This window comes from Heloderma suspectum, chromosome 2 (assembly GCF_057233095.1).
Source record: "Heloderma suspectum isolate Gila_16-S chromosome 2, 16-S_ref, whole genome shotgun sequence".
NCBI classification, from domain to species: domain Eukaryota; kingdom Metazoa; phylum Chordata; class Lepidosauria; order Squamata; family Helodermatidae; genus Heloderma; species Heloderma suspectum.
Window position 1 is genome coordinate 173619629 of NC_139459.1, and position 71853 is coordinate 173691481.

General features: G+C 47.7%; 2 protein-coding genes across 2 annotated transcripts in view; both read right to left on the bottom strand.

The window, feature by feature from the left end:
* Positions 1-14684: 14684 nt before the first annotated feature.
* MAGIX (MAGI family member, X-linked) lies at positions 14685-45388 on the bottom strand. The gene is made up of 9 exons (XM_084832211.1): positions 45324-45388; positions 45108-45184; positions 41752-42297; positions 35038-35367; positions 28428-28577; positions 27714-27796; positions 25237-25380; positions 22244-22382; positions 14685-19345 (listed from the first exon to the last, which is right to left on the bottom strand). Exons 1-9 carry the CDS (start codon positions 45386-45388, stop codon positions 18843-18845), a joined length of 2037 nt encoding a protein of 678 aa, XP_084688337.1. The 3' UTR covers positions 14685-18842.
* Positions 45389-59056: 13668 nt separating this feature from the next.
* Positions 59057-71853, bottom strand: part of LOC146353297 (uncharacterized) — a 16592-nt gene continuing 3795 nt past the window's right edge. The window contains exons 2-5 of the mRNA XM_084832212.1: positions 70598-70834; positions 64285-64491; positions 59354-60221; positions 59057-59198 (exon numbers count right to left, since the gene is read on the bottom strand). Of these exons, the coding sequence (XP_084688338.1) occupies positions 59953-60221; positions 64285-64491; positions 70598-70834 (713 nt within the window). The 3' untranslated portion in view covers positions 59057-59198; positions 59354-59952. The remainder of the gene's footprint in view (positions 59199-59353; positions 60222-64284; positions 64492-70597; positions 70835-71853) is intronic.

The following is a 71853-nucleotide window of genomic DNA, read 5'->3' on the forward strand; positions in this document are numbered from 1 at the left end:
AGAGGTTCTGCCCCCCTGCTGTAGGCAATACTGAACAAAGATAGAAGGCACAGTGTTTAGGCTCCATATAGGACAGCCTCCCACGTTCCCCTTTAAAGAGTGGCCACCACTCTTGCCGTGTTTCCTTTTAATTCCTCATTCTGGCCTGATTCACATGGTTACTCATGTGCACCCCACAAGTGGGTGGTGGGAGGTTTCAGGGGTTCCAGCACTTACCTAGGAGTCAGTTCCCTTAGAAGGAGGTAACTAGGGACTTCTGGCATTTCTGTGATAGGAGGTTTATTTACACACATATACAGGCCAGGCGTAAGGGCGGGTTCACAGCATTAACACTGCCAACAGATTCCTGCTCCCCATCAGATGCCCAGGGGAATTCACAGCACCACAAGATTTCCTGCAGAGTGCACAGTCAGCTCTCTGCTTCTTTTTCAGATCCAGTTCCAGCACAGACTGCCTCAAAATGACCCAGGGATAGGCTAGTCCCCTTCCCTTGGCGTAGTAAAAGCAGAAGTCCTTGTCCATTCATCACCTAATCTTTCTTGGGCCATCTGCACTCCCACGGAAAACACATCACTAGAACATTACAGACCATCAGCTTCCCTTTCCCTGAAGAGATCTTGCATTAGGGCATCAACCTTGATAGTTGTACTGACAGAACTCTTATACTCAGGGGTTACAGAGTTGGAAGGGATCCTGAATCTCTTTGCAAACAGAGGCACTGGACTTTAAGCTCCACCCTGCCTCCATAAGGTCATTCAGAACAACCCATAATGATATGGTACATTTACAGGATGTGGCCCCCACATGGCTTAGATTGTGACCAAGTTGGCAAGAGTGGAGTTGCACAAAACGTTCCCCATGTGGAACATCCCCCAAACTGCTCTGCCTTTCAGAGGACAGCACTTCACAAATGAAAGACAAACCCTCCCCTATTTCACCCTTGTTCTCATACTAATGATTTCTGCCTAAGCCCTCCCTTCTCCAGATCAAACATCGCCAGGCCTTTATTCCATGTGCTGCATTGATTGTGGACTCTGCAGTCAGTGCCGACCTCTCGGCCAAAGCCAGTGCAGAGCTCTCAGCCAAAGCCTGTGCCGACCTCTTGGCCAAAGCCAGTGCTGACCTCTCAGCCAAAGACAGTGCAGACCTCCCTAACTCCTCAAGGTAGACATGTTTCTGTCCACAAAATGCTTACTTTTTTCCCAACGGGAAAATAAAAGTCTGCTACACTTTGAACAATGTAACCCTGATGATGTATGGGGTGGCTTCTACATCTCAAAATGGGGATTAAAGATAGAGAATCACTTTACAGGGATCAGCATACTTTTTGGGAAACCATAGCAGCATTTTAAATATGCCTAGGATGTGTGGCTAACATAAAACATAACATGTTTCTCTAACAACAAAGAGGAACGTAGTGGTTGGATCCTGATATACTGTGGACTCCCTTGCTTAGCTGGGTCTGCCTTTTACATCTCAAAATGGGGATTAATGATACAAAGTCACGTTACAGGGGTGAGCATACTCTTTGGGAAACCCTAGCAGCACTTTAAATATGTCCAGGGTGATGGGGCAGATTACTAGTAAGCTTGTCGTACATCTTAAACATAAAAACAAGTGCTCTGCAGAAAATAAGCAAAACCCAAAAAGGTTGCTGCTAGGCAGCTTAATGTAAAAAGTTTTTTTGACTGGGAAACCTCTTTTTCCGTCTCAAGGCTTGATCCCTAGTAGCTCTGTGAAAACTGCAGCTGTAACTTTTGGCAGCACATCGGTAAGGATGTAAAACTCCTGTCTTTCTTAAAGTTTTATTGAACTGCTTACTGTGGATGGTCTATATTGTTTTAACAGGCTGCTTACAGCCTGCACTGTGATAGCCTCCTCAAATGTCAGTGGGTACATCCTCCGCCACAGCCACGTCTTTACTCCTTACATTCGCCGGAGCTGCAGCAGATTCTCCCTTTCTAGTTCTTTTTGAAAGTATGTAGGCGTTGCTCGGTGAACAGCCTTTCTGGGATTCAGTATTCAAGGGTGTTCGGCCTCTCCACGTTCTCTATGCAGGAAACGTGTCTGGACAAGCTAAATGGCTGCTTCGATCCAATCCAGCCGCACCTCTTCTGACTGGCTGATGGGGCAGGATGTTTCTGGGCCTAAAACTGTTCCTACTGGCCTGTTGGGGGTGGGGATGTGACGGTATATGGTGCAGGGTCCCTGCGGGGGCCAATCCAGGGTTCCTGCACAGTTATGGCTGTAAGACTTCTTCCTATTGGTCCATTGTGATGGAGTGAGTTCCTAGAGGGGTCACATGACCCCACTGGGCCAATCTCTGGAGGGGTTGGAAATGACCCCCTGTGGGGTCATTCCCATTCCTGTGCTTGTCAGGGCTCTGAAACCTCTTCCTATTAATCCACAGTGGCATGACGAGTTCCTAGAGGGGAACATGACCCCCCTGGGCCAATCCAGGGAGGGGTTGGAAATGCCTCCTATGAGGCCATTTCTGCGCCTGTTAGGCTCTAAAGCCTCTTCCTATTGGTCCATGATGGCATGATGATTTCGTAGAGGGGTCACATGACCCCCATCAGGAGACCCTAACAGTCACATGACCCAGCCAGACGATCCCTCCTTCCAGGGGCAGGACTTCCAGAGGTGGGACTTCCAGCTAGGGCTGGACTTCCGGTCTCCAAAGGGGACCTGTCACTTTTGAAATGGGGGTGTGGTTTGGAGTTTGATGCAAGGTAACCATTTGCACTACTCTGAGGTCCCTCGTTTCAGCATCGAAGTACTAGCCCAGCCTGGGTCTCAGCCTGGGGACGGGGATGGGGGGGTCAAGAGAAGCCACTCTTTGGATGGACTGTTGCCTTCAGTCCCCTTTGGCCAGGAAGGGTGGACACCTGTGGTCCATTCTGCTGTTGACTCATGATCACTGCTGACTGCCACCCCCAAAAAGAAATTGACAGCTTCACAATTAATTGTTAAAGTTTAGAAAGAAAAGAAAGCAAGGGAGAATGGAGGGCAGCAGTAATAAGGAAAACATGGAAGGCACAAAAGGGGGAGAAAGTGGGGTTGAATGGTGGGGAGAAGCAGATAGAAGAAAGATGAAGGAGAAGCTGGTGAAGGAACAATGAGAGGATCAGGGAGAATAAATGAACAAGCGGATGAACTGAAAGGGTGGATGGGTAAGCTGAGAATGGGTAAGACAGAGAAGTGACAAAAGGGTGAACTGAAAAAGAGGGGGCTTGTGAAAGTTTGTTTGGGGGGGTCCTCCTGAGTTGTGCCATCAAGAACGTTTCTTGAAGTCTCAGTCTGGGCGAGCGAGCTGCAGGGATACCCTTCGGCACCCATGGGGGGAGGCTTACTTGGAGGGGGCAGGAGCTGCCAGTTTGGTGACGCTCTCAGCGGTGGGGAGAGAGGCTTGCCACAAAATCTTTCCTCTCGCTTGGCTCCCCGAGGCAGGGAGGGTGGTTGGAGTCCCCGCTGCCTGGGGAGGGGCTAGCTTCTGGAGGAACGCTGCAGGGCCTGGTTTTGAGGGGGGCTTCCCTTCCTTCCCTCACATCTTGGCCCATGCTTTCTTGATGCATATGAGCAACTCCTTGAACATGGTGGGGGACTTCTTGGCGGGCTGGGGTTGGACTGGCCTGGCTCCTGCCTGGGCCAGATTGGTGTTCTCAGCAGCTTTGGAGTGTCGCTGGGAGTGCTCCGCAGCGATGGGCAAGCTGTCCTTCAGGACCGAGGGAACCATCCCCTGGCCTCTCGCCCTCGGGCCAACGTCCCCCGTGGAGCGCATCGCAAGATAGATGGAGCCAAATACAACACCAATCTGGCCCAGGCAGGAGCCAGGCCAGTCCAACCCCAGCCCGCCAAGAAGTCCCCCACCATGTTCAAGGAGCTGCTAGTATGCATCAAGAAAGCATAGCCCAAGATGTGCAATTCTAAAGGGAAACCTGTTTCACTCTACAAGGGACTTGGGACTAGGACAGAGGTTCACCTTCCAGCAGGACAATAACCCTAAACACACAGCCAAAGTTACACTGGAGTGGTTTAAAAACAAGAACCAAAATGTCTTAGAATGGCCCAGTCAAAGCCCAGACCTAAATCTGATTGAGAATCTGTGGAAAGACTTGAAAATTGCTGTTCACCTACAGCCCCCATCCAACCTGGCAAAGCTTGAGCAATTTTGTCAAGAAGAATAGAGATGCGCAAAGCTGGTAAAGACTTACCTGAAAAGGCTCATAGCTGTAATTGCTGCCAACAGTGCTTCTACCAAGTATTGACTGGCGGGGGGGGGGGGAATATTTATGCAACCAACAAATGCTGGTTTGTTTTTGTTTACTTAACTTTTGTGCCACAATAAAAAAATATTTTGCACCTTCAAAGTGTTAAGTATGTTGTGTAAATCAAATGGTAAAAATGCCAATTAAATCCATTTCAATTCCAGGTTGCAACACAAAAATGTGGAAAAGTCAAAGGGGTTGTGTGAATACTTATGCAAGGCACTGTACAAGCAGAGCATATTGGAAGCAAATGGGCACTCCTACAGCAGGCAGCAAACCCACTAGCCTTTCCTCAGATTCCTAGGGAGAGGCACTGCTGCACCTCAACGGGCTTCACCCTTGACCGACTCATATCTCTGCCCTTCGCCGTCTGTCTCTGTCTCAATTCAAACTGCAAATCTCCTCCAAACTGTCTCTCTTCCCTTCCCTCTAGCTCTGAGAGGTGTCACTGTCTGAAAGCACGATTCTCCTCCCATCGGGGCACAATTGATGTTCTTTAGTTAAATCCCAGAGTGTCCACTGAGGAAATATCAACTGATCATTTTCAGCTATTACCACGCCATCAGCTTAACAAAGGATAGTTCCCAGCATTCCACACACCCCTCTGAAAATACCCATATACATCCAGGTACTTGTTTGGGGTAGCTTTTTTTACCATACTATTGGTTAGAATCACAACATTTTCGTGTGGAAAGGTAACTTAGAGGTCATCTAGTTTAACCCACTGCTCAGCGAAGGATCTACAGTGCACAATGCAATGACAGCATGACTAACAGATTACCATCCAGCCCCTGCTCCACCAGAGAAGTTACCCTTTATCATTATTATTATTATTATTATTAAATTTATTAATTGCCCATCTGGCTGGTCACCCAGCCACTCTGGGCGATGTACAGCGTACAATAAAAAAGTTTAAAACAATAAAATTCTACAGTAAAAACATTTTCTAAAATACCCTAACCCACCCCAAATGCCTGCCTGAACAACCACGTTTTTAATGCACGATGGAAGCTCATTAAAGAGGGGGCATGGCGGAGTTCCCTAGGGAGGAAGTTCCACAGAGTGGGGGCCACCACAGAAAAGGCCCTCTCCCTTGTCCCCACCAGTCTAGCTGTCCTGGCTGATGGGACAGAGAAAAGGCCATCCAAGGCTGATCTTGTTAAGCAGCCTGTCTGGTGCTGCTGGAGGCGCTCCTTAAGATAGGCTGGGCCGGAACCATATAGGGTTTTAAAGGTCAAAACCAACACCTTGAATTTGGCCAGGAAAACAACTGGTAACCAGTGCAACTCCTTCAGCACTGGAGTGATGTGATCTCGCCAGTGGCTGCCTTTAATCAGGCGAGCCGCCGCGTTCTGTACCAGCTGCAGCTTCCAAACCGTCTTCAAGGGTAACCCCATGTAGAGCGCATTTGTTGTTGTTGTTGTTCAGTCGTTCAGTCGTGTCTGACTCTTCATGACGCCATGGACCATAGCACGCCAGGCCTTCCTGTCCTGCGCTCTCTCCCGGAGTGTGCTCAAGTTCATATTCATTGCATCCATTATGCTATCTAGCCATCTCATCCTCTGCCATCCCCTTCTCCTTTTGCCTTCAGTCTTTCCCAGCATCAGGGTCTTTTCCAGAGAGTTTTCTCTTCGCATTAGGTGGCCAAAATATTTGAGCTTCAGCTTCAGTATCTGTCCTTCCAATGAGCACTCAGGGTTGATTTCCTTTAGGATTGACTGACTGGACCTCCTTGCAGTCCAGGGGACTCGTAAGAGTCTTCTCCAGCACCACAGTTCGAAAGCATCAATTCTTTGGCGCTCAGCCTACCTTATAGTCCAGCTCTCACAGTCATACGTTACTACTGGGAAAACCATAGCTTTGATTATGCGGACCTTTGTCGGCAAGGTGATGTCTCTGCTTCTTACTATGCTGTCTAGGTTTGCCATAGCTTTCCTCCCAAGGAGCAAGCGTCTTTTAATTTCATAGCTACAGTCACCGTCTGCGGTGATCTTGGAGCCCAAGAAAATAAAATCTGTCACAGCTTCCATTTCTTCCCCTTCTATATGCCAGGAAGTGATGGGGCCAGATGCCATGATCTTCATTTTTTTAATGTTGAGTTTCAAACCAGCTTTTGCACTCTCCTCTTTCACCCTCAACAAGAGGCTCTTTAGATCCTCTTCGCTTTCTGCCATTAGGGTGGTATCATCTGCATATCGGAGGTTGTTGATAATTCTCCCCGCAATCTTAATTCCGACCTGTGATTCATCCAACCCGGCATTTCTCATGATGTACTCTGCATATAAGTTAAATAAGCAGGGTGACAATATGCAGCCTTGTCGTACTCCTTTCCCAATTTGGAACCAATCGGTTGTTCCATGTCTGGTTCTTACTGTTGCTTCTTGACCCTCGTACAGGTTTCTCAGGAGACAGGTAAGGTGGTCTGGTACTCCCATCACTTTCAGAATTTGCCACAGTTTGTTGTGATCCACACAATCAAAGGCTTTAGCGTAGTCAATGAAGCAGAAATAGACGTTTTTCTGGAATTCTCTTGCTTTCTCCATGATCCAGCGAAAGTTGGCAATTTGATCTCTAGTTCCTCAGCCTCTTCGAAACCCAGCGTGTACTTCCGGTAGTTCTCGGTTCGCATACTGCTGAAGCCTAGCTTGTAGGATTTTGAGCATAACCTTGCTGGCATGTGAAATGAGCACAATTGTGCGGTAGTTTGAACACTCTTTGGCATTGCCCTTCTTTGGAATTGGAATGTAAACTGACCTTTTCCAGTCTTGCGGCCATTGTTGAGTGTTCCAAATTTGTTGGCATATTGAGTGCAGCACTTTAACAGCATCATCTTTTAGGATTTTAAATAGCTCAGCTGGAAGACTGTCATCTCCGCTAGCTTTGTTGTTACTAATGCTTCCTGAGGCCCACTTGACTTCACTCTCTAGGATGTCTGTCTCAAGTTCAGTGACCGCACTATCATGGCTATCAGGGACATTAAGATCGTTCCTGTATAGTTCTTCTGTGTATTCTTTCCACCTCTTCTTAATCTCATCTGCTTCTGTTAGGTCCCTGCCTTCTTGGTCCTTTATCATGCCCGTCTTGGCGCAAAACGTTCCCTTGAGATCTCCAATTTTCTTGAAGAGACCTCTAGTCTTTCCCATTCTGTTGTTTTCCTCGATTTCTTTGCATTGTTCATTTAAGAAGGCCTTCTTGTCTCTCCTTGCTATTCTCTGGAACTCTGCATTCAGTTGGATATATCTTCCCCTTTCTCCCTTGCTTTTCGCTTCCCTTCTTTCCTCAGCTACTTGTAAAGCCTCCTCAGACAGCCACTTTGCTTTCTTGCATTTCTTTTTCTTTGGGATGGATTGAGTTGCTGCCTCCTGAACAATGTTATGGAACTCCGTCCATAGTTCCTCAGGCACTCTGTCTATCAGGTCTAATCCCTTAAATCTATTCCTCATCTCCACTGTATATTCATAAGGGATATGATTTAGGTCATACCTGAATGGTTTAGTGGTTTTCCCTAAGTTCTTCAATTTAAGCCGAAATTTTGCAAGAAGCAGCTCATGATCTGAGCCACAGTCAGCTCCAGGTCTTGTTTTTACTGACTGTATAGAGCTTCTCCATCTTTGGCTGCAAAGGACATAATCAATCTGATTTCGATATTGACCATCTGGTGATGTCCATGTTTAGAGTCATCTCTTGTCCTGTTGGAAAAGAGTGTTTGCTATGATCAGCGTATTCTCTTGGCAAAACTCTATTAGCCTTTGTCCTGCTTCATTTTGTACACCAAGGCCATGTTTGCCTGTTATCCCAGTGATTTCTTGACTTCCTATTTTAGCATTCCAATTCCCTATGATGAAGAGGACATCTTTTTTTGGTGTTAGTTCTAGAAGGTGTTGTAGGTCTTCATAGAACCGATCAACCTCAGCTTCTTCGGCCTCAGTGGTTGGGGCATAGACTTGAATTACTGTGATGGTGAATGGTTTGCCTTGGATTCGTACTGAGATCATTCTATCATTTTTAAGATTGTACCCCAGTACTGCTTTTCCCACCCTTTTGTTGACTATGAGTGCTACTCCATTTCTTCTAAGGGATTCTTGCCCACAGTAGTAGATATGATGGTCACCTGAATCAAATTCGCCCATGCTTGTCCATTTTAGTTCGCTGATTCCCAAGATGTCGATGTTCAGTCTTGCCATCTCATGTTTGACCACCTCCAGCTTACCTTGATTCATTGATCTGACATTCCAGGTTCCTAAACAATATTGTTCTTTACAGCATCGCATTTTCTTTTCACCACCAGACACATGCACAGCTGAGTGTCCTTTCGGCTTTGGCCAAGCCACTTTACTCTTTCTGGTGCTACTTGGAAATACCCTCTGCTCTTCCCCAGTAGTATATTGGACACCTTCCGACCTGAGGGGCTCATCTTCCGGGGTCATCTCTTTTAGCCTTGTGATACGTTCCATGGGGTTTTCTTGGCAAGAATACTGGAGTGGGTTGCCATTTCCTTCTCCAGTGGACCACATTTTGTCAGAACTCTCTGCCATGACCTGTCCGTCTTGGGTGGCCCTGCACGGCATAGCTTATGGCTTCACTGAGTTACGCAAGGCCCTTCGCCACAACAAGGCAGTGATCCATGAAGGGGATAGAGCGCATTACAGTAGTCTAAACGAGAGGAGACCAGGGCATGTACTATTGATGGGAGCAGATGGTTGGGAAGGAAGGGGTGCAGCCGCCGTATCAGATGGAGTTGATACAGCGCTGTCCGGCTCACAGCTGACACCTGAGCCTCCATGGACAGCTGGGAGTCCAAAATGACCCCCAGGCTGCGGACCTGGTCTTTCAAGGGTAGCCGTACTCCATTCAACACCAGGTCAACATCCCCCAGCCTCCTCTTGTCTCCCACCAAAAGTACCTCGGTCTTGTCAGGGTTCAGCTTCAGCTTATTCCTCCCCATCCAGCCACTCACCGTCTCCAGACATTTGGACAGGGATTCTACAGCCATCCTTGGTGAAGATTTGAACGAGAGGTAGAGCTGCGTGTCATCCGCATATTGATGACACCGCACCCCAAACCTCCTGATGATAGCCCCCAGCGGCTTCACGGTCCAGGAGGATACCGTGGTCAACGGTATCAAAAGCCGCTGAGAGGTCGAGGAGAACAAGGAAGGAGCATTCACCCCTATCCAGAACCCTCCTCATATCATCTACCAAGGCAACCAAGGCCGTTTCTGTCCCATGCCCAAGCCTGAAGCCCGACTGAAATGGGTCTAGATACTCAGTTTCTTCCAAGTGTGCCTTCAACTGCATCGCCACCACCCGCTCAATCACCTTGCCCCAAAATGGCAGATTTGAGACTGGGTGAAAGTTGTTCAGAACTTGGGGATCCAAGGAGGGCTTCTTTAAGAGCGGTCTTATCACTGCCTCCTTGAGGGCTGATGGCATCACTCCCTCCTCAAGGGAGGCATTCACCACTGCCCTGATCCCCTCACCCAGTCTCTCTCTGCAGCTCATAATGAGCCAAGATGGGCAAGGATCAAGTAAGCAGGTGGTCGGCTGTACAGATGAAAGCACCTTGTCCACTTCATCAGGAGGAAGAAGCTGGAACCGATCCCACAAAACCGGTTTGCTACAGGCCGCCTCTTGCTCACTAACTGTATAATCTGATCAATTTTATCTGCAAAGTGCCTTGCCAAGGCCTCACAGGAGGCCTTAGAATGCTCCAGTGGTTCAGGAGCCACAGGACCGACCAGGCTCCGGAACACTTGGAACAGCCTCCCGGGACAGCACTCTGCAGACGCGATAGAGGCAGCATAATATTCCTTTTTTGCTGCCTTTACCACTACGTGATAGGCTGAAGATACAGCTCTAGCCCATGTCTGATCGTCTTTGGAGCGAGACTTCCTCCACCGGCGCTCTAGCCGTCTCACCTCCTGTTTCAGAGCGCGTAACTGCGGATTGAACCATGGTGCAGTCCGAGCCCTGTTCAGGGGGAGAGGGCGTTTCGGAGCCACCTGATCTAATGCCCCAGTGATTGCGGCATTCCAGCCACCCACCAGGGTCTCGACCGAGTGGCCGTTGGCGTGCCCCAGAGAATCCCCAAGCGCGTTCAGGAATCCATTTGGATCCATAAGACGCCTGGGGCGGACCATTTTAATGGGTCCTCCACCCCTGCAGAGGGGTTGTGGAACCGAGAAGTCCAACGTCACCAGATAGCGATCTGACCATGACAAGGGGGTGGTGGATATACCCCCGACTTCCAGATCACTCCCCGCTTCTCCAGAAACAAACACAAGGTCTAGCGCGTGACCGGCTACATGGGTGGGCCCAGTTAGAATATGGTTCAACTCCCAGGAGGCCATGGTCTCCATGAAGTCCCGAGGTGCTCCTGTGAGGATGGCCTCCGAATGTACGTTGAAGTCCCCCAACACCATTATTATTGAGCTTTTCTACACAAGGCTGACAATTGGTTGTTAAGCTGCTATATCTACTTTCAGTTTCACTGCAAAATTGAGAGCCAAGCACTACATGATGAGTGTTTTCTTTCCTGCTTTTTTGCTAGATAACCTCTGCGTGGCACTGTGGTATAGCAGAATAGCACAAGTACACAAGTGAAAAAGTGGTTTCTTTTGCTTTCACAATTAAATGTCGCATTTTCCCTGCTCTAAAAAAAACTTGCCGAAAGTGCTGGTTAGACATAGATGCAAAACTTGAGGGTCATAACATTGTCTAAAGAACCAGTAAACAACCATGAGTAGGGAATGACGAGCACACTATAAATGCCTCTTGTAGAAAAGCCCATTATAAGGTAAGTCCATCTTTAATATGTTCTTGTTTTGTCCACTACAATATTTGTTTATCCATCATATCCTGTTTTTCTTCCAGGAAGCTCATAGTGGTGCACAGCTCCCACTTTCTGTGCAGTGTTCAATCTGAGCATTGACTAAACCCAGGTCAGTTTAACTCAGTAAAGTCGCTGTATTTGGGACTGCCAGACTATAGCTCAGGGAGGGGACATAGCACAGCTTTACATGTGGACGTTCCCAGGTTGAGGTTCAATCCCCAGCATCTGCAGGGAAAAAACCCAGCTTGAAACACTGCTAATCTGTGTAGACCAGCCTTCCCCAACATAAAGGTAAAGGTGTCCCCAACCAGTCGTGTCCAACTCTAGGGTGCGGTGCTCATCCCCGTTTCTAAGCCGAAGAGCCAGCGCTGTCCGAAGACGCTTCCGTGGTCATGTGGCCGGCATGACTGAACACTGAGGTGCACGGAACGCTGTTACCTTTCCCGCCGAGGCAGTACCTATTTATCTACTTGCAATTTCTTGCTTTCGAAATGCTAGGTTGGCAGAAGCTGGGACTGAAGACGGGAGCTCACTCCGTCACGCAGCACCAGGGTCTCGAACTGCTGACCTGCCGACCTTCCAGTCTGCAGTTCAGCATCTTAACCACTAAGCCACCGCGGCCCCAACATATTACCCTCCAAATGTCGTCGACTTCAATTCCCATCAGCCCCAGCCAGCATGGCCAATGGTCTGGAATTCTGGGAGTTGTAGTTCAAAACATCTGGAGTGCATCAAGTTGGGGAAAGCTGGTGCAGAGACAATACTGAGCTAGATGGACCTGGTCTGACTCTTGTAGGCTGCTTTCTCTATGCGCATAGAGGCTGGGTGCAGAAATGCAACAGAACCCCCAAAAGCTCAAACAACGTGACCTTAACTCTCAGCTTCATGGATTAAAATGTCCCCTCATCAATTAAAACTGGCCTGTATAGATTAATGGATGAACACTTTTAGGACCTAAAGCTTAGGTGATCGAAAGATGCTGATCAAAGTTTGTACCCTACAACGCTTGTACCCTACTTTAAAGAGGGATAACTTTCCCCACACTGGACCGGATCACGTGATTGGCATACGGAGCGGCTGTGTTTGTGAAGTTGTTTCTGTTGTGTACAGTAATAATCTGTCTAAAACAGTAATTAGACCATGTTGGCGGTGCTGGGAATGGAGCTCTGTACCTTTACAATCCACAGCAGCCACTACACCAAAGAGCTTCCGAGTGGACACATTCCCTTCAGCCATAGTTCTGGAAAATCTCTTGGGTTAGAAGGAGCACCATGTTGTTTCCCAACTCATAGGTAGTTGTTGCCTAAGAAACGTCATGCTGGATAAACCAGTTTATGATGTGGCAGGTGGTAGGCCTTTCCTTGGAAAACAGAGCCCCTAGCAGGGAAATGCAGCACTCCAGTTGCTGAAATGCAGGCCAGGGTGCTTATTTGTAGGTAGTATATCTACTGGTTGATGGTAGGCTGTGCCAGCTTGTTGTCTGAAATGGGTTGTTTATTCTCGAGTAGATCTACTAGCAGGTGGAGATGCTCCAGCCTGCCATTTGACATGGCAGGAATTAGCACTTACATGCAGATCAATGGGAGGACTTTTTTTTCTTTTTAACACCCCCCCCCCATGTGTGTGCAGGGGGGGTGGAATTTCGGGACAAACATCGGAAGGGGGGAAGCTTAAATCCCCCCTCCCAAACTGCCACAGTCCTGATCAGAATCAGGGCTGCACATCCTTACACTCAAGTAAGCAAGCCAATTAGCAGAGCATATAGTTTGCCCCCCACCACGCCCGTGTCCCTTGGATTAGCCAGTCCACGTGTGGTTCTGTGCAAGCTTTTGAATAAGTTTGTCCTTGCATTTTTATTTCGAGGCTGTGTCAAGAATGACAGCCTGTTTCCCACCACGAGACCAGGCCTGGGCGTCATGTCCCAGCATCCACCTGGAATAGTGTGTCATCTGCCAGCCCCTTGGCCCTGTTGCTCAAGCCCACGCTCAGTCCCCGCTAATTGGGAATTAGATAACAGCTGGGTTTGATGGGAAGATCCCACCTCTTCTGGGTGAAGGTGTCCCTTTGCGGGCTGAGCTGGTGATTGGCTAAGGGAAATCTGCCCCGGGTTGCCGGGGCTGGGCCTTAAAAGGAGGTCCAGGGAGAGGTGTGGCATCTCCTTCCGTCATGGTGGTTTTGGACCTGCTGTCAGCTGGATGCTATCCTGGGAGGCCCATACTTAGGTATGTGGAAGGATAGGCTAGCTAGTTTGGTTATTTGAGCCCCTGCCACAGGAAGTGAGGCGGGTGGCTACTAGGAGGAGGGCTTTTTCTGCTGTGGCACCCCGGCTCTGGAATGAGCTCCCTAGTGAGGTTCGCCTGGCGCCTACATTGTATTCCTTTCGGCGCCAGGTGAAGAACTTTTTATTTTCCCAGGCATTTTAGCATTTTAGCTTGCTAAACTTTTAGCTTTGCTGTTTTAAATCTGTATTTTAAACTCCTGCACTGCTGCTAGGTTTTATTGTGGTTGGATTGTTATATTGTGGTTTTAATGTTCTATATATTTTAAATTGTTTTATTGTGTGTTGTTTGGTTTTAATTTTTGTGAACCGCTCAGAGAGCTTCAGCTATTGGGCGGTATAGAAATTAAATAAATAAATAAATAAAATTTCCTTGGGGGTGCAGTATAAAGGCTCTTTGCATATGCTTTGGTTTTCCTTGCAAGCTTTCAGCTTTGTAATTCTCTGTACAACCCACCGCCTCTAATTCTGCCCTTCCCTCCATCCCTTTCCCTATAATAAAGTTATTCAACTCCAAGTGGGTATGACCCTTTCTGCTCATCCTCCACGCTAAATTCAGTGCTTCTTGGCAGGAGAGGGAGGTTACTGGGTGTATTTTGGGGCTCAAGGCCAGGTTTAGCCTGTCCTACCTTGCAGGGACATTGGGGTTAGCCCCACCGCTCCTTCACAGGTTGTGATTTGACTTGTAATGCCAGCCTTTGAGACTGTGGGCTGTTCTGTAGTTGAGTGCGTGCGTGTTGTTCACGGGTGGCCTCCTTCTGAGTGCATCTGTAGCAAGTGTTGGGGGCAAGCAGCAGATGGGATTTAATATTAGTGGGGGGGATATAATATCAGGGGCAGGGAACATGTAACCCTCCCAGTCTAGATGTTGTTGGATTATAACTCCATCATCCCTGTCTATTGGCCACGCTGTTTGGGGCTGATGGGAGATGAAGTCCAGCAACAACTGGAAGACCATAGGTTCCTTACACCCTGGTAAGTATATAATCAGTGCCGGCCCAGCCCCAGAGGCAAACTAGGCATTTAGTCAGAGTTCCAAACTTCCACGAACGTTTAGCTAAGTAAAATGTCTTGGCAAGATAGGTAGTGCTTGTGGTTTGGAAGCGCACAGAGGCAGCACGGCAGTCTGGGTGATATTCCCTGTGTTCCAGCAGACACCATCAAGAGGCATAGCCCCAGTTGCAAAGGGAGGAAGTAAAGAAGAGACAGGCATTACAAACCAAAAAGAGAGAAAACAGCATCTCAAGTCAACTCTCAATCCTTGAATGCACGAATCAGCATACGATTAAAACATGCGCACAAAGGGGTGAAAACATGTTTATTCATCCAAAGAAAGAAATGTAAAAACCTGGGCCAGCCCTGTAAACAACAGACGTGTATCTTCCTTTATCACTTTTGATATATGCACTTGAAGCTTGATATGAGCCAGGGTTCAGCCCCAGACCCAAAAGTTGTGAAGGCATAAGAGTCTGTCTCTTACGAGAAGAAAACCATCTCATTGCTTCAGAATCATGTATTCCTGCTCCTGTTCTAGTGATATACAGGCAGCCCAAATTCTGTACTAGGAAAAGCTGCAGTTTGTGTCTGAAGCATAAATTATGCCAATCAGGCAAACTGGCATAGATGTGCCAGTTTTGCATAATGTGTTTTGCTTCTGCTGTTCATGAAAATGGGACATACAGTTAGGCATGGAACTGAAGCCCCCGCCCTTTGAATAGTAGAACTCTTGTACAGTATTCCCTCCTGGCATTGCCTACACACTTTTAGGGCCATCTTCGCAGCCTTGAGGGCTAGAAACTTTTATTTCTTTATGCTGTCTGGGAACGATGGGAGTTGCAGACCAGCTCAGGGCACCAGGTTGGGGAAGGCTGGCTTAGATGGCCAGGTAGGACAACTACATGCAATGGAGTGGAGGGCTCCCAGTCACCCTGATCCAGCAAGGTGGGAGGTTCTGTGCGTTGAAATAGCTTTCAGTATGTGTAGCCAATACAGATGCAAATCTGGAAATGCATCCCCACCCATAGCGTGATTTGTGCCCATGATAGGCATCTTCTCATCAGTTGTTAGATGTGACTGAAGCTGTACTGGGGAACAATTATTTCTTATTTTCTGTACAGTACACAGTTCATTTTATCCCCCTTGGTTCATTCAAGGCAGGTTAGTGACCTTCACAGTGAACACTGATTTTCCAGCCCTGGAAAGGGCTCACAACCACAGTAATGAATTAATTATACAGGGTTTGAAGGAAGAAAGGTAAGCATAGCAAAACAATGGTTTTTTAAAAAATAAAATCAGAATCTTTTAATGTATAGATGTAATAAGATGTATTTATTTTTAAAAAATAATTTCTATTGCATAACTGCACTTCTGGGCATGTCGTAAAGGAACTTCCCATGTCGCTGTCATTCCCTTCTCCACTTAAAAGGCCAAAGAAAAGCACTAGGCTGCAGTTATTCAAAGTACAGGAGCCCGGCTGCCCCCATTGGATCCAAGTAGCCTACGGCAAGGTCGCTTTCACATCTGGTGGAAAAAACAACTTCCGTACTTCATTTCAAGTGGGGCTCATCTATGGTGGGCCACAGAGCATCGGACTCCCATGCTGTGCATTAGTTGGAACTGTGGGTGGGTTGCAGAGGGCCTCTGAGCATGGGAAGAGAATCTTTTCCCCTCCCCTCTCAGACACCCAACCTCTATAAATGCACCAGAGAACAGGCACCTGGGCCTAAGGATGTAGCTGCCAGGCAGATTTGCCACCCACACCTCTGTGCACATTAAGAGTGGATGGCAGTACCCCAAGACGGATAGCTTCTGGTGTATTGCAAGCTTGCCTGCTAGGTAAACACTAAGCCTTTTGGATGCAGTGGGGCTGGGCTTCCTAGATGTGTCATAGCCTTTGGCATGCATATCCCTATGGGTTTGTCTTACATGTGCCCATGTACGTGACCCCCCCCCAAACTGTGCAAAGCACAAGCCCTGCCAAGTGTTGGTCCAAGTGCACCCTGTGGACACGTGCACATTTCACAGAAGTTCATGTTTGCACATAGCATGCATTGCATGCTGACACCCCCCAGCCCAAAAGTGAGGGCACACGTTTTGCCTGTATGCCCCAGAGCTGTGCCAACACACACACCTGCGTGTGCTGTGAAGGGTCTGCACAGATATATCAGGGAAGGAACTGAGAGGTAAGCAGATCAAAAGTGAAGCAACCTTTTTTTAAGAAGTAGCAAGAAATTTAGATCCCAACGTTCTCTTGCTTCTATTATGTCGCACCACCTGCTCAAGAGAAGCTAGAGGTGCACTATCGTGCTTCCTTCTCCCATAATCCTTTGCCAGCAGTAATTCCATGTTCGCTGTGCCTTTTCAACACAGAAGGCAGCAAGGTAGGCCAAACCAGTCTCATTAGCAGGAGCACGGTGTGCCTGTGACTGAGTGGGAAAAGCTGAAACGGCCTGCCAGGGACAACACATTCTCTGTCGCGAGTGAACAAGAATATCTCTATTATACCCACTTTCATGGCGTAAGTTGGCACGTCTGGGTGCACGTAGCACAGCAACACGTGGCTCTTCCAATCCACGCCCATCCCATATGGCATGTTAAGTCTGTGTTTCAGGCAGCACACGATAGCTCTCATGCATGCTGTGGCTGGCACTAGCAGTGGAGAATAATACGTTGCCTTCTGGGTGGCGAGGCAGAAAAAGGAGCAGCGGCCTGTGTAGTCCTGGGGTGGACTGAGGCACCCGTGGAGTGGAAAGGTCTGAGGGGCTGGTGGGCCATTAGTCCTCCCAGGGGAGGGAGGACAATGAACACTGCTACTGGACTGCCTGGGGAGACGTTCATCATCTTGAATGGCGAGGCGAGAGGGGCGCTAGAACAGTGGTTTTCAAACCGTGCTGCAGAGCAGCCGTTCCCAACCAGGCACCCTTCAGGTGTGTTGGGCTAGATGACTATAGATAAGCCTGCTCCAGGGGCTTCTTCGGACATAGGTAAGTTGTTCTTCAGTGAGAAGATCAGCAGTGGAAGACAAGCTCCCCCTCCATTGCCCACCGCTACCAATTCTCGACCTCCCTGCATGGTGCAGTCATAGCAGAGTATTGGGCATGCTCTAGGGATGTACTTGTAATTTGTATGAGGCGACATGGAGGCCTGGTTCCACATGAACTGACTGTACACCAGCCTTCCCTTTACCTGGTGCCTTCCAGATGGTTTGGACTACAATCCCCATCATCCCCAGCCAGCATAACCATGGCTGGGGGGGTGATAGAAGTTGCCCGAAACATCCACAGTGAGGGCATCAGGTTGGGTAAGGCTGCTGTACATCCCAAAATATGCCCCAGAATCCTCTACTACGTGCAGAGGGTTCTAGAGCAGATGAGTCAATGTGGAAAGGGTTTATTCATTCATTACATGTATATCCCGCCTGTCCTCCGAAGATCTCAAGACAGCATACATAGTTTCCACGCCCCGTATTATACTCACAACTATATTAGGTAGATTTGGTTGAGAAGATGTGATTGGCCCAAGGTCACCCAGAGAGCTTCATGGTGAAGTGGGGATTTGAACCCAGGTCTTTGCAGCACTCAAACCATTACATTACACTGGCTTTCAATGGGCTCTCTGAATGGGGAGCCACAGATCCTGGCACTAACAGTTAGAAAAGACAGAGGAAGTGGTCAGAAAACACGGGTCATGAGAAGTCATGGTCTGGATCCCCTGTAAGATTCTGTGAATCAGGCAGGATGATGGCACTATAAAAGCCTCATCTGGAAGCACTCAGCGGACTCTTTCCACGTAGATTTAATAGCTGACAACCCCCTGTGTGCCTGCCGTGGAACCCCTGTGTGTTGCAGAGCATTCTGGGCACGGGCTAAAGTAGATGCTCAGTTTGCGTGAAGTACCAAGGAGACCTGTTGGGCCAAGCCCTTCCTTGTCTTATGCAAACTGAGAGCTAACCCTTACGCATGCCCACCACTCTTCTGCAACGTATTACAGGAGAGGTTGGGTACTGGTGGACAAGCTGTTTTTCAACTTCTCCGCCATTCCTGAGCTTCTCCTTGGAGGAACCCCTGACAAAATCTCTCCTGAAACACGGTTTTTAAAAGCACTGTACTAGAAGAGGGTGGTGGTCATCCATGAAGGGTGGGAGACCATAGAAAAGGTGTTCCTGTTGCCGTCCTTGGGAGTGTGTTGGGGGTGGTGGTGAGGGGAGGGATAACAGCAGCAGAATGGAAGATCCCACCCACGATTCCAAGGTGGGTGGCAACGAGTCGATGGGGTAAGACTGTGACCAGTACCATTGCATAGGATGGATGTGAGGGACGGGGGAGCAAAATGGAAGCCACCATTGCATAGCATGAATGGGGGGAAAGGAAAATCATACTGCATAGTCCAGATGGGAGCGGACAGTGCCACTGCCCCAGGCACTGAGTCATTCCCAGCATGGCTGCCCTGCGCTGACAGAGTTGGGCCTAGCTCCGCCGCTTCAACTCCATGCCTTTCCCTCTCCCTGTGCCCTCTTTCTGCTTTTCCTCTTCCCCCTGGCCCATGCAGACACCCCACAGGGCCCGGGACAGGCGTTCCTTGCTGGGTACAAGCCAGGGCCCAGGTACCAGGTCTGACCGTAATTTCCGGCTTGGCCTGGGGGAAAGGAGCTTGCAGCTGTCCCCCCTGCCCTCCACATTCTTCCCTTGCTCCCGATGTCTCCAGCCTCGTTCCCCATCTCCTTCTTCTTTTTCTTCCCCCTGAGCCTTGGTGGAGCCATGGTGCAGCCGGCTAGGCTGGCGGGCTTTGGGGGGTGGCGGCTGGTGCCGCCTGCTACTGGCAGAGGCCTCTTGGCTGCCCCCATCACAGAGGTTCTGTCCCTGGTATTGGGGGCTCCCAGGCGGGTTTGATCTCCGGTGCCTCTGCCTGGCTTTGTCCTCGGCCTCTGGCACCTGCTGCAACTTGGCGGGGCTGTGGCTGTACTCACGGTCTAGGAAAAAGAGGGGTGGGCAGAACAAGAGAGATTAGGCCTTGAAGCAATCATGCAAAGAGGGCAGGGTGGGGGGTGGGTTTGGAGGAAGAAAACAGAACCCTCACCCCAAACTACACCCTGCCTCAAGGCAGGGTTGTCAACTTTGAAGTTCAAAAATGCTGGCATATTCTGGGCAAGGCCAGACAGAGGGAAGCAGGACAAGCAGATCCTAGTGGGGTTGAGACAAGATGGAATCTGGCTTCTCAGTTGCCTCGGTAGTGGTTACCTGACAGAACATAGCTTGACTGATCAAATCAGTAAACCACTCATAGGATGGCGACCCTACCTGCTTGCAGGGCCTACCTCTACCTGGAGATCCGCATCCCTCAGGATGGTCCCCTATGATTCTCCACCACTGAAACTTTAGGGCAAGGGTGGGCAACTTGTGGCCCTCCAAATGTTTTGGCCTACAACTCCCATCAGCCCTAGCCAGCATAGCCAATGGTGAGTAATCATGGGAGTTGTAGGCCAAAACATCTGGTGGGCCACAAGTTGCCCAGCCCTGCCTTAGCAGGGAACTGCTTCTTCTTGGGATATCCCAAGAGGGGCTCTGTTTTTTTCAGTCTACTTCCCCTTTGGTCTCCAGTATGGATCTAGCCTTTAGGAAGCACCACAGCTCAGTTCTCTCATGATATGGGCTCTAACCTCTGAAATGCTTTCCTTGGAAAAGCCGGGCATGCTAGCTAGGCATGCTAGGAGTTGTAGTCCAACGCATCTAGCGAGCACCAAGTCGGGGGAGGCTGCCTTAGCCTCCGTACTCGCAACAGAGTGCAGAGGCTAAGTGCACGTCCATCTGTCAGGACGCCGCTTAAAGGAACCCCGGGAAGAGAGAGAGAGAGCGTTCTGAGCACGCTCGCAAAAACCATACTAACCAAGCTTCCTTCCTGGCCTTAGGATTTCTAGACGGCTTCGCAGTAAAGGTGTCTTGGAGAGCTAACACGGGGCAGCTTTAAAACAAGGTTGGGTAATGTCTGTCCTAGCTGGGTTGGAGGGAGGATTCTAGAAGTTGGAGCTGCTAGATGGGTACTGCAAGTTTCAGTGGGTGTGAGGAGGGGTGTTTGGGGGCAGGAGAATCCAGTACTACAGACATGGGTCCACAGCGTGCTAACATGTGGAAGAGGGATTCCAAATAAACCAGTGAGAAATGGAAAACGAGGGAGGATAATCAGAGGCAATGGTAGCTACGGGCAGGACACAAAATTATCGCAATTCTGCACCATGAAAGCTGAATTCTAAATTATGCAAAGCTGACTATTTAGACTGCATAATTTATTCTGCTTCTCCTAGTCAATGACCCACAATGGGCGCTGAAGTCTCATCCCCTGAACACTGGAAATCCTACTCTCTGCCTCTTTAAGATTTTACCAAGCATTGCTCACACACTTTAAATCCTATCATCAAAACCCCTAAGGCAGGGATGGGGAGCCTTTGGCCCTCCAATTGTTTTTGGATTGCAGCTCCCATCAGCCCTAGCCAACATAGCCAATGATGAGGGCTGAGGGAAGTTGCAGTCCAACAACATCTGGAGGGCCACACATTCTCCATTCCTGCCCTAAGTGTTAGAAATGTGTGTTGTTGTTTTTTAAGAAAGGAAGTTAGGGCTGAAGACAGAGGCACTATAAAAAGGCTTAGAATGGGTCCCCCAGCCCATTGAATTGACGATGGGTGTTAGGACATTCCAAGCACCAGCCAGTCAGCACTGCCCATAGGTTGCTTCTTCTACAAACATACAGAGCTGGTATTTTCAGAGCTCAGGCTTGGAAAGGGAAAAGTACATCTGCTCTGAATGTGGTGAGCGTGCTTCTAAATGGGCCTCTTCATTGCTACAGAAATGCTATGTCTGTCTTCAAGCTGAGCTTCTCAGGTGCTTGTGCAGAATTGCAGAATACACATAGGCTTGGCTATGGGAGAAGGTTCACTGGAGTGATGTCAGGGAAAAGAGAGCAGGGAGACTAAGGAAGGGTATTAAATTGGGGCAGGGGGGAGAGAGTCAGGGGAAGGAGGAAGGGGGTGGTTCCAGCAGGATCATCTCCCCCTAGAGAATGAGATGGGAGCTCCCCTAGCACCTGCTGCAGATCTTTGGCTGGGAGGCTAAAGGAGAGAGAGGGACTGGGCTGAGTGGTTCTGTTGGTCCCACTGGGGTCTGGGCACCCACCATTTATGTTCGACCCGTCCCACGAGGCAGAAGCAGGGCTCCCCCCGGGGGGAGTTGGTCACGCAGAGAGCCAGGCTGGCCAGCGGCTGCCCTGTGGGGCGGAGACAGATGGAGACTTGCGGGGAGCAGGGGAAGGAAGCGATAGGGGCCAGCACAGACCAGGAGGGGTGGGGGATGAAGCCGTCACAGACCAGAAAGGTAAAGCAGACCAGAAAGGTTTAAGACGAGGTTGGCACAGATTAGACAGAGGGGGATCAGACAGCACCAGGGGCGGGGCAGTGTATGGAGGGTCAGACGGACGAAGGACAATGGGGCAGGAAAGAAAAGAGAAGAGGAGAGAGGGATGAATATTGAAGACCCAGAACCTGCCTCTCTGCGGAGACCTTCCAAAGGGAAGATGCAGTGCAGTAGAGGGTACATTTGGGGGAGTTTATTATGAGATCTACCACTATGGGTGTGAGCACCTCTCTTGCAGCAAGAGAGACTAATGGTGGGTTGCCTCCTCTCCCTTTGCTTAGGAGTGGAGGATAGAGTTGCCAGAGCACCATACCGTTCAGAGGTCACTCTGGGCCATCCCATCTGTGCTGGAAGAAATTTTTGCAAGCTGCGTAAGTGGTGGCGTCAGCTCGAGTCTTACTAGTTCTACTGTGGTGGAAGAAGAGAGGAAAGGGACTGGGAGAAGGGAGGAGGCATAGACATACCATAGTCAGGAATGAATCCGTTGCCCCTCTTCAGCACTAGGCGCATCCGGCTACCACCGTTGCGGATGTGCTCCACAGCCTGCGCATGCGACATTCCTGCCGTAGGCTCCCCATTGATCTCCACCAGCTGGTCGCTCACCTGTCACCGCCACAGCGTTTTAGTGTCAAACCCACCATCACTGCCAAGAGGTTGGGGATCGGGGCTTGAGATTTCACAAGATGCTTTCACACCTTTTTGTGTTGTTCCCCACAGCCATATGGGCTAGAAACTTGCTTTTTTAAAAAAAATAGATAAAAAGTGAGATTCCTAGGATGTCAAATTCTGCACTGGATATGAGATTCTGGCTTGGCAATGCTGAAGATGTGCACAACAGACACAGCTCCACCTATATCAGGGGGGCAAAAACTGCAGCCCACCAGACCACCACCACCCCCTTTATCTGTTGCCATGGCAGCACTGCCTGGAGTTTCCCACCCTAGTGCTAGCAAGGGAAGCCCTTCTCTCATGTCCGATCTCTGATGAGAGATCAGAGCTAAGGAAGGGATTCCTTTGCTGGGGCTAGCAAGGGAAGGCCCAGGCTTGTGTGGGAGTATGTTTGCCTGTGTGCACATCTTTATGTGCGTGCATGTTTGTGTGCAGGTGTCTGCAAGTGCAGGCCAATGCAGCCCTCAGAGCCAAAAGGGTTGTGTACCCTGACCCATAGATTGGTGCCTTTCCAGGGGAACGTGATAAAAATAGTACTTCGCATTAATGCAGCACCTTGGGAGTGTTCAAAATGCTTCACGTACTTTATCTCAGTAATCTTTACAAAGCATGTTGGGTAAACCAGTATTATTGTCCCTGTATCACAGAGGGAAACCTGTGTATTGAGGAATACTGGTGTGCTGAAGGGTACTTAGTAAGTTCGTGGATGAGGTAAGATTTGAACTGAGCACTCCTTGGCTCCCAAATTCTTAAGGCAGAACATGTTATACATATATTAGGGCTTCATTCCCTGAATAGTTGCACAGAAAAGGGAATCTGAGCAGATGCTGCAGGTTATACTGTAATGCTGCAAAGGTCTGATCAGCTATAAAAGTTGAAATAAGGGAGCAGAAGCCCTAAGTGCCAAACAGGTTGGCCAACCAGGAGTTAAATGTTGTAGAATAGCCTTGCCTGACCTGGTGCCCTCCCAGGTGTGTTGGACTGCAACCCCCATCATTCCCAGCCGGCAGGGATCAAGCTGTCTGGGAAAGATGGAAGTTGTCCAAAACGTCTTGAGGCACCAGGTTGCCTGTACCTGTTCTACAACAGGCTTCCAAAACCTGGCGAACCATGCTATCTGGGGATGATGAGAGTTGCAGTCCAACACACCTGGGGGGCACCAGGTTCTACAGCATCTAACACCTGGTTGGCCAACCTGTTCAACACTTAGTAGCCCCAGCTGACATGGTCAATGGCCAGGGATTTTGGAAGCTGGAGGGCACCAGGTTCCCTGCCCCTGTTGTAAAAGAATACAGATGTGATGTGGTTCATGCCCAGCATTAGTCTGACAAATCAGACAGGGAATCAGAAAGCGGGATTGACAGTGTGCATAGAGGAATCTTAGGTCCTCCTTGCTGAACCTTAAAATCAGATGGTAATGGAGGAAAACTCTGTTGTTATTTGCTGTGTGTCCCAGCTCTCTATTCCTTGCTGCATTGTTGTTGCTTTTTTGTTCACTACAATAAAGCTCTGTCTGTCTGTCACAGAATAGTGACAATAGAGAGCCTAGCAAATTGGAGGCCACTGAAAAATAAGGAAATGCCTCCTACATACTTGGGGGAGTTACTACATATTCAGAAGTCTATACCTCGTAAATAAAAATAAAAACAAATGTTTTTTAAGAACCCCAAACATCTCTGTAGGCTTCAGGGGCCTGTGGCATTCCAGGAACTACAGAATGTTGAGGGCATAGAGACAAGACACCTTTCGGAGCAGCTTATGTCATCATCTAGAGGAGGAATTTCTGGGTTAGCACTGAGCACAAAAGACAGGGATTCCTATATTTGCTGTTCCCTTTTGCTTGGGGAGAGGTGGGGAACTTGGTGCTGTGCCATCACACCTACACTAAAATCCCAGATTTCACTGTTAATCCTATGGCCAGCTCTGCCACCTGGGGATGATGGGAGTTGTAGTCCAACACATGCAGAGAGCACCAGGCTGGGGAAGGCTGGTTTGTAGTATCCTGGAAGTAGGGATGTACTTATTGTGTAAAATCTGTTCTGTCTGTGTTTCATAGATTGTCAGGTGCCTTTCATTCTGCAGTCCGCCCATCAACAAAATCAGATTGTTTTTTAGTTCCCAAATTTGCGCAAATGCACACTTGCTCAAATGTGCATGTGCGAAAACGCGCAAATTGCCCCAAAATGGGCGACACCCCCCACAACGTACATTTCCACACTTTAGCCCATGGGGGAATGCACATTTTTGGCCATTTAAAAAATGCGTATTTTTCTACTACGAAATTTGCGCAAAATCAGGAACGTTAGAAAAATAGTCCGCAAGTCGGCAGAATCTGCCTGACAGGGGGGAAGTCAACCTGCTGTGGAATCCAGCAGTCAGAGTCATCAAAATCCAAACCCCGTTGGTTCCATTGCAGATTTCTCCGGCATCCCTACCTGGAGGTGAGCATTAGGGTTGGGGTGATGGATGCCATGAGGTTAAAAAAAACTCCCCCCATTTCATCTTCTCCCCTGCCTCTCCCCACATGCCAGCCCTGATCCTGAGGCCTGCAGCATTATGTAGCACAGCAGGGGAAGGAGGTGTCAGGAGTGCAAGTCCTCTGCAAGCTCCCGACTGCACTATAAGCCTCCAGTTCCAGGCTGACTGGAGCCCTAAACAAGCATACATTTCTGTCAAACTCTTGCACGGGGCACACCATGGGTCTCCCATTCGAGGAATAAATCCAGTCCAGCACATCCGCCTAGCCTCAGCTATGCCGCAGAGGCCATTCCCTGGGAGCATCACATACCTGGATCTTGCCACATTGCTGGGCTGGTCCACCCTCCATGAGAGCCAAGACATAGATGTCCATGTTATATTCACTTCCCCCTCTCAGGCTGAAGCCAAAGCCATTCGGTCCTCGTTGCAGCTCCACGGAATACTGGCCGGTCTCCTGCAGTGGACAGAGAGACCACAAGCCATGGAATAAAGCTGAATCGAGCTCTTTTCTTTTTTTTTTTAACCACAAAACCAAAAGAATAGCCTTGATGGATCAGACCATTTAGGGCAGGGGTGGGTGACTTCTGGCCCTCCAGAAGTTTTGGCCTACAACTCCCATCAGCCTTAGCTAGCACAACCAATGGTGAGAGATGATGGGATCCTCCAGATGTTTGAGCCTACAAGTTTCCCACTCTTGATCTAGGGGTTCTTCCAGATGGAGGGCTCCTAAACAAAAGGCATTGTGCAGCTATCCCACCTGATGATTCTCAGCTGAATGCACGAACCAGCTGTGTGTTTGAGATGACGTAAGGTGGCACAAGAGTGCTGTGTGGGGCAGTCGATCTGCGACAGTACATTCACACATGTGAGGCACCGCTGGAAGTTGCAGTCACGTGCGAAGCAATCCTAAGTTATCATCACCGCATCTTGTGGCGCTCCAAGTTGGACCGGAACTGAATCTGAATTGTAGTGACCATCCATCGTCATGAACCAAACCTAATCCAAAATGGCAGCGAACTGCTCTGATTCCCTGTTTTAAAAATAAGCCAGTTTGCCACTTCACTGCAAACTGGGATGCACAATGCGCTCTTCAGACCCAAAGGTGGTGTTCAGCCAATGTAACTAGGAACCCATTCTGATCCACAGCCCCAAATAAAGGGACAGGCTGGCTGACAGGCTAAAGACACACATTTTACAATGCAGGGTAAAGGACAGTGCCCAAGTGGTGAGAGTTGCAGAGTTGGCCACAGTTTAGGCAACCACTTGCTGCCAGATCAGGGGTGGTTAATGTATCTAAGTTTGGATTTCTAGCCTACCTGATCCCTAGGAATGAATTACAATTTTAAAATCCTACGTAGTGATATACAATAACATCAGAAATCATTGAAATGCGTGCCCAAGCTAGTTCACACACTAAAAGCATAACTCTAGCCATTAAAAGGTAGCCCAATTTAACAGTTCTTCCAAAAACGCTTAGGCTGCTAGGGCTTCATGGAATCTCCAGGCAAAGGTTGTTCTGCCATGATGGGGCAGCCACGGGGAATACCTCTTCGTGTGCACTTGCTATTCAGGTGTCATTATAATGTATTGTTATTACTACCAGTCAGCACAAGGCATATGCTCACTGTCTCCTTGGCTAAGTGTGCAATCCTATGCATGCTTAGACAGAGAGAAGTCCTACAATTCCCAGCATCCCTCCAGCCAGCCATGCTGGCTGGGGTATGCTGGGGATTGTAGGACTTACTTCTGTCTAAACACGCATAGGATTGCGCTTACATGACACCCCTTCCTTCTTTCCCCCCTGCTCCCTAACAGCTGTCTTCTGGATTTGTCTTTCCATTTTGGAAACATCTGTAGACATGGTCATGCCCACAGATGATCTCCAAACGGAAGTACCTCTCCAGTTCCACCAGCCCTAGGCAGATGGGTGGGATGTTTCTCCTGGACATTTATCTTTTTCTGCTGAAGGTAATAGTAGTGAAGGAGGTAAAGAGATGGAGAAGATTGTCATTTCAGACAAGAAAGGGAGGGGACAGGTATTGGAGCAGAGAGGGGAGTCAGTGCAGAGCCTCAGGAGTGGAGCAGCAAAGGAGTGCAATGGCAGTCCTTGCCTGGGGAATAACTCTGCCTGCCAACTAGCCCTGACTCACCCTTAGCTCTACTTCCTCTCTCGCCTACCATCTTAACATGCCTGCATTCCTCCTTACCACCTAACCCTCTGTAATGGCCCCAGGCCTGTAACCAAGTCACCAGTAGTTTTAGAGGGCCCTAGAGACCTATAATGCTCTCTTTAGGCATCATTATTAAGCCCAATTTCCTTGCTAGTGGGCCTCTGAGCTTGTGAGATGAGTCAAAGGTCGATATCGCCGCCTCAGCACATTCCATGCTAATGAGCTCTGAATCTTATCGGGGCCTAGAATGCACCTGAGAAGTGAGGCTATGTTTACAGGTGTCTGTGCTGGGAAAGTTCTGATTGTTTTCCTTCTGAACAAGCACTGTTAGTCTATGCTGGGAAAGTTGCAGACGAATGCTAATTAACGCTTGCTGCTGTCATGCTGCCTCACTACTGACATGTAAGGTCTAAAACCCATGGTACCCCTTGGCTCTGGGTTCAGAGAAGCTGTCTGATCCAACCATTGGGTACACCTCTGTGCTATAAGTACTCACTAAAGTCTCCTTGTAAGCAAACCTGGATCTGGCTTATCACTATCTTGGCACCTCCAAACCTTAGCAGCCCACAGCCGGGACATACACCTTCATGCCCAAAATATTCCTTCCCTTCAATACCTGGGGCTGAGAGAGGCAGTAGGTAGGGCTCCGGGGACATTCACCCACTTCAATATCAGCCGTGTTCAAATCGCTGGGAACACCTGGAAGCAAATGAAGAGGGTCAGCCTGAGGAGGACATGCTCTCCACTGCCCCATCATCCCTTTCTTCCTTTCTTCCAGTCCCCCCAGCGCCTGCCCTTCCTCCTCCCTCAGGCCCAGGGCTGGCATCAAGGGTAGGCATGGTCAAGCACCTGCCAAGGCCACCCCCCCCCTCCCCAGTAGGAGGTTACTGACAAGACCCTCCTGGCCTTGCTTCTGCTCTTCACCATTGCGGCCTGCTTGTTCACCCACCTCTCGCTCTGGCTGAGACAATGGTGACGGTGAGGAGGAGCTATAGATGCCGCTGCCTACTTGCTCACTGGCTCTCCGCCTATTGAGCAAGCAAGTGGTAGCAATGATGGGAAACAGGAGCAGGAGCAGCTGGGGACAATGGTGGTGAGAAGGTCGACTCACTGAGAGAGGAGGGGGCCCATGGAGGGGGCCTTGCCCAAGGACCTTCCAAAACCTGGAGCCGGCACTGCTCAGGCCTCCGGCTTCGACTTCCCGGCCCAGTGCCTAGGATTCCCTTCCCTCCCCTCCTTTTCCTTCCTCATTTCCACCACCTGGGCTCCTTTGCTCCCCACTTTATGCCCCTGGACACGCCTTCCACCAGTGCGCCCTGCAACCACTTACCCACGTCTTTGCGATTCCGGACCCTCATTCGCACCCGGCTCCCTGCCTGCCGGAAGATGCCTCCGACATCACCATGGGACAGCCGTGCTAAGAGCCCACCGTCTGCCTGATGAGAGGGGCCCTCTTCCTGATGGGGCAACAGGGAGCTGGCTGGCAGGAGAGAGCAGATGGATCAGCAGGGGTGGATGGGAAAAGTACTGCCTCCACCTCTTTAAATTACAGTCGACTTCAACCATTTCAGACCCAGGACCCACCTTTAGCCCAAACGTGCATTTGGGGACCCACTTGGTCATTTTTTTAACTACATATTTGTACAGCGGTAATGCTGCTGGTGTTGCCCAGCCCATGTCAGGTAGCAGCACAGTCCTGAATGAATCCCAATCCACCAGTTGAAGATCTACCAGTAGCACAGTGGTAACCCTGTCCCTCCTCTGACGATGACTCCCGAACCAAGATCTTCTGCCCGTGAGGTCCTATGACTTGAATCTGCCAGCTTGGCCGTTTGAGAGGGAATTCCCTGAAGAAATTTCTGAGGGGTGCGACAAGTTATCAGGCTCTGAACCTGGAAGTGGCAGCTCAGGCCTTGCAGGGGGGAGTCTGAGATGGTCCACCTACCAGTCAAAGCTGTTTGCCCCCCAAGAGCCCCATCGGAGAAGACAGGAGGCACCACCTGCAGGGCCAGCCCTTTCATTAGACTGAGTGTGGTGGGTGCCTCAGGCAGCAGAGGGTGGGGAGCGCTGGCAAGGTGTTGGAATAGCATGTGTGCCAGGCAGCCCGCCCTTTGCCCCCTCAGCAAGCCTGCTGCCCCACCACCACCACCAGTGGAGGATGCCATCCTGTTGCCAGCATTAAAGTACAATTCAGCTGCCCGTCAAGTGGGCAGGTGTCATCTTGTCCTTCGCCTCAGGCAGCAAGATGGCTCTGACCAGCCATGACAATCTGAGGCCATTTACTGGCACCACTCCAAGCCGAGGCATCACCCCGTTACATTCCCTGAATCTTTGCTTGAGGAACACAGCTCTGGTCGTCACTGGGAATAGTAGCAGTAGTATTACTGTCACTATTATTTATTTATTACATTTCTATCGTGCCCCAGAGCCGAAGCTCTCTGGGCAGTTTACACAGGTTAAAAACATTAAGAAGTACAATATGTAAAATTTTAAAACATACAAAACACACAGACAGTATACACAGAGATAACATATATCGAAAAACAACTTTGAGCAGTCAGCCAAACCATAAAACAAATCCAGGATCAATTAAACTTATCACATGCTGCCAAATGCCTGGGAAAAGAGAAAAGTCTTGACCTGGCGCCGAAAAGATAACAATGTTGGTGCCAGGCAGGCTTCATCGGGGAGATCATTCCATAATTGGGGAGTCACCACCGAGATGGCCCTCTCCCTTGTTGCTGTCTTCCGAGCCTCCCTCGGAGCAGGCACCTGGAGGAGGACCTCAGTTGTTGAGCGTAACATACGGGGATGTTCCAGCTGGGAGAGGCGCTCCATCAGGTATTGCAGTCCTGAGCCGTGTAAGGCTTTATAGGTTAAAACCAGCACCTTGAATTGGGCTCGGAAACATATAGACAGCCAATGCAAGGAGGCCAGAGTTGGTCTTAGATGTTTGGATATAGGGGCTTAGCTGAGTTTTGGACCCTGTCCAGTCCCCGTCTGCCTTCCCTTGGAGCAGGAGTGGAGAACCTCAGGCCCGGGGTCCCAATCTAGCCCTCCTGGGGTCCCAATCAGACTCTCTGGGGTTCCCCGGATGGCCACACCCTCTTCCCCTGGCCACACTCCTTTTTCCCAACTGCCAGTTGTTGGGTGGTATCCCAGCTTCTGTGCACTTCCACCCCCCATTCTAAAAGGCTGAAATGCCACTCTTAAGGCTTAGCCTTCGACCCTGCCCCTTTTGCCCCAGCCCCACTGGAATGTGACCCCTGAGAGCTTCTCTGAAATTGAATGTGGCCCTTGGGCTGAAAGGGGCTCCTCACCCCTGCCTTGGAGCCCTCTACAGAGCCCAGGCCTGCCCCTGGGACTTGCTTCTGGGACTGGATGACTCTACTGAACAGCGGCCACCGCCAGGCCTTGTTTCCTGCCCAATAAGCTCATAGCCTCACTAGAACAGGACACACACAGTTTCTGCTCCCCAGGGCTCCGGCCCAAGACATTTTGGTGCCTGAGATGGAAAACCCAAATGACAGTCCTCCCCACATACCAATTAACATCGGACACATCCTGCTTGGAAGTGCCCTTGCGTCTGATCTTGGAAGCTAAGCAGGATCAGCCCTGATTAGTACTTGGATGGGAGACTGCCTGGGAATCAGGCTTCCTGCATGGAGCAGGGGGTTGGACTCGATGTGCTTGTAGGCCCCTTCCGACCCTATGATTCTATGATTCTAAGCTCCAGTGAAAGAAAACAAGGCCTGAATCACGCCCACCTTTTAGACCCCAGAACATAAAAAGAGCCATGCTGTATCAGACCAAGGGTCCATGTAGTCCAGCATTCTGTTCACACAGTGGCCAACCATTAAAGCACTTTAATGATCACCCAGGAATCTTCCCCTGCATCTGCTAATGTGCATTACCAAAGTTCACAGATGATGCTCTCCTGGCTTTAAATATCACCACATCCCCTCAAGCTTGTACAGAAAAAGATGCTCCCCAGTCTGCCTATTCTGGGGGCCCATAGCACACCACCCTGCTGGGACTAAGCTCAGATGCCAACCAAGCACAGATATTCTTCTAGCCCACCCCACCACCATTTCCTCCACCATCTGACTCTCCGCAGACCTATGAAACTGGCCAACGCCATCAGCAGTGGGACTCGTCAGTTTCACTGATGCCTGAATACTCTTCTGGCAGATCTTTGCTTGGGCCACCTTGGCTCTTTCTCTCTCCCCCCAAATACTGAGAACCAGAATTGCACCCGAATGGAAAACAAGTGTATCCAAAAATGCACTTCCCCTTCCCACATAACGCAGGTGCCCCAGCAGTTTGCATATTTGTCCAAGTCAATGTTTACCTGACCGAACCTGAATATTTAACTGAGCTGGGGCACTGGAGGGGGAGCCGGCCCACCCACCCGTCACTACTGGGCTCCCTCACAAGCACCCAGCGGTGAATCTTTAATTTGCACGAGGGTATATGAAGGCATATTCACTCACTCTCCCACTCTTGTTGCCACATTCATTCTACAACCTCACAACACCAATGAAATTCTCCAGGAGCATTTGGGCTACTTTCTCATGCACGCAGGTGACACTTACACAATGCATCGCTCACAAACACTGTTAATAGAAAGTGGAAGAGACTCACATTTAAATCAAGCCTATGTTCTACTAAATAATGTACATTTAGTGTCGAAATCACAGAAGTAAGAAATGCAACACACACAAACCTAGCTTTAAGTCTCACTTGCAAATATGGCCCTGGCAGACTTCACACTACTTTCCTTATTTATCCTGAACCCCAGGATCCACCAACTGGAGTCAGGTGCAAATAGCGGCGGGGGGGGGGGGTAGGGGGGAGTCATACACTTAGAATTCAGGAACGGGGTGACTGCTTGTTTTCAGTATTAGGACTGAACTCATGCACAAAATTCCACTCCTGGTTTTCTTCATTTTAGCAGCCTAATTTCGGGTGGCAGCAGGGGATCCTTGTTGCTGCTGCTGTTAACCAGTTGGGAGTCAGAAAACCTTGCTGAGCGTCCACAATTCCCCCAGAGATCTGCCAGGAGTTCCCAACCTACATTCTGCCTACCCTGGACATATCCCATCCCCTTTAGCACCTCCACACCCTGCAACATCTGTTCACCCTCAGAACCCTTTCAGCCTTACCCCAACTCCCCCAAAATAAGCCCAGTTGCCCGAACTAGAAGGGCTTTCGCAGGGCTGAGGCAGCAGTGGCATTGATTCCTCGCTGGCGGCCCTCACCCACACCTACACATTCTCAATTTGGACAATATATGATCAACCAGACAAACACAAGCCCCGATAGAATCAACCCTCCCCCTCCTGCATAACAAATCACAAGCCCTCCCACAACGACCAGGTCTCACCCCTTATAATTAGGGAGGCCCCCCTTTTTTTTTTTTGCTCCTCTGCTCTAATAATTATCCGTCTTTCTCCCCTTTCTACAGAATAGAACTCCTCCTGCCCCCTCCCCAAACCTGCCCGCCCCACCAACTACAAAGCAAATGTTGCAGGAGGTGGGTATTTACGTTTGAAGTCCTGGATGTGGCGCAGAAAGGTTTGGACTTGCTCGAACATTTTCAGGGTGGGTGGACGGAGGGGGGGTTGAGGGGGGAGTGGGTTGATTCTCCTCCCCCGCCCACTCCAAGGCTGCCCCTGCTTTTCCAGCACCCCTCTCCTTTCTCCACTCTTCTCCGTCCCCCTCTCCGGAATTTCTCCCTCCGCCTGCGAAGCCAAGGACTTTCAGGGGAGGGGATGGAGCGGCTGAGGCTTAACCTGTTCAGAGCCAGGAGGAGGGGCGAATGGTGTGTATGAACTGAGAGTTCCTGGTTACTCCACTCTCCATAGCATTTCCTTGTTCCACTTCCCCCAAATTCAGGCAGCGTGAGACAGGTGCTTTTTTTAAAAAAAAAAAAAGGGGGTCAGTAACCACCTATAACCTGAGAAGAGAACTCTGCCCTTGGGACGGAAGAGAAAGAGCACATCAAGGCAGCAGTTACATCGATTTTACACCAGTTCCGCTGTCGCAGGTTTTCCCAAAGAATTTTGGGAACTGTGATGAGGCTGCTGCTTGACATTTCTCTGTTATCGTTATCCCTGCCCCCACCTCGAAGAACTACAGCCTCCCGAATTTCACGGGGTCAGGGAATGGATGCTAAACCAGTTTAAACAACAAAGAGTCTTGTGGCGCTTCAAAGACTAACCTATTTGTTATGGCAAAAGCTTTTGTGCACTGGAATGCCATTGTATATTTGTTTCGCCTCAAGACTCTTTGTTGGTTTTGCTGCAACAGCCTAACACAGGCGACCTCTCCGGAAACTGAAAGCCTACGCTTAAATGTCTGTAGGGCAGATATGCCCAGATATGGCAGACTGGGCGTTGCACCTTGCAGTCAATTGCTGCCAAATCAGGGTTGGATCCAGATTTAAGCTGGATCAACTGTGCTGGTGGAAGTGGACTTCCCAGCCTCCTCCTTCCCGTGGCGACCCCTCCAGCCCCCTGAAAATGCTACACAGAAAGTCAGGGGACCCTGCTGAATGGGGTGAGCTGTGATGTGGGTGGGGGGATTTCTACACACACACAAACACACACAGCTGAGGGCCCTTCCATGAGCGCAGCCTTTCCTGTCGCAGAAGGTTCCTTCCCCTTGTGGAAGGCAGATCCTGGATCCAACCCCAGGAATGGATAGTGAAAACAGAAGACACAACAGGGGCAGACCTTAACCAAAGGCCCTGGTCACCTCCTGAATGGGTTGATATCTACCACCATTTCAGCTGCATTTATAACTTGCGACACTGTGTTCACAAGAAGCCTCATCTTCTGTTTTATGGATGTTGCTTAGCGTTGTGCAGCTTGGAATCAATTAGTTTGTAGAATTTTGCATCTTAATGCTGCAGCCTTGTTCATACATTCATCTCATCAGCTCCCTTGTAGGCTTGGTGGGAAAGCAGGAATCTTGGCAGGTGCCTGCCAAGCTTACATTGTGATATGCGTGATGCAGCCATACACATGGATGACTTGCATGATCTTCAAAAGCTGGAGGAGGAGTCGGATTTTAGCTTTCTGAAACAGAATATCAGGTTTCTAGACCTCATGGTCATGCCAGAAAATTTTCAAAGGTGAAGGCCATGTCTGCTGAAAGCCTACAAATCAAAGGGGATCTTGGGGGCATTTTCACTGAATAGAGTTTCTATTCACTGCATAGGTCTCCGCAGATCCTAGTCTTGTCCCATTCCTCCTAATACCACCCACCACCATCTTTTGTTCAGACCTTTATCACCCCACTACTAAGATCTTTTGGATGAGGCCCAGCTTTGACCTCCTTTTGTAGGCGGCAACACTGGTGGAAACAAGGAGCAGGATCTTTTTAGCAATGGTACCTTCTTTATTGAACTCTCTCCCTAGGAAAGCTGCTCTATTTCAGCTTGCAGACTGATTTCTTTTCAAACCCTTTTTATTCAAGTAGACATTTGAAGCAGGGGAGGATGAGAGAGGCTAATTTTAATCCGAGATTGTTTTATGACATACAATTCATGTAGTGATGGGTTGGCTGCTTTTAAGTTACTTTAATGTTTTAGGCTGCTGTTTTTAAGCGGTTAAAGGTGCAATCCTATGCATGTTTGGACGGAGAAAAGGCCTATCCCAGCACTCCCCAGCCAGCAAAGCCTTTTCTCTGTCTAAACAGGCATAGGATTGTGCCCTAAATTTGATAATGGTGTTTTTTATGGTTGTTTTAAGATACATTATGAACCATCCTGAGGCTTCTGTACTACCATGGGGTGGGATTAAAAAAAAAGTTATGCTACACAAATATACAGAATCTGTTCAAAGCACAACAGAGTACAAAATTTGGAAGGGGGGGGGGGAGCCAGGCACAGGCTATAATTCCCAGGCCTGAGCATGTGCTCCTTCCACCCTCACCTGCTCTCCCCGTTTCACCTCCATCTGTTGCTTTGGTGATACCACTGCTGCATCCATGCTCTTCTTTAGGACCATCAATACATCCTGGGGGCTCCCCAACTCCTCCTGCCGGCCGGGGCCTCCTCAGCCTCTGGGAACAACGAGCAGGACACACAAGTACATCCCGGGGCTCAGGGCCCACGAAGCTGGTCACAGCCAAAGTGTCACCTGGGGGACCTCCCCAAGGGTTAGGAGCATCCCTGGGAACTCCTTTATTTTGAGAGGGGTCAGGCAAGGGGTGTTCTCGTCGGAAAGAGCCGTTTTCCTGGGTATGTCTCCGGGAGTGATGACCTGCAGGAATAAGAGGGTATTATTGTCGAGTAGTACTGAACTGACTGTCCCCACCCGGGGCCACAAAACTACCAAACCCCATTACATAGCCACAGTGTTCTCTATGGGGACTGAAGTATTTGGCATCGTCCCACCACCAAGCTGGTATGCTCACTTCTAGCTCTTAGAATCGCACAATGTTTTATATTCATATACATTTGTGTCCATTATGGTTGTTCAGAGTGTGCGTGTGCTCGTGTGTAAGTCAATTCTGCAGATTTTTAGGAAATGAAAACTACTGCTTTCAACAACGCTGCTAAGCTTAATTCTGAAGGAGACCAAACCTTTCTGTTAGAGCCAAAATGAATTTGCACCCCATAAATCTCCTGTGTGAATCCTGATAGGTGAAATTTTCTTTCTTACACTGATATTCTGCCATTCTTCAATATCTGTTTATTTTATGTCTATACCACCCAACAGTCAAAGCTCTCTGAGCAAAAGTTTTAACTATAAAGTACAAGAAGCTGAAGCTCAAATATTTTGGCCACCTAATGCGAAGAGAAAACTCTCTGGAAAAGACCCTGATGATGGGAAAGACTGAAGGCAAAAGGAGAAGGGGACGGCAGAGGATGAGATGGCTAGACAGCATCACCGATGCAATGAATATGAACTTGAGCACGCTCCGGGAGAGAGGGGAGGACAGGAAGGCCTGGCGTGCATGGGGTCACGAAGAGTCGGACACGACTTAACAACTGAACAACAACAACAAGATAAAACTTCTACAAGACTAAAACTACAATATAAAACCAAAGTAAAAACCAGCAGCAGTGTAAAGCTATAAAAATACAGTAACACTTTTAAAAACAACAAAAACCTAAGGACTAAAATGCCTGGGAGAATAAAAAGGTCTTTGTTGTTGTTGTTCAGTCGTTCAGTCGTGTCCGACTCTTCGTGACCCCATGGACCATAGCACGCCAGGCCTTCCTGTCCTGCGCTCTCTCCCGGAGCGTGCTCAAGTTCATATTCATTGCATCCGTGATGCTATCTAGCCATCTCATCCTCTGCCGTCCCCTTCTCCTTTTGCCTTCAGTCTTTCCCAGCATCAGGGACTTTTCCAGGGAGTTTTCTCTTCGCATTAGGTGGCCAAAATATTGGAGCTTCAGCTACATTATCTGTCCTTCCAATGAGCACTCAGGGTTGATTTCCTTTAGGATGGACTGATTTGACCTCCTTGCAGTCCAGGGGACTCGTAAGAGTCTTCTCCAGCACCACAGTTCGAAAGCATCAATTCTTCGGCGCTCAGCCTTCCTTATAGTCCAGCTCTCACAGCCATACATTACTACTGGGAAAACCATAGCTTTGATTAGACGGAAAAAGGTCTTTACCTAGTGCCAAAAAGACTTAAATGAAAGCACCAGGTGAGCCTCTCTGGGGAGGGCATTCTACAACCAGGATGCCACCACTGAAAAGACCCTCTCCTTAGTAGCCACCCGCTCAACTTCATTTGGTGGGAGCACCTGGAGCAGGGCCTCTGGAAATGACATGATGTTCAGTAGAGCTGAAGGTAGCCTATGTGTGGTTCCATCCAGGGACTGACCAACCCTGAACTGCTTCAGCAAGGTTACTGCTACATCACAGCCATTCAGATTATAGCCTTTTGTGTGTGTGCCCTTTGGGGGAATATTTGCTATTCCACATCAGTATTCATCATCCAGTGACCTTTTCAGTAGCTGTCAGAATTACAGTACCAGTCAGTATTTGACAGTATCTGGCAGCTGACATATGGTAGGGTTCAGTGATATGATCTTGTAGAGCTAGTGACATTTGACAATGGGCTGGTTTGGACATAATGCTAAATCACAGTTACTAATCACTAATCACAGATACTAATCACAAGAATAAGCCTTCTCTGTCCCCAGGCATGCATGTCCCCCGCCCCCCTCCTGGGGCAAAGCTGTAAGGAGGCATTCTGGAGCTTTTGCTACCGCTTCAGATTAGCCACAGCTTGCCGCGTTGTCTGAACCCAGATAAACTGAGGTTAATCTTAACTATGATTAGTGAAAACAGGCCAACTTCAAACTATAGTTTATGAACTGCATCCTAGAGTAATAAAGGAACTGGCAGAAGAACTCTCCGAACCACTGTCCATTATCTTTGAGAAATCATGGAGGACGGGTGAAGTGCCAGATGACTGGAGGAGGGCTAATGTTGTCCCTATCTTCAAAAAGGGTAAAAGGGAGGCACCTGGGAACTACAGACCAGTCAGTCTGACATCAATCCCTGGGAAAATTCTGGAGCAGATGATAAAGCAATCCATCTGGAAGCACCTTGAAAACAATGCAGTGATTACTCGAAGCCAACATGGATTTGTCAAGAACAAATCCTGCCAGACGAATCTGATCCATTTGTTGATCAGGTAACCTCCCTTTTGGACCGTGGGAATGCTGTGGACATAATATACCTCGACTTCAGCAAAGCTTTTAACAAAGTGCCCCATGATATCCCGATCAGCAAACTAGCTCAAAGAGGGCCAGATGAAACAACGATCCGGTGGAACCACAGTTGGCTACAGAATTGGACTCAAAGAGTGCATATCAATGGGATCTTCTCAAACTGGGGAGAGGTAACGAACAGGGTACCACAGGCCTCAGGCCTGGGCCCAGTGCTCTTCAACATTTTTATTAATGACTTGGAGGAGGAGGTGCAGGGAATGCTGATCAAATTTGCAGATAACACAAAATTGGGCGGGATAGCTAATACCTTGGAAGATAGAAACAGAATTCAAAGTGATCTTGACAGGCTGGAGTGCTGAGCAGAAAACAACAGAATGACATTTAATAGGGATAAATGCCAAGTTCTACACCTAGGAAAAAGAAACCAAATGCACAGTTACAAGATGGGCAATACTTGCCTCAACAATACTACGAGCGAGAAGGCTCTTGGAATTGTTGTAGATCACAAGCTGAATATGAGCCAACAATGTGATGTGGCTGCAAAAAAGGCAAATGCTGGAAAGGACCTCAAAGCCCTATGAGAAGAGACTGAAAGAACTGGGCACGTTTAGCCTTGAGAAAACTGAGGGGAGATATGATAGCGCTCTTCAAGTACTTGAAAGGTTGTCACAGAGAGGAAGGCCAGGATCTCTTCTCGATCATCCCAGAGTGCAGGACACGGAATAATGGGCTCAAGTTACAGGAAGCCAGATTCCGGCTGACCATCAGGAACTTCCTGACTGTTAGAGAAATATGACAATGGAACCAATTACCTAGGGAGGTGGTGGGCTCTCCCACACTGGAGGTGTTCAAGATGAATCTGGACAGCCATCTGTCAGGGATGCTTTGACTTAGATTCCTGCATTGAGCAGGGGGTTGGACTCGATGGTCTTATAGGCCCCTTCCAACCCTACTGTTCTATGATTCTAAGTTGGCGTATATTCAGTTACCACAATTAAGATTAACCACAATTTTGGGTTCACTAAACTATAGCTAATCTAAAACTGAAGCAGAAACTTCCAATCTACTCCTTATGGCTGCACTAGAGAGAAGGGAGGGGGAATACTAGGCTAGTTTTTGTAACACAAAACCATGGTTTAGCATTACTTCTTCACACATCCAGTATCTGATATGCAGTGGCAATTAGTAAATGTCACACTGATGTCATTTATTGTTTAACCAATCATGAAACACCCCTTGATCAGGTTAAAAAAAGACTCACAAACCAAAACAGTCATTTTGCAAATGTTGATGTAAAAATCTGATTGTGAAATTCAAATGTTGATTTTTGGATCAAATGTTGAAATCAAAATCTGAATTGCAGAATCTGAAAATTCATTTAAATTTAATTTTAATGAATGATTCACTGCTATTTTCTGTATAATCAGATTTATTTACTTTTTTTACAATAATTTCCCATTGGTCTCCACACATCTCTCAAAGTAGCAATGTGATGCCGTCCCATTTCCTGAGCGTTCCTTTGTACCTGGGAAAATGTGAGGCTTCCCCATAAAGTCTTCTTCATTGCAGTTGTGATTAGCGCATGGAATAAGATGATGCAAGTGTCACAGGCAAGCTATTTATTTATTTTATTTATTTTCACCTTTTATAACCCACCTTTCTAACCAATTTTCAAGGCAGCACTTACGACAAAATCAAGGCAGCTTACGATCAAATATTGGATCTGTTGGATATGATTTGTAAATGTGAGTTGCAATGAATGACATATAAGCTCATTAGTGCACAGAAACACTACAGACAGACGCGGGGCTTGCTTTTGTTTTTGCTTATGCTGTAAAACGCCATGTACATCAGGGCGTCAACCCTCTTTCAGCCCGAGGGCCGTTTGCGAATCCAGAGGAGTTTTCAGGGGCTGCATTCTGGTGGACAGGGCTGACAGCAAAAGGGGTCTGGGACAAAGGCAAAAGGGGTGTGGACAAAAAGACAAAAAGTACCAGCATATTTTAGCTCAAAGCTGGGAAACCACCAAGCAATCGATGGGGTGGAGCCAGGGAGAGGAGGCGTGACCATCTGGGGAACCTGGAGGGCTGGATTGGGGGGGCCAGTCTTGGCTCCCAGGCCTGAGGTTCAACACCCCTGATGTACATGGCCAGTTCTGCATGAATGTGTGCATAAATAAATCAAGCCTTTTTATGTCCTATGAGTGCTTAATACCCTTCAGATATAGTATCTCTGTAATTGTTGCTAGTATTATTACTCCTACACTGAAAGGGGTGCCTGAGGCTAAGGGAATAGTGGTTTGCCTAAGGCAGCTCCACATTTCAAACTTGCAGTCGTATCTGCCGCTGGCACACTGGGTTACACTGGTATTTCCTGCTGCAAGTATGCAGAGTGTGAATAACAGATATGCATTCTTAAGCAACCATAGACACATGTCTGGGACCCCTGAGTGGGCCACAGCCTTCCAATGCACGCATATTGATGTTTTAAGCAGTGTGTCATTCACACTTTATGCATTTGCTATGGAAAACAGTGTTTGTTTATTATTACATTTATATCCCACCTTGTTTCCTCTTGCAAGGAACCCAAGGTGGCTTGCATGGTCATCGTCTTCTTCTCCATTCTACCCTCACAACAACCCCATGAGGTATGTTAGGCTGAGAGTCAGGGACTGGCCCAAAGTCACCCAGCAAGCTTCATGGTCATGTGGGGACTAGATCTCAGGTCTCCCCGGTCCAGCACTCTAACCACTACACCACACTAGCTCTCACTGTTATACCTAGTACTATGTAGCCACTTTTAGTGAAGTTGTGGCTAACGGGAGATTTGAACTGGAGAGATCTCGTCTCACAACTAGCACTCTTAAGTCACTTCAGTACATCATTATCGTCATCTCATGCTTGCAGCCATTTTGTGAACATTTTGTATTAGTTTAATGTAATTACTTACTTGAATTATTTAATCTTAGTACTATACAGTGCCTCTCATATGACAGAGGATATGAAATCTAGTCCCCTGTCATTCCCCAAGCAGTGATCAGAGACTCAGGATTGCTTCCAGCTATCAGGGTGAACATAGCCATGAAGGGGAGAGGCAGGCAAAGAAGGCCTCATGGCCTACTCTAGCCGGCTGTCATCGTCCCCCCCGCCCACCCCCAACAGGGCTATTTACCATCAACTATCCTGTGGGAAGGATTCCAGGAGAGAGAGAGGGAGGAAGAGGAGGGTAACACCAGACACCTGCTCCTGTTCCAGCTGGATTCTCCCTGCCCCCAAGGGCCACCTGTCACCAACTGCCCTATGGAAAGGACCCTGATGATTTATTATTTACTCATTTTTATTTTATTTGTCTATTAACATTGTTTATTGTGATGTTATTATCTTTATGTTACTTGTAAGCCGCCTTGGTAGGAGTTGTATCCTGAAAGGCAGCATATAAATAATGGGAATACATCAATTAATAAATTAATAAAAGAAAACTAGGCAACTGCCTCGCGTGCCAAAATTCCAGGGCTGCCAGCCTCGCCTAAGCAAACGGCTTGGGGAGGTCACCACTGCCTGTGTTTCTGGAGGAGGCACAGGAAGGCATCTTCACAGCTTGCTGGCTGGGCGGCACCTGCTGCATTTTAAAGGACAGGCCTTGGTACCTTCAGACTCAAGCAGCTGCCTGGAGCATGGACGCAATTGTCAAGGGGGGTGGAATAAAAGCAGCGACCGGCATCTGTAGATGATGAGTGTGTGTGTGGTTTATCTCTGTTGGTTGTTGTTAAGTTACTGAAATTTAAAACCCTCCAAATAAGACAATACTATCCTGGTCAACTCTTGATCCTTCATGTGTTATTGTCATGAAGCAAGTTGCTCAGCACATGGTAAGGTGGAGATGGGGGGGGGAGGTCGGGGGCCGGCACAGCAAATTTTTAACCTGCCTAGGGCTGGCTGCTGCCGTTGCTCACCTTTCCTCTCCACCAGAAGGATCACATCTCCTGTCCGTGTGTGCTCCTGCAAGACACTCTCCACTTCTCCAGGGCTCAGATCCCGGACGTCAGCCCCGTTCACCTTGGCGATGACATCCCCTTCCTCCAGCAAGGGGCATCGCTGCCGGTCCCAGATCTTCACGACCCGAGCCCCCGGCCTGCCCCCACTGAGACACCCCACTCCAAACCACGGCCCAGAAGGGCTGCGGGGCAAGGGCACCGGGGTGAGGCGGCTGCAGGGTGGCCCCCGATGGAGATGCCGCTCAGCATGTTCCTCTTCATCCCCCAGGCAGGCTTTGGTGCAACAGCGGACGCTGAGTCCACGGGTCCTGCGGGAAGGGGGCGGTCCGGCTTCTTGGCCACAAGCTGGGCCCCGGGGGATAGTGGGGCTGGGGGGAACAGCCCCATAAGTTGGCGGAGGGCGCCGGGGCAAGAGGGGCTCCCCATCGGAAAGGCAGGAGCAAGGTGACTGACGATGGGTGTATTGGAGGATGCAGCTCCCATCAACCACAACTACGACATTCACTGCAATGTGGAAGGAAAATAAAGAGAGCTACCTTTGTCCATGAATGACAGACAGCAAGACAGTACCCGTTAAAGCCAAGATGAGGGCCGAAACAAACGTTCTGCCATAAAATCTCTTCCGAATTTTGTTTTAATGTCAAATATTCTCCAGATATGATCGTTTGCCAAATATTTGCCCAATATTTGAGATCTGCATTTGACTTCCTATAATATTTGACAGGTGACATGTAATGGGTTTAACAACTGACATGCAACAATGTTTAGTATTTAATAGTATTTAATAGCTAATAAGCAATGGGATTTAGTATCTGATGGTTGGCAAGCAATAATAGTATTTAGTATTTGACTGTATTGGATAAGTGACATGTAATGGCATTTACTATCTAACAGCATTTGATCCATGGCATGTAGTGGTGTTTAGTATTTGACAGCTGACAGGTTATGAGATCTTGTATTTATTTATGTTATATTATTGATGTATGTCGTGAGCGGCTTTAATAGCCCAGTGGGGCTGGTTCAAGTGGGGTATATACGTGTAAATAAATAAACAAATAAACGCCTGCCAAATGCACCAAGAGATGCCAGCAAATCTAAACCATTTCAATTCAGAGGCAAATGTCACATTCAAAATGCACATTTAAATGGTGAGATTGGAAATTTCAGTGAATTTCAAATACCCATTTCAGCTCTAGCCAGGATGAGGCACTGCTATGGAATGCAAGGTCATAAACTGGTTATAAACTAGCCATTCATACATTTTGAAGGACTAATTTTCTGGAATCGTCTGCTTGGAGCAGTTGCAGGAGCCAAGATACCCATTGACTGCAAAACAGAATTGGATAAATTGATAATAGGTATATATATTATGATTTCTAACAGTGCAGTCCTATGCATTTCTACTCAGAAGCAAGTCTCATTGAGTTCAATAGGGCTTACTCCCAGGTAAATGGGTATAGGGTTGCAGCCTAAATCTGATCTCTCAGTTGGGGCCCTTTGGATGCAGAGAATGTCTCCCTTTGCCCAAAAGTTCTTGGCTATTTTTCTCCTTCCGCAGGAGCACCAGAGATTACCAAAGTTAGAGATGAGAGGTTGGATGGGATAACATAACAGGAGTGGGGAACCTTTTTACTACTGAGTGCCATATTCCCTCATAAGTAATCTCCCAGGGGCTGCATGCTGGCAGTAGGTGGGGCTGAATCCAGCGGTGGATGGGGCAGAGCCAAATGTGAGCAGGATCACCCCTTTTTTTATCTTTCGGCCATTCCCCTTTTGCTCTCTTTTTCTGATACCCCCCCTCTCCCCCACCCCTCCTTGCCCAGCAGACTACCAGGAGAAGGAGGTCCTTCCAGAGTTCTGAACTGATTCCTTACAGAGGGCTTTTGAAATTAGGCCGAGGGCCAAAGGGTGCCCAACTCTGTGATAAAAGGTCAATATAATTGCTCCCCTGGGTAGCCTTGGATCATGGCTTCATAGCTGCACCCATTGCTACGTCTTAGGATATAAAGGAACTGCTCCTAGTTAATCCTAAATGATGCAGATGTTTTGTTTTGCAACAAACTGAGATGACTGTTTCAAAGAAAGGATCCCAGAGAGTTCTCTTTGATGAAAAAGACCATCAGACTGTATTACCCTAGAGGAAGATTTTAAACTGAATTGGATTCAACTTCTCATTATTATAATTTTCTAATTCCACAAGAATAAACTTTCCAATTCAGTAACAGTCTGAGACTTGACTTTCCACCCCTGTGTTTCAGGAGGCAAGGCTGCAATCCTGATTGTTACACTGGGGATGTACAGACGTTGCAGTGGCAGGATGAAACTGCAACAACAGCGCTGAAACAGAGCTCAGTCCGTAGTTTCTGCAATGCGTCCATGTTCTGACACTTCACTGTAGCGCTCCATTTGGCCAACTCTGACAGGAAGGGCAACAACAGTACATTATGGGACATGCAACCAAATCCACAAAAGGTTTTGTCTAGCCTGCCTGCCCACACCTACCTCAGAAGGGGGGGGTGGGGAGGGAGAGAACAAACTTTTCCTAAAGACCTCAGGCAATTTTTATCTGCCACAGGTGACCAGTTATTTTTCAAGCCTGCCCTTGAGAGGGAAGTAGGTTCTGCGTCTAGTGAGGCCTAATGGTTGCATACATTCACGCAATCCCTACTCCAGGGATAAGCAGCTGGAAACCTAGGAGCCAAATTGGTCTCTCAAAGCTTTCCATCTCATCCTCAGCAAGTGCCCCACCACCACCACTCTCACACTTATGCCACCTCAGCCCCTTTCTCCCAAGCTGAGAGGAAAGTCTAAGGGGCTCCTTAAGCTCCTCCCTGGCACCGTGGTCGCACAAGATGCTACGGTAAAACCCTCCCAAAGTGTGGTCACTTTGTGGTGCTGCATATGTTTTGCCCTACAACTCCCATTAGCCCCAGCCAGCATAGCCAATGGTGAGGGATGATGCGAGTGGAGACCCAAACATCTGGAAGGCTCCTCTTTAAGCACTTCAGCCACTCACTGTCACGTACAACCAACCAAGGGACAAGGAAATGGTTGTGAGCAGGGCCTAAATGAAGGGCTTTGTTGCTATTCACTCTATAAAGTGGGTGCGGAGGAGAGACTAAAGAGCCCTTTGCCTCCATCTTGGCTTGAGTGGCATCAGAGCCAATGTTGCTGGCCCTTCAGCCCTGGTTCAGTTGAAAATATGACACACACCCCCAGTCAAAAATTAATTACCAGTCAGGACCCCCCTCCCACTCCTCAGGCCATCCACTTTACACCCCACACCACACCCCCCACACCACTCCTGCACTCACCTCCTGCAGCTGAGGTGGTCTCTGTTGCAGGAATACGAGCTTGACAAGTCACTTGGGGGCTTTGCCGTGTACTGCAGCTTTGGGGAGGGGGACAAACGAGGAGACACAAATGTTAAATGGGAAGGGCAGCTCTTTCTCTTCCCCCCACCCCCTCCCCTGCTCCCCATTCCCATTTATCAGCCCCTCTTGGTCTGAGGAGCCATGAGTTGGACTGACCTGATGCCACAAGGCCCTATCCGTTCCGATCCCCAGTCATGGACATGGGGGCCAGCACCCCCCATGACTGCCCCACAGTCAGCGCAGCCAGGGATCTCACTTCGGGGGCCCAAGCTTAGCCCCCCACACCCAACAGGGGGGCTTCGCAGGGCCCCCAGAGGTTGCCTCACTTTGTCCTGCTGGGAGACACAAACGTTCAAATGATTCACATTCAAATAAACAGTATGAGTAGGTAAGTAAGAACAGCAGGAGCCATGATTATGGGCTTCCAGGCCCAGTTTGAAAGGTTTGTGCTGGCCAAGCCTGAAATGGCCTGAGTGGGGATACTTGTGGGGATGCTTTCTCCTACTCAAGGCCTGCACAACATCAGTTATAAATTGTGGCCTGCCAAATGCTTGACAAACCCCCTCCTGCCCCTGTGTATGCAGTCACAGAAGGGGGGTTCACGTGACCCATCCATGCATTGGGACAATGGGGCTGTTCACACAACACACTAACCCACACTCAGTGGTTGAGTGTGGGTTGTTGTTGAACTGTGGGTTGTTTGTTGAACCATGGGTTAGCATGTTGTCCAATCCCAGGACATTTTCTGCAGCGTAGCTTATTAACTATACAGTGCAGCTTGTTAACCACCATGAACAACCCAACAACAAACCATGGGTTCTCAAGGTGACTTGTTTGAGAAAAATAAGCCACACTGCATGGTTAACAAGCCACCCTGTGGAAAATGTCCTTGGTTCAGACAACACACTAACCCACGGTCCAACAAACAACCCAGTGTTCAACACTCCAGCACTGAGTGTGGGTTAGCGTGTTGTGTGAACCTGTCAAAGTGTGAAGGAGTTGTTGAACTGTGCAGGTTAGCTCCATTTCCCCACCGTCGATGCACCCTGTGGCCGCCAACACTGCTGGCTCCCATGTACCCTGCCCCACACACATTTGGAACGCATCAGAAGGGGCTGCATGTGTGTACCGACGTATGTGCGTAGAGCTCCATACAATGGTAGGCATGTAGAACCCCTTCTGACATGTTCCAAATATGTGGAGGGCAGGGTTCTTTCAACTTGTGGAGAGGTCATGTGAACCCTCCCTAGTCAGGCAGCAAAAACAGGTTTGTCAAGCTCATGGAATGCCACCATTAGAGCAGCCAGTTACACATCGCCCGCCCCCCCACAAAAGAACATATATTGCCGAAAATGAGAATACAAGAGGACACAGGGTTGCATAAATATTACATATGCTAATTTATATGCAAATTAATTACTACAGTTTAAATAGAAATGCAAGACATTTCACCATCATGGGGAAGAGTGACGGGGAACACTCTGCACCTGCTCAGTCTGTTCTTTGGGTGCTAAGTGTTGGTGGATAATTTCAAGGCTCTTCCCTGCTCTTCCTCCTCATGGTTCTTTATGTTTAAACTGGACTTGGACCGGGCAGCTCTTCAAATAGACGACACCTTCAAATAGAGGACACCTTCAAATAGAGGACTGCCCTCTGGCAAACTTTCAAATAGAGGACTGTCCACTGTAAAGTAGTACATTTTGGCCACCCTACGAAACCTGGTGGGTTGTGTTTGGCGTGATGAGCCTCACGTAGTGCAGGATGGCCCATATGAACCCTCTCTATACCTAAAGGATTTCTGGTGAAGCTTTGCTCCTTCTCTCTGAGGGGTTCATTCAAGGTATGATTTATTTATCAGGAAGATTTGTAATTCAAAAACCCACACCACTCACGGCGGGTTTCAAAATCAGTTCAAAACCAACAAATTCCTAAAAACACAATACAGGAGCATCTCTGAATCTTCAGAGGCTTGGGGGAAGGCTATCATCACAGTGGCACCACAGTTATGAAACATGTTCCTCATGGCTGAGGGTAAAATTTATTTATTCTCTCAGGCTTACAGCAATCCTAAAGTGGTGGTGGTGGTGGTAGGGGATTCCATGGTGGAGAAAGCACCACTTCCTAAACCCTGAGAGTTTGCACCAGCTAGGGCAAATGGCGGCGGGGAGGGGCACACTTTGGCCTTTTAAACATTCCCCCTCCCATTGGCACTTTTTTGGTCTTCTGGGGGCATGCCAGGGGAAGGGGGGGGATCTGGCAGATCCAAGGCCTCGCCCTTATATAACCCATTTTTGGCCCCACTGCCCACAGATCACTCCAGGCAGTACATACAGTGTCAGAGATTTCTGCCATGCCATGAGGGATGTCTCCAGCAGCAAACCTCCTTTTCCACCCATGGAAAGGGAAGTCCACAGCATGCAATAGCCCCTCAACTGCCCTCCCAGGGAGCTGACGATTTCCCCCTTCATGTTTAATATGTAATGTTAATAAATACTAAACATTTTAGTATGTGCTTTATTAATTGGTGTTTTATAATGCTGCTATAATAATATATAATTACGGTTAATGCTGCTGCTGTTGCTAAAACAATCACAATATAGTGACATGGCACAATATATTATCATAAAAAAAAAACTGGTCCCTGCCCTCACGGAGCTTACATTCCAAAATGGGCAGGTCAGAAGACAGCAGAGGGAGGAAGGGAGAGGCAATGCTATCAAGGGATGAATATTCTACTTGTTGAATGTTTTTTCTAAATAAATAAATGAGCTTAAACTATGTTGGTAGAAATTGGGATGTAGTACAATATAACCTCTTTTCCTCTCCCACTCCCCCTGTTTCTTCCTAGGCACAACTGGGGTCATAGGTCAGTGATAGAACACATGCTTTGCATGTATAAGGTCTCAGATTCAGTTTCCAGTTCAAAGGATCTATGGTAGCAGGACTGGGGAAAGAACCTCTGTCTGCAGTATTGGAAAGTTGCTGTCAGTCAGAATAGTTGACAGCCTTGGGCTAGATGCAACAAAGGCCCGACTCAGCATAAGGCAGCTTCATATGTTTAAGACGCAATCCTATGCACGTTTAGATGGAAAAAGTCCTACAACTCCCAGCATTCCCCAGACAGCATGGCTGTCTGGGGAATGCTGGGAATTGTGTGTGTGGGGGGGGTCTGTCTAAACATGCATAGGATTGTGCCCTTAGATGCTACATTTTGAAATTGTCAATAATCTTTTTGTGTCCCTACCTTGAGAGGCACGATTTACCAAAATATATTTTTTAAAGTTGGATTTTATAATATCATTTTTAAAAGCCCAATTGCAATCTGATAGCCAATTATTGGTTTGAGTAGGGGGAAAATATAGATAATATAAAGACCAGATCATCCCAAATAATATCAGTAATCTTATCATAATACTAAAAAAACCAACCCTCTTCTACAAGACGCCTCCAGCATCTGTCATGTGTGTGTGTGTGTATACACACACACACACACACACACACACTTATTCCTTACTCTCCCAACATTCTGTCATACTCTAGTGTGACCAAGAAATAGCATCCAGTTCATGGGTTTGGAGATGAGAGCTGGCTTGGTTCTCAGACAGTGCAGCATAATGGTTAGAAGGCTGGACTAGGACTGGGGAGAACTGGGTTCAAAACCCCATGAATCATACTTTTTTGTGTTTCCTTGATATGATGTAATTTGAAAGAGAGACAACCTTATTTTAAATATGAAATCATTTTTAAAATTAAAAAAGAAATCCCTACTCAGCTATGAAACTCACTGGATGACCCTGGGATAGACTCCATCTCCGAGTCTAACCTACCTCACAGGGTTGTTATGGGGATAAAATAGAGGGGGAGGGAAGAACCATGTAGGATGGGATATAAACAATGAAGACTGAAAACAGTCCCTGTGTATACAGCTGTGCATGTATTTGGGGTCCCTGAAAAAGCAATTATATTCAGACGCCGTTATGAATGCATGGAGATCACTGGCACGGCATTCAGTCCCAATTCTCCCTCTCTGAGCATTCATATAGCATCTGAAAGGAACATACAACTGGCAGAATCAAGAGGTAAAGCTTTTTCTGGACTTGGCTGATTCAGCATGAAGACGACGGGGTTACAATGTTCAAATACTCCCTCACTGATAAAACTTCTGTCTCTACACACTGAAAGCTAGCGTGTCAGGGGAATGTTCTCTACCTAGCCATCTTTCCAATGGACTAGTTTTCAATGTGATGGAGATTGTGGATTTTTTTGGAGGGTGAGGAGGGTTCAAATTCGTAGAAATACATATAGTATGGGAGAAAAAACACACTGATCTGATTCACACATCACACTAAGCCACCGTGGTTTAATTAACCTGTGGGGCTTCACGATGTGTGCCAGCCACCAATTTGAATATACAAGCCATTATCTTCCATGTGAATTACTATCCCTTTCTGAATGATCCCTAAGAGATACTCAACGCTAAGTGATACCTTTGGTTAGATCGACTTTTGAGACAGCTGATACATAGTGCAGTGGCTATGAGACGGAAGTATGATCGAGGAAATCCTCTGTTGAAGTGTCACTTCTAATATGAACACAGTAAGTGCTCCCCCACTGGCAATATAGGGGTAATACTATCCTATATTACAAGGTTGTTGTAACAATTACTGAGACAATGTCTGTGAAGTACTTTGATCACTGTAAAAATGTTAAACTTGATTACGTTTGTAGGATTATGGCCATTTCGAAGTCCCAAAGATCTCTTCAATTCAAACTGCATACTGTTACAGCAGCTAAAGTTGGACCACTTAAATATATCATTTTGCCTATTTTGTACTAGGGATGAATGATTCATACCAGAGAATGCCTGATGAAGAGTTATGTGTAACCAGAAAGCGTGCATATGGACAGAATATGGCTGATACAAAATGAGCATAATAAACCTACACAGTTCATCCACGTAAAAAACAAACAAATCCACTTTTCTAGCTCTTATTCTCTGGAGCCGATGAGACAATAACGTTCTGCATCGATTCCCAATTCTTTAGATCCTCTCTTGAGTCTTTGACCACTAGTACTGCAGTACCTTGGATGTTATCAATTCCACAGTGATGCCAAAATCTCTCTCCTTAGTGGCCACTACAACACTGGGTTCCAACTCTGTGTATATAATAGGATTATTTCATTTCAGTGTGCATTTCTTCTCACATCGGTGCTGTGTTTCCTCTGCCGCTTTACTCAAGCACCTAGCCTGGAGAGACACGGTCTCCTTCTGAAGGCCATCACACTCTGCTCTGGATTTCATTATCTTGAGTCATGCATATGTATCATCATGTGAAAAGTCATGGTCCCCTTTTTCAGAAACGAGGCAATGGTTTCGGGGAAGGAGAAAGGGGAAGAGCTTTGCCACAGGGGCCTGGGACCTCTGCAAAAAGAAGGGGCTCCTGTCAGGATCCATTATAGGGGAACACTCTAGAAAATAGGCCTCTCCCAGGAGATCAGAGAGAAGAAACACTCAAAGTGTGTGCATGGGGGTGGGGGGAGAGAGAATAGGTTTCCCAGAACACACAGACTGGCTGCAGCACCTACCGAACCAGGTAGATGGTGCAAACTCTCTGTAGTTGTTCTGCAGAAATCATAGGCAAACCACATCTTCCCCACCCCCGCCCATCCCCAGATCAGCAGTTATGACAGAACACCAGAATTTGGGATGGGAGATCCCACCATGTCTACCCATGTCCAGACCTTCCTGTTTGGCAACCATGACTGAGCTAAAGCCACACTCCCAGAGTAAGGTCCAGGTTAATCCCTCCGCCCACCCATGCACTGAGCAGTCCACCAGGCAACTCCCCCCCCCCGCCTTGGCTCAAGCCAGTTGCAGGTAAGTAGGTGGGGGTGGGGAAGAGGTTGTGTGTCTCGAAGCCCCTAATGGAAAAAGGCTGTCACATCTCTTCAACCCCCACCCGTCCACCCATCCTCCATCTCCTTGCCGGCTTTGTAACATCCTGCCCATGTCTGTTCATCTCACCATACTCCGCCTCTGCCTGGCTGTCAAGTCCTATCCATCACTGGACACAATCCATTCTCTCTCTCTCTCTCTCCCCAGTCACCCCCACCAATGGCACTCAAGCCCCATCCATCATCATCCTCCCAGCCACCTAATTCCACCCACCCAACAGCCTACTCCACCCTGGATACTTCTCTCCTCCTCCCCCCTCCGCCCACCTGCAGCCGCCCTGCAGGGTAGACTGGGGAATCCAATTAGAAGAGCTCATCCTAGTCCAGCCATCGCCATGCCGGGCAAAGAGAGGATTGGAAGAAACGCGGAGGGGAGGGGACTTATTTCCTTACCCCTGTGGATGCCCCCGCCGCCAGCGCTGTTCTGACTTGCACCAGTCCCCGGTCTCGGATTTCCTCCTACCTCCCAAGTACACCCCCACCCCCGTGCCAAGTAGCCCCAGCGGCGCCAGCAGCAAGCGCCAGGGAGGTGAGGAGCAACCTGGATGCTGATGCTGCCCGAAATAGCAGCAGCAGTGAGCAGGGGAGGGACCATCCGCCGTAGCCAAGGCAACGGGAATTGCTACCCTCCTTCTCCTCCGGCCAGACAAAAAGTGATGCCGTCTGGCATAGCGCGGGGGGGGGGGGGAGATGGAGGTGAAGGACGGGTGGGCTGGCCAATCGCAGAGCACAGCAGCAGATAATCCGCAGGGCTGTGTAGAACATCCCCCCCAACCCCGGTCCGCTCCCCGCAAGCCCTCCGCCCCGCTGCCACGCGGTGTTTCACCTCTAGGGGCCGCTGGTGTGCAGCAAGGAGAGCGGCCTTCCGTTGCAACGCTTTATTAGCTGATTATATTATTAGCATGAATTAATGTTCTATTTTTAAAATCGTATTGGGTTCTTTCTTTCTTTCCTAAAATAGACATTTAACAGAAACAAAGCACTTTGGTAAACCGTACAATGCACAAGCCCCTTCATGGATCACTGCCTTGTTGTGGCGAAGGGCCTTGCGTAACTCAGTGAAGCCATAAGCTACGCCGTGCAGGGCCACCCAAGACAGACAGGTCATGGCGGAGAGTTCTGACAAAATGTGGTCCACTGGAGAAGGAAATGGCAACCCACTCCAGTATTCTCGCCAAGAAAACCCCATGGAACGTGTCACAAGGCTAAAAGAGATGACGCCGGAAGATGAGCCCCTCAGGTCGGAAGGTGTCCAATATACTACTGGGGAAGAGCAGAGGGTATTTCCAAGTAGCGCCAGAAAGAGTGAAGCGGCTGGGCCAAACCCGAAAGGACACTCAGCTGTGGATGTGTCTGGTGGTGAAAAGAAAGTCCGATGCTGTAAAGAACAATATTGTTTAGGAACCTGGAATGTCAGATCAATGAATCAAGGTAAGCTGGAGGTGGTCAAACATGAGATGGCAAGATTGAACATCGACATCTTGGGAATCAGCGAACTCAAATGGACAAGCATGGGCGAATTTGATTCAGGTGACCATGATATCTACTACTGTGGGCAAGAATCCCTTAGAAGAAATGGAGTAGCACTCATAGTCAACAAAAGGGTGGGAAAAGCAGTACTGGGTACAATCTCAAAAACGATAGAATGATCTCAGTACGAATCCAAGGCAAACCATTCAACATCACAGTAATTCAAGTCTATGCCCCAACCACTGAGGCCGAAGAAGCTGAGGTTGATCGGTTCTATGAAGACCTACAACACCTTCTAGAACTAACACCAAAAAAAGATGGCCTCTTCACCATAGGGGATTGGAATGCTAAAGTAGGAAGTCAAGAAATCACCAGGATAATAGGCAAGCATGGCCTTGGTGTACAAAATGAAGCAGGACAAAGGCTAATAGAGTTTTGCCAAAAGAACATGCTGATCATAGCAAACACTCATTTCCAACAGCACAAGAGGCGACTCTACACATGGACATCACCAGATGGTCAATATCGAAATCAGATTGATTATGTCCTTTGCAGCCAAAGATGGAGAAGCTCCATACAGTCAGTAAAAACAAGACCTGGAGCTGACTGTGGCTCAGATCATGAGCTTCTTGTTGCAAAATTTTGGCTTAAATTGAAGAACATAGGGAAAACCACTAAACCATTCAGGTATGACCTAAATCATATTCCTTATGAATATACAGTGGAGGTGAGGAATCATGGAGAAAGCAAGAGAATTCCAGAAAAAGTCTATTTCTGTTTCATTGACTATGCTAAAGCCTTTGATTGTGTGGATCACAACAAACTCTGGCAAATTCTTAAAGAGATGGGAGTACGAGACCACCTTACCTGTCTCCTGAGAAACCTGTACGAGGGTCAAGAAGCAACAGTAAGAACCGGACATGGAACAACCGATTGGTTCAAAATTGGGAAAGGAGTACGACAAGGCTGTATATTGTCGCCCTGCTGATTTAACTTATATACAGAGTACATCATGAGAAACGCCAGGTTGGATGAATCACAGGTCGGAATTAAGATTGCGGGGAGAATTATCAACAACCTCAGATATGCAGACGATACCACCCTAATGGCAGAAAGTGAAGAGGATCTAAAGAGCCTCTTGTTGAGGGTGAAAGAGGACAGTGCAAAAGCTGGTTTGAAACTCAACATTAAAAAAACTAAGATCATGGCATCTGGCCCCATCACTTCCTGGCATATAGAAGGGGAAGAAATGGAAGCTGTGACAGATTTTACTTTCTTGGGCTCCAAGATCACCGCAGACGGTGACTGTAGCCATGAAATTAAAAGATGCTTGCTCCTTGGGAGGAAAGCTATGGCACACCTAGACCGCAAAATAAGAAGCAGAGACATCACCTTGCCGACAAAGGTTCGTATAATCAAAGCTATGGTTTTCCCAGTAGTAATGTATGGCTGTGAGAGCTGGACTATAAGGAAGGCTGAGTGCCGAAGAATTGATGCTTTCGAACTGTGGTGCTGGAGAAGACTCTTATGAATCCCCTGGACTACAAGGAGGTCAGATCAGTCCATCCTAAAGGAAATCAATCCTGACTGCTCATTGGAAGGATAGATACTGAAGCTGAAGCTCAAATATTTTGGCCACCTAATGCGAAGAGAAAACTCCCTGGAAAAGACCCTGATGCTGGGAAAGATTGAAGGCAAAAGGAGAAGGGGACGGCAGAGGACGAGATGGCTAGATAGCATCACTGATGGAATGAATATGGACTTGAGCATGCTCCGCGAGAGAGAGCAGGACAGGAAGGCCTGGCGTGCTATGGTCCATGGGGTCACGAAGAGTCAGACACAACTGAACGACTGAACAACAATGCACAAGCATATTCCCAACCCCAGTCATTTATTTTCATCAGGTATACCACTTAATCAACCCCCTCTTCCTTTTATTTTAACTTGTGGGACCTGATCTTAAGCATGCTTACTCAGAAGTAAGCGCCACTGAGTTCCCAGGTAAGTGTGCATATAGGATCACAGCACTGGAAACCATGTTTGATTATATTTATTTTGAATGATTTTAACAGGTTTTTTAATTGGGTTCACTTTGCATTGTTTTATCCTTTTTACAGAGGAGTAGCTGTGTTAGTCTATTGTGGCGAACAGAACCAAGAGTCTTGTGGCACCTTAAAGCCCAACAAATGTATTCTGGCATAAGGTTTCGTTGACTATTATTTGTTTCTTAATATTCACTTATTTACTACATTTCGACACTGCCCAATAACCTAAGCTCTCTAGACAGTTCACAAAAGTTAAGATTAAAAAAAAATACAACATGGTAAAATATAAAGCCCTTAAAAATTTAAAACAGAGTAAAACCAAAGTAAAAACCAGAGTAGAAGTCAGCAGCAATGTAGAGATCTAAAAACACAGCAACACATTTAAAAACAAAACTGAAGGACTAAAAAGCCTATGGACTACATTAAACTATAGTCCTCTTCATCTGATGCATAAAGCATTATCAAGAGTTCGTATATATAGATACACAGAATACATGTCAGGGTGGATGGAGAGTGATTGTCAGTAATTTCTGTACTTAATTTCCTTCTGACCTCACTTTTTACAATTCACTCCCTCTCTCTCACACACACACACACCCATATATACTGTATAATATACCTGAAACTCTTAATAATACTTCATGCATCTGATGAATTGGAAAATACTTGTTATTCTTGAAGGGCTTTTAACATGAGGCTGTTAATCCACTGCATCTACTTTCACTTTCTTTGCAAAATTGAGATCTGAGCACTACACCAAAAGACTTTCCTGCTTTTTCACTACATAACCTCTAGGTGGCTCTTTGGTGTAGCAGAATAGTGCAAATACACAAGTGGAAAGATGTTTTCTTTTGCTTTCACGCATAATACTGCATTTTCCCTTCTCTAAAAAACTTGCCAAAACTGCTCTTTAAAAACAGAAGCAAAACTGAAGATCACAACATTGCCTAAAGAACCCGTAACAACCACGAGAAAGGAATGATAAGTGCACAGTAAATGCCTCAAGGCTATTAGTTATTGATATCAGGTTGACTTTTGTACTTCTGTATTTTTATCACATTGGTTTTGTATTGTTATATTTTTAGATCTTTGTAATTTTTTGTACTATTGTTTTATTTTACTATAATTGTATGACGCCCACCTGTGGTTCGGGTGGGACGCAGAAGTAGTCTAGGTGGGACAAGGGGTTTTCATAACAATTACTAAAAATGTGCTCTCCCTCAATCCCCGTGTCCACCTGCAAGTGTGCCGTGCCATCTCCTGCTGACCCGACCTGCCAGAGATTATCCATCTGTGACCTTTTGACATGCTAGCAGTAACCTTTTTAATTACTAATAGAATTATTTCTGCTTGTGTTTTAAAGCCGTAGCAATAAAATGTATGGCCAACCATACAACTGCATTTTTAACGTCCTTAAAACTTACCATAAATGATAAATATAATGACAGAATGCCTGCAAACATTTAAATGTCCTTCTTGGGAAAAGGTGGGCTTTTTGTTTCTATCATGTTGGGACCCGGGTTCTTTGACAGAGTGATTGGTGGGACATAAGATACAAAACACTGAGGATCACTGGCCTAGAAAAGTTGGTTTTTTAAAGGCCTCTTATAAATACAAATAATAAATATAATAAATAACAAACTTTGATGGGAACAAATCCCATAAAAAACAACATTTACAGTGAGCAACCCATATTACCCTCTCAGTGGCTGCTGCTTGCAGTATGGCTGGGTGTTCCCAGGCAGGGAACTGATGTAGCAATGGCGCTGGTTGGATGGATGTACACCAGATACATGTCTTTTCCTGTCAAACCTGCTGTGTGGCCAGACCTTAGGAGAGGCATTTCAACTGTTTAGAGTGGAGGGAAAACTGCACAAAAGCTGGGAAACCACCTGTTGTATAAGTATGATCAGACAGCACAAACATGGGGTATCCACTTTATTGGATGGGATCCAGTTTAGAGACTTTTCTCCTGCTCCACGTCAACAAAGAGGGTATTTTCATGGCACAGGCCAGCTCAAAGACACTTTATTTTAATGAGGATAAGAACAGTTGCTAATATACATGGGAAGATTGGGTCCCTTTAAAGTCATTTGCGTGCCAGAGAGCTGGGGATTTGGTGAGTGGGTCCTTTGGCTGCATGGTTTATTGTTATCTATTTGAGAGCTGATAGCACAACATTGTATTTGGAATTTATTGTCATTGGGTTGGATCCAGATTTAAGCTGGATCAACTGCTCTAGTGACTTCCCTTCCCCCTCCTTAACATGGCAGCCCCCTCCAGACCCTTGAAAATGCTGTCTGATCATATTCTTCCCCTGACCCTCAGAACAAAAAAGATGGGAGGCCGAATTAACCTTGGTGACTTTCTTATGAATCTGGCTGCATCGGAAAGAGACATCTTGTCATTTTATGGTCTAGGATAAGACTTGATCCCTTGAATTAAGGAATAACTGACAAGACTGGACTACTAAAGTAGGTATTTACAATTTTGACATTTCTCCCGTAAACTTTTGCTCCTCTTCTTTATAGGCAATAAATGGTGTTGAAAGTTTTAATCCGTTTAAATGGGGCTATCTGTAAAATATGTACTGCATCAAGGTGGAAGATGGAGTAACAAAGTTATGACAAAGAAGGGTTTGTCCCTTGGGTAAAATGAGACAAACTGTGATGGGGGAGATTTTTTAAAGGCCTTCCCAAGAGTGAAATACTTTATGGCTGGTCCCTAATTGATAGATCAATCAACTATAGTTTAGTTGATTAATCAGCAAGGGCCCAATTTTAATTAATGCGTATACTTGCTTGTTTTTGATTGCAAGATATGTTGCGGTGAGAGGGAACAAAATAGAAAAAAAATAAAGATGGCTTTTCCTTCTATAACTGTGATAATTTTTTTTTCTAAGAGTGCAATGCTATGCATGTTTAGACAGAAAAAAAGACCTACAACTCCCAGCAGCCCTCCAGCCAGCCATGTAGGACTTTTTTTCAGCCCAAACATGCATACAATTGCACCCTTAAACTTCCTTTAGAACCCCCCAAAGGCATCTGTACCGCAGTATTGTTTTATTGCCTTTGTAAGCCACCTTGAGTGCCATTTTTTGGTAGAGAGGCAGGGTACCAATCTAATATATAGTAGTTTAGCGATTGATTTATTAGTCTATATCCTCTCCCCCACCCCCATTTTTCATTGCAGTAACATACTGAAGGCAGATATTTTATCACTGTAAGCACGCAGTTCCATAGAAAATAATACTTAGCAGTTATCTGGTGCTTTTTAAGTATCCCACATGCATCACAGCATGCACAATCTTTTTGTAAGCCTTAACGACAATCCCGTAAGATCGGTCAGTTTTATTCTTCGCCCGTCTTGCAGATGGAGAGAGAGCCACGTCTGGATGTGATTGGCTTGTCTAGGCCATCAAGCACGTGCACAGCAGCAGAGATGAGAGATTCAAATCAGCTGATCTATAGCCACTGCACTACCACAGCAGGTGTTTTTCAATAAAGAATTGAATGGGAAGACCACCCAATCTGTCAGCCTGGAACAGGCCTCGCTGTCTGTTTGCTTTGCTGCCCTCTGTATTTGCATGGTGCACTGCAGAAGTGGAATGAGGAAGCTTGCTGGTCTGTATTTGACCCCCATCAAAACAGCAATGTTATCTCCCGCACTAAGACAGCACCGGGGAACCTCTGCTCTCCAGATGTTGTTGGGCTCCAACCCCTCTCAGCCCCAGCCGGCACGGCCAATGGGCAGAATGATGGGAGATGTAGTCCAGCAACATCCAGAGGGACAAGGATCCAGGTAGCGGTATTGGTACGCCCTCCCCCAGCCCCCCCCCCCCCCGCCGCCTATGTTCTCTGAATGTGAGCTCCGCCTAGTTGGTCTTCCTTTGCCTTGTCAGAATGTGGTGCCCCCTGTCCCCCAGCAGGTGGCAGCAAAACTCTGCATCCCAGACCTAAGATTCAGATTGTAGTGCGACCACTGAAAAGGAGTAATTGGTGAGTATACTTAGAAAGCCGTACCAATACGTGTTTCACAGAAGATACAAAGAAGAGTGCTGTTGCCCTCATGTCCTGCTAGTGGGCTTCCCATGGGCAGCTGGTTGGCCACCGTGTGAACAGAATGCTGGACTAGGTGGACCCTATTTCTTAAGAGTCAAGGTGGCCGTATCACTCGTAGTCAACATACCACATTTGGGGTAGGACCGGAGAACATTCTTAGCTCTGGCTGTATCATAACGGACATCTCTTGAAGCGTGTGTGTGTATAAGACTGTTTCTGCTACTAAGCATCAATGAGATCCCCGAAGAGTGATATCACAACAATGAATATCCTTTGAAATTCCAAAGCAAAGAGCAAAAATCAGTGGTGGGGTGGGGCAGACACAGAATTGAATATCAGCAGCTGGCCTCTCTCATTTCATTCCTTTAATTTAATTTACAGTCAGTCATTCTGATCAACACAGTAATATATTTCCAGGCACAAAGACATATAACCACATGAGAAACACCAGTTCGAGGCCGAAAGGACTGCACACATAATCTAAATCAGCCTTCCCGAACCTGGCACCCTCTGGATGTGTTGGGCTATAACTCCCATCATCCCCAGCCATGACTGGGTATGGTGGGTGCTGGGGATGATGGGAGTTGTGGCCCAACACATCCAGTGGGTGCCAGGTTCGGGAAGGCTGGTCTAAATCAAAGACATGCACCGTCACATCACAGAAGAGGCATCTTCTTGGCTCTGAGGCATCAGAGCCCCAGGCAGTATCCTCAGCTTCAGTCTATCCAGTGACACCATCACAGCATCACTGTACAGATTTTTTCCATCAGTTTTAAAAGAGGGGGGGGAGATCCCACCCGTAGCCTTATCCTATGGTGACATGTGTCAAAAATGGCCAGCACACAACTTTCTGTAACATTACACCAGCGTCGCAGGATGGGGGGAGGTTCGATGTGACAACACTTTAGAATGTGAGTAACATTGAACACATCTGCAGTGTGAATGTAGCTTAGCCTTTTTGGTGACGTCACACAGTCTGGGAATGACATCACATTGTTGAAACAGTACTCGTCTCGTCTAATTACAAGCAACAACACCCCGCTGTCTGTTTATGAGTGTGTATGTGTGCGCACACACGCAGGGATACATCTTGGCTGCTCTGGTGATTTTCTTTAGGAAAGAGAGGAACTTGTTTGATGATGTCACCACCATGCTTTGTACTCAGACAGCGAACTCTTAAAGGGACATATACACACCTCAGTACAGTCTGGAACCATGGAGGACAGATGGGTGATTAGAACCCATTTCCTGAATTCAGGCTGGGAAGCAGATAGAACAGCACTCCAGGCAGATCTCAAGACAGTCAGAGGAGCCGCAGCAATCCTGCAGCATCCCGCAGCCTAAGCCACAGGGGCAATTCCCCCCACCTGCTTCCCCACAGCAGTTCTCAGCCAGGGTCTCCCCTCCTTCCCCACTGCAGCAAGCCTCCAGGCAGCCCCCGCAGCCCCCACAGTCCAGGGCAAGTGAGCAAAGGGACACAAACTCACAGAAGAGGCAGGCGAGGGCACAGTGTGCACAACGGTCTAGAGCAGGAGAGAGAAAGAGAAGAATTAGTGTCATGGGGAAGAGGATCTGGGAATCTCACCATCTAATTACCTGCACTTCCCCTAACTGCAGTCCTCCCCCGCCCCTCTCTCTCTCTCTCTCTCTCTCTCTCTCTCACACACACACACACACACACACACACACATGCTGTTCTTTGTAAATTCAAATTCAGGTTCTCTAGACAAAACAACTCATGATATGCACAAACCATTCCTGGATTGTGCCACTTCAGGCTGGGGAGGGGGTGGGGGATTGCCTGGATTACATCGCGTAAAAATCCCTACACATAGAAAGCTAGCATGTCAGGAAGCAAGGTTCTTCTACTAATATTTCTTAAATTATTATTATAAATAATACAATCTTATGTCATATTTTATACATATTTCCATTGAACAGTCTTTCATATTGTTATTCTAATGAACTGATGATTATTTGTATTGCGTTATAACTTTACATAGCTTTTCCTCCTTACACTATTCCAAATAAATCATAAGATTGTACCTTATCTTGCAATTTCCAAAATATATCAAAAATAGGTAATTTTTCAATACAACATTTTGTTTCCATATCTACCCTGTCTAATTCTAATAATCACAGGTAAGAGAAAACATCAAAAATCCGTATTAGTGTAATACCTTTATTAGGCCAACCAAAAGCTCACAAAAACGTGTGCAAGCTTTTGAGATCTCTTCATTAGACAAGATGTTACAAAAAGCAGGTAGTGGGCAAGGTGGAACAAGGAAGGGCAAAACTCCCTGACTTGATGGTGAAGTCACAGTGACCCTGCTTGCATATAAGGACAACCCATGGCTTAATTAACCCATGACTTGTTTGAATCATGGGTTGTCATTACATCCAAATCCGGGCCTATGGGTTAACTGGGGGATGTTAACCATGAACAACCCACAAAGAGAACCCATGGGTGGTTGTTGGGTTGTGAACTGTGGGTTGTTCAAACCATGTTCTTACATCCAAACCCAGAATCATGGGTTGTGTGGGGGTTGTTTCATCAGGCTATTTGGTGTTGCAAAGGCTCCCAGAATTTTGTTCAGCAAGAGGGGGCTGAACAAAAACAACCCATGAACTGGAAAAACAACCCACAGTTCCCTTTTCTACACAAGGCTATTAATGGGCTGTAAATGTGCTGTATCTACTTTTGGTTTCATTGCAAAATTGAGATCTGAACACTACACATTTTGCTTTCACAATGCTGCATTTTTCCTGCTCAAAAAAAAAACTCGCCCAAAGTGCTGGTTAAATACAGAAGGCAAACTGGAGAGTCACAATGTCATCTCAAGAACCCGTGAACAACTGTGAGCAGGGAATGACAAGCATATGATAAATACATTGTGTAGATAAGTCCAATGTGCTCAGTCGTCTGATGGCCAATTTGTGGGTTAACTCAATAAGCCATGGGTTAATTAAATCATGGGTTGTCATTATGTGCAAACAGGCTCATTGTCTGCATGTTCAGAATCCCAAGATGAAATAGGGGAAGAGGGGTTTACACAAATTCAAACAGCAGGTCATGTGATGGTTCCAGGCTGGACCTGGAGGTTTCTGAGATCAAGAAAGAGGATCCAACATTTATTTTTTATTGATTGATTTGATTTGTACCCTCCCTTTCTACCAAGAAAAATGGTACTCAAGGCAGCTATTTCTCCCTTTCACTGTGCCCTCAACCATCAAGTTAGGTTTACCCCCACCTCGTATCCCCACCCCACCCCACCCTTGAGATCTAGAGATCTCAAAAACATGGACACATTTTTGGTGATCTTTTAGTTGGCCTAATACATGTATTATACTAATGTGGGTTCTGGAATAATTTTACCAGTTCCCACATCCTCATCATCCATTCTCTTGTTGACATGCTTTTTGCTTCCATTTACAACTGATTGCAATTCTAACAGTCACTAGCAAATTCATTATCATTTCTCGATCTTCGTGAGGTACCTTATTCTTCGCATATCCAAAAAGAACAGTGAATGGATCATAAATCAAATTATATCCTATCATTTCATTGATATTTTCGAGTTTCCCTAAAGATCTTAATAGTTGGACAATAACCAAAGATATGTAACATATCTGCTCTCACACATCCATACCTCCAGCATTTATCGACTGTACCTGGATATATATGACTCAGTCTTTGTTAGATGCCATCTAAAAATGAGTTTCTTTCCCTTTTAGATTTAAGCATAGGGTTTCCGAGGGAACATTCTACCAGATCTATTTCCAGGACTCACGGAGAAAGGTTCTAACCCAGGCTTCCCTTGACAGTTTTCTGTGCAAAGAGTCTATATACAAAACATGCAATTCCCCCACCCGCAGCCTGAAGCCAGGAACAATATTACCATGTTTATCAGCTGTTTCTCTCAAGAGCTGAACCAACAACAGGGAAGCACTCTAATAATGAAAAGAAAAACAAGTGCTGAAGTCACAACGTCTGCTTATTGCCTGTTTGCCCACCCAGTGTTTTAGAGATCACTCTCCTTCTTCAGGGGCTGCCTGCAATATGCAATTAAAAAGAATATCACTGAAAATTATTCTTTTCAATTGTAATCTTTTTAATTGTATATGCAGCTGTGAATGTACTTATTTGTATGAAGTCCATGGCTTGTTGTCCTGTATGTCATACGGCTTTTATGGAAGGAAGATTTTAGGCTTGTATATCTTGTTATGTTGTAGGCAGTCCCCAAAGGAGGAGAGTTGTCTCCCAAAAAATTGGGCTGGCAAAGCACACAATGAACAAGCACAGTTGTCACATCGTCATTTGTTTTTCTTTTCATTTCTGTCTCGAAAGCCTCCCGCATACAAGCAGGGATCTTGCTTGCTTAACCGGCAGTAGCAGATGAGTTTCTGCAAGGAGCTTGGTGTGATCTAGCAACTCAGCTCTTGGAAAGCTTTCTTTCCTTCAGAGCCAGGAACATGGGTTAGGAAATTAAAGGGGGCAGTAGGGGAAGGAAATAATGCTGGATGACTTTATGGCATGAAACTGATGGGAAGACAAGCAAAACCAGCCAGGAGGTAGATCAGTTGGGATTCTGCTTGCCAGAAAACAAGAGCGGCATAAGTTGAAGAGCAGTGCTGGCGCTAGGATTTGGAGGCAGGCAAAGAGAGTTATTTTGCACCACCTCTGACCTTCAGAGGAGCTCCAGGCAAAGGGAGGGTGGCAGCAATGTCAGGGCAGTGGGACCTTTGGTGGCCTTCAGACCCCAGCAGATCTCAACCTCGTCACCACTCCTTAGAGCTGGCCCTGTCAATCAGACTGAATTAGGGTGCTTCTAGACCAAGGGCGTTGAACCTCGTTCAGCCCAGGGGCCAAATTCCATTTGAGAGTAGCTCTTGGGGGCCACAGTGCATTGGTGGGTGGGGCCAAAGCCAAATGGGGTGGGGCCAAAAATACCAGCATATTTTAGCCTAAAGCTCTTACTGGCAGTAACTAAGGGAATGCACAAACGCCAGGAGGAAATCATCAATGTTCAGTGGCAGGGGAAAAGGGGGTGTGGCCATCTGGGAAACAAGATTAGGACCACAGCTGGCTTTGGCCCCTGGGCCTGAGGTTCTGCGCCCCTGTTCTAGATGGAGGGCTCCTGGCGCTACTAATTAGAAGACATTTTGTGCAGCTATTCTGTAATTAGAAGACGTTTTGTGCTAGCTATTCTAGCGTATTTTCCACGGTAAGGAAAAAGACGGAAGAAGCACGGGAGGGTTACGAGAGGAAGATGCCATCATCTGGACCACTGCAAAGTTCCATGAATGAGTCTGGGTGATGGCGCCATGAAAGCCTTGCCCAGAAGCACCCTTAGGGTCAATCTGGACGTTGCGCAGAATACCCAGTCCTGCTGAAATGCAAATAATCCGAGCCTGCAAAGGACAACAGTGCACAAAACCTCTGGCTTAAAATCAGCCCAAGCGTTGCTCACCTGGCCATGAAGATCCCAGAAGGAGCTTAGGATTAGTAGGAAGCTTCCTCGGGAGCCAGGGTTAGTCAACGGTAGCACAGCTCAGACACTTCGAGTGCAAGTTCTAGGCAGTCGCCAGCCTGGTAGCATATTTCCAGGACTGGCCCCTCTGACCGGCAGCAGCAGCAGCTGCAACAGCAGCCCTGGGCATCAGAGCAAAGTCCCTGAAGCCTTGAGCTGCAGGCCGGCAGAGGGGAACGGGAGCACAAGGACCCAGGCAGAAGAGGCAGGAGGTCAGAAAAACGGCAGAAGAGACAGGCCAAGAGGAGGGTGGCACACAGCTCTGTGGAAAGGAAGGAGAGGGTGAAGACAGACGGACGTAGCATTCCTCTACAGGAGTGTACAGCTGATTTAGAAACGCCCCTGCAGCATTTATTTCAGATACACCTTTCCGAATCAAACTCTGAAAATACCAGCTATGCATGTTTGCAGCACAAGGCTGTACTGAGGGAGCCACTCCACCAGCCCTGCTGAAAGACTTAACCCCCCCCCCTTCCCTCCCCATTCCTTTTTCCTTGGGTGTCGTGTCTTTTTTAGATTGTAAGCTTGCAGGCAGAGACTGCCTTGTCTTACTGATTATATGTAAGCTCAGGACTGGCCCAAGACATTTTGCTGCCTGAGACAGAAGACAAGATGGAGCCCCCTCCCGTCCCATGCCCAAAAGCCGACTGGACTGGCAAATGAACTGGTTTCCAACGCTGATGTTGGGACATTGTCTTCCACCACACCTGAAGGCAACAGGCTAACCTAAGGGAGGAAGAGCAGGCCGTCTGGCCCACATTTCTCTCCTCCAAGACCCTGCTGCCTAGGGATGGGGGAGAATTTCTCCCCGAAACTTCGGGGGGCCGAGTGCCAACGCATTCGGCCCCCCGAAATCGGCGGTGAAATTCTCCGCTCCCCCCGGATTGGGACTTACCTTTCACGAATGTCCCTCCCGGCGGCGGGTCCCAGCGGCGGTTCGTCGGGTCTTCGTCAGGGGCGGGGGCGGCAGCCGGTCTTTCGACCGGCTGCCGCCGCCGCCATTACAAGTGCAGTAAAAAAAAAAAGAAAACCTCGTGATAGGCTACGTAACAATTAACGTAGCCTATCACGGCTAGATCTCCAAAGTCAGCCGTGATAGGCTACGTTAATCGTCACGTAGCCTATCACGGGTGACTTTGAAAAAAAAAAAGCGCGTACGCAAATGGCGGCCCCCATAGGGCGCCGCCATTTGCGTTCCTTATTTGGTCCCGGTAGTCTACGTAAAGATTTACGTAGACTACGGCGAAATTAAAGGCAACGTTATGACTTTGGAAAAAAAAAAAAGCGCGTACGCGAATGGCGGCCCCCATAGGGCACCGCCATTTGCGTTCCTTATTTGGTCCCGGTAGTCTACGTAAAGATTTACGTAGACTACGGCGAAAATAAAGGCAACGCTATGACTTTGAAAAGAAAAAAAAACGCGTACGCGAATGGCGGCCCCCATAGAGCGCTGCCATTTGCGTTGCCCTTATTTTCACCTTAGTCTACGTAAATCTTTACGTAGACTACCAGGACCAAATAAGGAACGCAAATGGCGGTGCCCTGTGGGGGCCACCATTTGCATACGCGCTTTTTTTTTTTCAAAGTCACCCGTGATAGGCTACGTGACAATTAACGTAGCCTATCACGGCTGACTTTGGAAATCTAGCCAACTAGACTTTGGAAATCTAGCCAAATCTAGTTACGTAGCCTATCACAGGGGTGGTTTTTGTTTGTTTGTTTTCGCGGCCGGGTAGACAGGGCGCTTCTACCCGGCCTGAATCTCGCCGGCGAGGGATGGGGCGCCTCCCCCCCGGCCTGAATTTCGGCCGGGCGAGGCGGGGCGCCTCCCCCCCCTCGCATGAACTTCGGGGGGAGAAGCGAAGCGCCTCCCCCCCACCACGAAGCAAGCTTCGAGGACAGATAAGGGACTTTCGTCCATCCCTACTGCTGCCACCTCCCAGCATCTGCCTCCTGAGGCAACTGCTTCACTCTGCCTAATGGCAGGGCTGGCTCTGCATAAGCCGCTCCGGGAACCTTTATGGCTGAGGAGCAAGATAAAAAAAATTAATTAATAAGCCAGCTATGGATCAGACCTGATTGGATGGTGCCTATGCCATCACAAAGCCACCCCTGGGGCAATTCTGCAATTATTTTCATGTATTTGTTTATTTAATAATAATAATAATAATAATAATAATAAGGCAATGAAGAAACATAACGGAGGAAACCTGCTTCAAGCATACAGGGAAAGGCAAGACCAATTGCTGAATCAGCATTCAAATTTGCTGGTAGGCATATCCGTTATTTCAGATGAGAAACTGGGAGGAAGCCAGGCTCATATTGCAGCTGGGGGACCTGCCTCAAGTCTTCTTTTTATATTACGACTGTCTCCATTTCCTCCTCTCTGGGTGAAGACAATTAGGCATGTCTGGCCTGAGCCACTTAAGCTCATTACACACTAAATGATAGCTAGCTAGCTAAGAGCTACTCTGCACATCCAGAGTGGTCCATGGTATAGCCCTGCTGGAATGGGAACCAGTTAAGACCACAAGTGGGGGGTGGCATGTTTAAATGCTCCCCTGTGTAAATTGTACCCTGCCCTTTAACCCCTCTGCTTCCCAATGTGACTTGACTAATTATTAAAGAGCTGTTTGTATGTCTCAGTCAGAGTGCAGAATAAACAGGAGGTCTCTTTTGCTATTCACATTGGGGAAGAGGGGGTTAAACAGCCCTTAATGTTGGTGTGACACAGAGGGTGGAACGGAGCTAAATTTTTTGGCCCAATATGGTGTAGTGGTTAGAGTATTGGACTGGAACTCAGGAGATCTGGGTTCTAGTCCCCACTCAGCCATGAAGCTCATTGGATGACTTTAGGCCAGTCACTGACTCTCAGCCTATCCTACCTCGCAGGATTGTTGTGATGATAAAATGAAGAGGAGGAGGGCTATGTAACCTGCTTTGGATTCCTTGCAAGAGGAAAAAGAGTGGGATATAAATTTAAGAATAAATAAATTAGCCCTTGCTAAGTTTTTTTTTAATCCTCCCCTCATAGAGGCCATTCCAACCAACTGCCCTGTGAGCAAGAGAGGAAGTAAACTGTCATCATTACCATCTCTTCAAATAGGCTTTTGGGAGTAGGGAGGTTTCATATATACACACACACACACAGTATGTATGTATGTATGTATATATATATATATATGTATGTGTGTGTGTGTGTGTGTGTGTGTGTGTATATATATATATAATCTCCTCCTTCTCTCCCTATCCTTTATTCCTTGGATGTCATGTCTTAAATTTAGATGGTAAACCTGAGGGCAGGGACTGTCTTGCTACTTATCTTTGTAAGCCACTCTGGGATCTTTTTTGGATAAAGGGATAAAGGGTGGGGTATAAATGATGTAAGTATGTTAAAATTAGGGCGCAATCCTATGCATGTTTAGACCGAAGGAAGTGCTACAGTTCCCGGCATTCCCCAGCCAGCTATAGGGAATGCTGGAAGTTGTACGGCTTTTTTCTTTCTAAACATGCATATTGAGATAGGCAACCGCCTCTGAACTCGGAGGTGACCTATCCAATGCAGAGCAGGAGAAGCACGGAGGGGATCGTTCCCTCCGTGCTTCTCCTGCCCTGTATTTTCGGCTAGACAGCCGATTGTGGCTGTCTAGCCGCAGGAGGGCCGAATGGGGGAGGAGGCTGCCGGACGACACACTGGATGCGTCGTACAGGCATTTACGCCCTCCCCGCCCCGGAACGCCCCCAGACACGCCCCTTTTCAGCTGCTCCATGCTCCTCTTGTGAGTGCGGAGTACACGGCTGTTCCACGCGGCGTCCGAGACAGCGCGGAAGTGGGGGGAGGCCGGTTCCCGGAAAACCAGATATCCTATGGCCATCTAGCCTCCGTCTAGCAGCCATAGGATTGCTCCCTCCATTGCTGATCTTACACAGAGGGCTCCTAGCTCTACCAGTCTCAAGGCATTGTGCAGCTATTCTGTCTTTCCTCCTTAACAGACCTTTTGTGCTAAGGAAAAGGAGAGAAGAAGCAGGGGGTGGGGGAGACAGAGAATGACACGGTGGACTTACAAATGGAAGATAACATTCTCTGTTTGCGGCGGGGAGATCCAGAAATTACATCATCTGGAAGTACCCCTAATCTCAGGGCCTTCCCAAATGCTTACAAAATGCACTATTAGGGTGTTTAATTTTAACGAGGTACAGAAGGGCAGAGAATGCTGACGGACAGAGCCTCCGTTGCAGTTCACACCACTTGGCAGGCGCTTCAGAGCCCTTTGTCCTTGTTTTGGAGTGAGTAGCTGACCGGCATAATAAGGAGAGGGCCCTGCCTAAAGCTTCTGTTGCTGCTCATATCGGAGAGGACAGATGTCAAAGCCCTGTACCAGGAGTCTTGGCTTGCACGGGAAGAAGTTGTTCAGAGATGCTTAATTGGGAGGAGGCGCAACCTTGGGATCAGAGCAGTGGTGTAGCGAAGCCAGGGTTCGCAGGGATGCTGCGCTGGCACTTTTTAATCAGCGGGGACGCTGATGTCATCTCCCCGTCCGTCCATCCCCCGCGCAACAGAATTCCCCGTTCCCTCTGACCTTAGCTGCTATCCTCACAGTAGCTGGGGAAGCAGGGGGTGGATGGATTTTCTCCACGACAGTATATATTTGTGAGCTACCCCTGTTGTGATGCAAAGTATTTTCGGGGTGGCCTTGGGGAGGGGGGATCTTCACGACAACAGAATGAGAAGCACATTGGAGTATTACCCAGATTTTCGTGGATTTAGCTTTGCTCCATCAGGAACACACGAAGCCAGATAAGCCGAGTGTACTGTAGCTTTAAAATCTCGGTTTTGGGGGTCACACAGTGCTTGAAAAGAACATACTTCCGGGTGGGATGGCGGGGAGTAGAACTGAACGTCATCAACCTGGCAGGGGCTGCTTAACCAATGAGAGAGACTTGTTTCCTGCCCCTATCCAGGCTCCCCCTTGCTACTACATCATTATGAATGGAGAGCAACTAATTTTCCCCATGTGTGCAGATTTCTCTGAAGAAGCCAAAATCCCCAGTTCTTGAGTACAGCATCTGATGGCTCCCCCTGAGAGCTTCCCCCCACTCCAATTTTGCCCCATTCCAGCAATCTGCCACGGAGTTATTACTCTCACCCCATTTTTTCCCACATGCGCACTTTTGCCCTGAGAAGCTAATATCCCCATTTCTTGAGTGCAGCATCTGGAGGCCCCCCTGAGAGCAGCTCAGCCCCTCAATTTTGCCCCATTCCAGCACTCTGCCCTGAAGTTGTTGCTTCCAACCCCACCTTTTGCCCTTTCTCCTTCTCCCTGCTCACAATGAGAAGCTCCCCTGTAAACTAGAAAGACTGTTACTGTGATAAAGCAGAGAAGGGACTTTACATAACACAGATTAAGGACTTGAAACTACAGAACATCAAAGAAGCACAGCATTGCAATAGCGATTTCAGAGAGCAAAAAAGTGAAAGAGAGCTTTAGGGCGAATTACTAAAGTTAACTTTTCACCCTTTCACTGCAGGGGAGCAAGATTTATTTCTTGCTTCTGAGTAAACATGCACAGAAGGGGGGATATGTTAATGATAAAAAGCAGGCTAGCTAAGGTGAATGAGCATCCCCACTACTGCAGTAATGTGAGGGGTCGCTGCTGCACTCCTGAGGATTTTCTCAATGGGAAAAACTACTTCCATTGGGGAACAAGAGGGAATGGGGCATCCCACCCCCTTGCCCACATCACTGCCAGGTCATAGAAACACACGCAGGATTTAATGTGGGGGGACATGGCACACTGTGGTAAAACTACTGGGGAGCCGCTTTTGGTTTAAAAAAAAAATCAGAATAAAGGAGTTTCAGAAAATGCAGCTTTTCAAGAGGGAAGTGGCTGGTTGGCAGCAGATTGATGACGGCATCATCTGTCACGAAGAAACTCAAACTGCTCTAACTTCACACTAAATTGCTCTTAAAGATAGCCCCCTAGTCTTGAATGTGCAATGCTGGTCCAATAGGTTTATAAAAGACCTGGTCCTGGTAGAGACGACACAACTGCCTGCATTTGTGGCCTCTCCTTGGGGGCGTGGCTATGGGGACTGTCATGATGAGCAACTGCACTTCAGAACTGACCACTACAGCATTGCATCAGAGACTACAGAGGGGGGGAAATGAGAAGCACCTGGAGGGCAGCAGTTGCTTTATCCTGCTCTAAGCCCTTGCTCCCACCTCCATCTAGAGTCTGCCTGTTGGTTTGGTTTCCCATTCTTGCTTCTAGTCCTCGACCCAGAAACTCCAACATCCCTGTTTTGAGCCTGTTGCTCCCCATTCCTCAGCTGTGCTAATTCTTCCATAGTCCCCACATGCGCTCACCATCCCCGGCCACCTCCTGGATCTGAGAAGCTGTAGATTTGCAGCTCTTCCTACTGCTGTTGGTGCAGACGGAGGTGGTGGAGCCAATGCGCTGCTTTTGTGAGACCTGCTGTGGCTGCTGCCTCACGGATGCCTGGGGAACCCCACAGCCATTGGTATAGTAGGCATGATGGAGGGGAACCTTTCCCTGCTGGAAAGGGGAGCTGGTGATGTTGGTGACAGTCGAATGAGGGAGCTCTGCAAAGAAACGAGAAAGAATGAGAGCCTTTCTACATGAGGCCTTTATTGTGAGCTTGTGATTCCTCACTCACAGTAGTTTGTGGATCCTTTACATGACCCTCATCCTCCAGAGCCTCCACTGCAACCATTATCACGGTATTTTTCCTACAAATGAAAGTCTGGTATTTTTCGCAATGGTGATATAGAAGCCTTGTATATTTGTGCAATTCTGCTATACCACAGTGCCACCTCGTGGTTGTGTAATGGAACATATAGAAAGGCAGAGAAAGAAAAACCTGGGGAAAAAACACATGTAAAGGAGCTGAGCTTAATCCCGCAAAGAATCCAGAAGCAGAAGCCTCAGTAAAGGTGTGGGTTAAAAGCCTTGTGTAGAAAAGCCCTGAGAAGCCTGGAGGGGCATGGTTGGCTTCTGATGAAGTAGGCTGCAGTCAACCAAAGCTTATGCCACAGTAATGGCACCAGTGGAAGCTTCCCTCCTGAGACAAGGTGTTTCCAGACAGAGGGCTCCTAGCACAACCAACCAGAAGGCACTGTGCAGCCATGCTGTCTTTTTTCTTTCCTTAATGAATTTTCTGCCCTAAAAAAAAGATGGAAAATGTGGTAGGAAAACAGAGGGGGTTACGAGTGGAATACTGTGTTGCCTTGATTCCCCATAACATTCTGTGAATGAAGCAGGATGATGGCACATTAAAGGCTTTGTCTGGAAGCACCCTAAGAACAGCTTTAGGAGAGGGCCATTTTGGTTGGGACCATGGTGAATGGAGCGGTCCCAATCCCACTCACCTCCCTCTCTCCTGTGGTGGCTATTGACATTTTGAAAACTATGCACGTTAATTGTTTTCACACAGTTAATGCAACGTGTCGATCGAGAGGCCACAAGACCCTTTTTAACCCTATGCAGACAAACTCAAAGCTCATTCAATCATTGCGTGGGTGGGAGGGGGAGTTGGGAACACCATCCCCTGGGTTCAGATCGAGAGCACAAATCCTCCATGCGTACAGCTTCAGCGTGTGGC

Bases quoted from the DNA above. Each gene is read 5' to 3' on its own strand.
- MAGIX (XM_084832211.1), bottom strand. From the start codon at position 45,388: ATGGGGGGTGCTGGCCCCCATGTCCATGACTGGGGATCGGAACGGATA. The intron at 35,368-41,751 runs GTGAGCAACGGC...TTATTCCTGCAG, and splicing joins CCTTCTGGTGGAGAGGAAAG to GTCATCACTCCCGGAGACAT. The intron at 27,797-28,427 runs GTAAGTGGTTGC...ATTTGCTTCCAG, and splicing joins CCGGAATCGCAAAGACGTGG to GTGTTCCCAGCGATTTGAAC.